Source organism: Amborella trichopoda, chromosome 5 (genome assembly GCF_054954075.1).
Source record: "Amborella trichopoda isolate Santa Cruz 75 chromosome 5, AtrichopodaSantaCruz75HAP2 v2.0, whole genome shotgun sequence".
NCBI lineage: Eukaryota > Viridiplantae > Streptophyta > Magnoliopsida > Amborellales > Amborellaceae > Amborella > Amborella trichopoda.
Window position 1 is genome coordinate 41412446 of NC_142340.1, and position 72089 is coordinate 41484534.

Genomic DNA, 72089 nt, shown 5'->3' on the forward strand with positions numbered 1-72089 from the left:
CTGGATAGTCGATATAGCAATCATATGACAGGAAATAAGAGCAGTTTTGTTGAAATAAATGAAAAATTCCCTTCACAAGTCGAGCTAGGAAATGAAAAACTTCAAAATGTTGAAGGAAATGGAACAATTGCTGTAAAACTTAAAAGTGGTTGCCCTAAATTGATTCATGGTGTCCTTTATGTTCCTGGTTTGATACAAAATCTTTTAAGTGTTGGGAAATTGATGAAAAAAAAGTATTCAATCAATTTCATTAGAGATGAATATATAATCTTTGATGAGATAATTAGTCAGACCATAGCCAAAGTAAAAATGACCCCAAATAAGATATTTCCTATGGTCATGCCAATATGTGAAAATTATGCCTTGAGTATTGAAAATGTTGATAAATCCTACCTATGACATCTAAGATTTGGGCACTTAAATTTTCAAAGTTTAAGATTGATGGGCTAGAAAAGTATGGTAATCGGATTACCATCAATAAATGAAGAAAAAAAAATATGTGAAAGTTGCATTTATGGAAAATTACATAAATTACCATTGTCAGGATCATCTTGAAGAGCTAAAGCTCCATTGGAATTAGTTCATGCTGATATTTGTGGATCAACTCAAATAGAAGCCTTTAATAAAAAAAGGTATTTTTCTCTTAATTGTGGATGACTACAGCTGGATTATGGGGGTATATTTCTTGGCCAAAAAATCAGAAGCATTTTCAGTTGTTACTCAGTTTAAACTGGTGTAGAAAAACAAAGTGGTTTTCCATTAAAAGCTTTGAAGACAGATAGAGGACGAGAATTCACATCAATAAAATTTTGAAATTTTTGCAAAAAGAATGAAATTAGAAGAGAATTGACAGCAACATACACTCCACAACAAAATGGAGTAGTAGAAAGAAGAAATAGGACAATTGTTGAAATGGCCCGAAGTATGTTAATGGGTAAGCATCTTCCCAATAAATTTTGGACCGAAGCGGTTTATACTGCTATTTATATTCTTAATAGGTCTCCTACTAAATATCTTCAAAATAAAACACCTTTTGAGGCCTTGTATAAAAGAAAACCAAATGTAAGTTATTTCAAGGTATTTGGCTGTATTGCGTATGGCAAAAGAACTTCCCAAAATATAGAAAAATTTGATGAAAAAGGCGAAAAATATATCTTTATTGGATATAGTGAAGTTTCAAAAGCATATCGCATTTTCAATCCAAAAACAAATAAATTGGTAATTTCTACAGATGTTGTATTTGATGAGAAAAGGGAATGGAAATGGGAAGAAAGATCTGGCCAATAACAAATAGCAATATTAAAAAAAGAAGGAAATACTCCACAAGAAAGTGCAGGTTACTTCGCATTTAGCCAATCATATATACGATCATGGGTGGGATCCCAGTGTTTGAGATTCCCGATTCCGCAAGCAAGAGATTCACGAGACCCTACAGAAAGGCCATCATATAAGTTGCTATAATCCAAATTGTAGCAATAAGCGACATTAAGTGGCGATGGCATTGGTGGTAGCAGTAGTTGTGATTGTCGTGGTCATGGGGGCTCTAGTGGTGGCAATCGTGGCGACAGTGGTAGCAGCCTTAGTAATAGAGAGTCGCTAACCTGCGGATCAGCTGCTTTAACAACTTCATCGGGTTGGGGTTTGAAACCAAGCATCCATCCTACTAAATGAACGACCTAAAAACCATATAGAAATAAATAAAATAGACGAATGCAACTGCGGAAGAAAAATCTATTGAATGCTTGGGATCTGAGAGTTTCCACTGTATCTAATGATCCAAAAAGAATATGGCACCTTGAAAGATAGAGTACTCGAAATTTCTCATACCGCTAAGTAGTCACTCTATAAATCTCTCGTAAATCATAGTAATTTTTATGAATGAAATGATGGTTTATCCTCTGTAGACGTAGGCACTATTGTTGAACTACGTATATTCTTTGATGATCTCGTTCTTTCTCTCTCTTTTTTATATATTTTCTAACTAGTTAAGTGCATGATCCTAATAAGATCCAATTTTTTGGGATTTTTGTTTATGTGTCTAAAAAAATTCTTAAATCCTAAGAAATGGCATTATAGACATCCATTTTCTTTTCAAATCTATTAAGACACCAAGCGCACATGTCCGCTTTAGTGCATGCAAGGCATGTGTAGTTGTGCACGTCATTCTAATGTGCATATGTTTTGTTTTGATTTCAGTATTTCACAGTTTGAATAATCGCTCAGCAAGGAACTGGGCTTGGGTTTGAGTGTTTATCAGTTGACTTCAAACATTGCTATATCTCAAGTTCGATTCTTACCACTGAAATACTCAATAATAATAATAATAATAAAAATTTGCCAAACAAACTCTAGACTTGCAGAGAGGGTTGGGACCCAACTTAGCGTCGCATAAAAGAGAAGACTCGCTTTCCCTTATCTATGAACATGCTTTGAAGGTTCGTTTTACAACTCTCCCAATCCAACCAAGTTGATTTATCTCCAGACTTTGTGGATCGTAGATCCGATTCAATGGTTTAAAACCATAGTTATTCCAAATAAACGTTGGGGTTCAAGTGTGAGCACTAGTTACAATGAATCTAACCACCAAAAACAACTTTCTTGAGGATGGATTTGAATCCAAAATTTTGCAGGTCTATTATCTAACCCACTACGATCATGAACATGAAAACAATAAATACATAAGTAAATTTTGAACTCTAAATGTGGTCTATTTTGTATTGTTTTAGACTATTCTTTTTAACTCGTCTGAAGTCAACTGATCAATGTTTTTGGGGCTCCAATTTCTTGGATCTGACGCACAAATGAATTAATAGTGTGAACTCATGAGTTATCCGATTCACCAAATACTTTTCTTTCAAAACATACTATGATCCATAAGACCATTGAAAATCTTAAATCGCAAGCGTAATCACAATGCCAGATACAACCAATGGATAGATATCCACTGGAGCCACAATGAGATATCATGCGATGACCAAGCAGGCAGTCCATTTCTCTCTCCATCACCACCCATTCATCCATTGGACAGTCCTAGACGCTCATGACCATATACTTCTATGGTCTTTGGATCATGGATTGGAATATATGTTTCCATTAACCTCAGTTAGTTTACGCGGGGTCTAATATAGACTTGATACCCTCTTGTTGACTTGTACAAAATAATGGAAGATGCTATACCAAACCCTCTAATGTTATTATATTTTATAACAAGAGAAATGTCATAGCAACCTCGTTGATGTGACTATTGATCATATTATAATAGTGACAGATCATTTTATGAAAAAAATACTTCCTCACCTAATACTCAGAGCAGTTTTATATCTTAAAAATGGGAGATGTAACTTCTTCGAACAAGCCACTAATCTCAATGAAATATTATATGCATATACTTAAAAATACATGGGAAAGCTTTCTATGTTTCCCCTACAACATAAGAATTCTATGTTCCCTTTATCCAATCGTTTATTTTTGAATGGAGGGCTAAGATTGCCCCAATCACAATGTCACGTCTCTACACTGTTTTATTTTTAATTTTTTTCTATAAACTGTTTTGACACCAAATTTTAGATGTCTATTCCTATATTAAACTCGCACTAACAAAAAATATAAAAATTAATATTTTCAATAAAATAAAATTACCAAAATACCCCTAAAAGTTTCAAGAGGTATTTTGGTCATTATTTTTATCAAAAAATTATTGTTAATATTTTTTATAGGTGCTCTCCATTGAGAAGATGGCACGTACCAAATTTCATATTCAAAAAAATTGTATTCGAAAAACTAAAAATAAAATACTTTGAGATGTCGGATCTAAGATCAAATAGTGAGTGGCTCTCTTGATAAAAAATGGACAGCCGGATGATATGGGAAACATAGAACTTCTATGTTGTAGGGGTAACATAGAAAGCTTTCCCAAAATAAAAATAAACAAAAACAATTATAGTTGACTAATATTCGATAGCGCAAATTTAATCTGGCCCGTTGGACATACAAAGTGAGGTATTCTAAGTGGTATACCTCATCTCTCTCTATCTCTCGATATATATATATATATATATATATATATATATATATATATATATATATATATATATATATATATATATATATATATATATATATATATATATATATATATGAGAGAGAAACTTTAATTAAAAGTTGGCCAATAATAACAAGAAAATGTCATACTGGTTGACTTGCTAGAGATAGATCATATTATAAAGAACGATATTGCAAGATTATATGCTCTTGCGGAGCACACCATACACTAACTCCCTTGATTAAATCCTTGATGTATTGTCAGGATCTCAGTCTTTGGAGTAGGAACCTCCTCAACTTAAGAACCAACTCCAACGGTTAAATAAATGAACAAGTAAATAAATATATGCGTGGAAAAATAACCTAGTTAGACTGGAAAGAGGTCTTGTAAGTGAAAATCCTATTTTTATTCAAAATATTCATGGAAGGAAAATGTTATCAAATTAGAGAGCACTTCAAAAATTTCATTATAATAGATTATTTTGATGCCCAAATATCCTCAAATTGATCATCTCGACATCAAGATGCATGGACATGAGAAAAAAATGGATTTCAAGTTTTGGGAATAGTGCATCATGTAATGTAATTTTGGTATGTCAGTTTTTATGATTTTCAAATATTCATAGATCTTCTCAATCTACACTATTTTTAAACTTGAAATTTTATAATTAAAGATGAAAATATATTTAAAGGCTTTCACAAATATTTCCAGTATTGAAACCACATTTCTGGACACTATTTGAAGGTGAGTTTTAGTTTGATTGTTTAGAGCCTAGGCTCTATACAAATTGCACTGCTCACATAATACTTCTAATGAGGATCCCAAAACTTTAGATTAAAAAAAAAAAAAAAAAAAATCTTCTAAGTACATATTTTGTAAGAGGGAGCATGTACATAATGTGCTTCAGCAGGAGTACATTAAAGCCCACCGTATTATAAAAGGTTAAAAGGACTTTAAAATAGGAGGAGCCTTCAATGCAAGTTCCCATGCCTTACGAAAGTTTTCTTAATATATAAGAAGCACGGATAAGTTTGCTTGCATTGAGACTTCAATGGCTGCAAATTTCAGTCCAGATCTCAATTGCAATGGCTTCGGACCATGAGAAGCATTTGTGACTGTAAGCAATGGAGACCTTCGCAGCTTCTACATTGGCATTTTAGGTACATTTGTGGATAAATATTATGGATCTTCTGTTAATTTTGATTGGTTGTTCCTCTTTCTTTCAATTTGTTATTGCAAGGAGGCCTCCCTTCTTTGTGCAGCATAGCTAATGGCGGGAAGTTCAAGTTAGCCTCTTTTGAGAGACCATGTTAACCCTCTCTTATTTAGAGAGAATAAGAAGTTTGAAGTTGAACAAAAAGAGATTAAAGCTCCTTTAATATATACTGTGGAGTAAAAAGGGTATTTAATGCCCACTTTTATTTAACTTTTTACTTTAAGTTGATTTCAAGTCTTGGAAATAGTGCATGTTGTAATATTGTCTAGACTGTCAATTTTCTAGTGCTCATAGATTTGTTAGATTTAAACTATTTTTGAATTTTTGAATTTTATGATTAGAGACGAAAATACGTTTTCAAGCCATCACAAAGATTTATGATACTGAAACAATATGTTTTGGCACTATTTGAAGGTGCACTTCCCCTGGATTGATTAGGTCCTCGGACTTGTACAAACCACACCATGCATTTGTTGGTTATTATGACCTGCTTATAACAAAGTAGGTAGTCTTATTGTATATTCTTTGCCTTTATTAACACTCATGTCTACTCCTAACTCAACTTCATATCTAATTTGTGTCCCTACTTTGTCTTTTTTCTGATTCGAGAGAGAACCATGTCAGATGAAGAACAAGACTCCTTTGCTTTGAAGTATACCGGTGTAAGTTCAATCTTTTGATTTATTTTCTCCATGAAAATTCAAAACCATTATTGCGGTCTCTTATAGAAGTTCTCAAAAAATTATTTGAAGCTCCAAAACATTCTTGACCTCAACCTTTACATCAAATAAAATTTAGGCCATCCATTTGAAAGGTTGATAGGTCAGATGGTTCGAGGTTTTCTTGAGCTTCATATCTAATGAAATTTGGAGCAGATTGATTTTTGAGAGGGTTCCCATGTACCTCAAAAGTGGGTATTGATGTTTAGAAAAAGCACCAGATCTAGTGTTCATGAGGAAACTGTTATTTACGTGCGGAAAAAGTTTATTTAAAGCATCAACCATAGTATAGATATAAGCTGCACCTCAAAACCCCATTGGAAAAGTTGTTTCGGTGCTAGAAAGACCTTAAATTGATCATCTATATGTCTCAATATAAAAAGCGATTGCGAGTCTATAAAATAGTACATGTTATCTATACTGTTTATTTTCAAGTATTTATAGATTTTTTCGATCCATACTATTTTTGGAGCTTTGAATTTTATAATTAGGGATTAAAACAGATTTTTAGACTATTGTAGAGAGATTTCCAGCACCATTATTCCATCTCCTGCTTCTTGCCAAAATTGCAAAATTTGGATGGATCAACACTTTAATTATTTATGGTTGGCAATTTTATATATATATATATATATATATATATATATATATATATATATATATATATATATATATGGGAAAAGTTTATATAGAGACGAGGCTCTCAACAATCAAATTTCAGCCTACCTCAAAACTAGAAGAGGTTGTTTTGATGCCCAAATATCATCAAATTGATCATCTCGACATCATGATGCATGAATATGAGAAACAAATGGATTTCAAATTTTTGAAATAATGTATTTTGTAACACATTTTTGGACCGTCAATTTTTAAGATTTTAAAGTTTTCATAGATCTATCGATCTACACTATTTTTGAAGGTTTAAACGTTTTAAATAAAGATGAAAATATATTTTAAGGCTATCAAAAATATTTTTCAGTATTGAAACTACATTTCTCAACACTATTATATATGTGTGTGTGTGTGTGTGTGTGGAAGATACTACAAAACACCTAAAGGTGAAAATGAACAGTGATTTCACCTACCCTTATCACCATCCAAACTCCATCGTACGGTCACAATTGTTCAGTAGTATTTCAATTTTAATTTTTTGTTTAGTAAAATAGCCCCGTAAAATTTCAAGGGTATTTGGTCAATTTATGTTTTGCGTAATAGTTTTTTCATATTTTTATTAAGTGCGCTCCAAATTTCAAGTAATTCAGATTTTTTAAAAAAATTAAAAATTGAAATAATACCGGACACTGTATCCGTGCGATGAAGTTTGGATGATGATGAGAGTAGGCGAAATCATTGTTCATTGGGAAGAGTTTTCCTACATATATATATATATATATATATATATATATATATATATATATATATATATATATATATATATATATATATATATATATATATAAGGGTGAGCCTATGGGCTCATATGATAGTGTAAGCCCAACGACTCATATTGAATCCGGGCCGATCTGACGGTTAGGACTGTATATCGGTAATATAATTTCAATATTTTTTATATAAATCCAAATAAAATAAAATTTTGAGCATAAAATATTCTCATCAAGACGCACCTAATAAAAATATTAAAAAAAATAATTCATATAAAATATATTGACCAAAATGCCCCCATAACTTTTCAAGGGTATTTTGGTCAATTTAATTTATGCGAATTATCTTTTTTTTATTTTTATTAGATTCTACTATTTTTCTATTCTTGAAGAATAGACCTTTCAAATTTCAAGTATATTAGATTTATAGAAATAAAATTAAAATTCACGTATGAAATACAATTGCGATCATTGGATCGGTTCAGATTCAATCTAGGACATTGGGTTTACATTGTTCCATGAGCGCATAGGCTCACAGGGCCTTATATATATATATATATATATATATATATATATATATATATATATATATATATATATATATATATATATATATATATATATATCGATGGGGTTTGTCTAGAGTTAACAACCCTTCAAAATATAAAGGTTAAAGTTAGAAAGGGTTGTGATGGGCGTCTATATCAAAAAAATAAATATTTTTTGTTTAAAAAAGTATTTTAATAGGTAACTTAACTATTAGCAAGGGTAAATTTGAAATTTTTACAAAAGTACAATGGCATTTTGAAAGTTAGTGTTCTGAAATTTTATTTGTAGAGTGCTTTTATCTTTTAGTAAAAATTTCAACTTGCCATTTATGGAGATGAAGAAAGTACCTTTTGTCTTGTACTAATATTTACAAAATTACCCTTACTTAATGATGAAGATATAATAAAAAATAACTGTTTTTTAGAAAATAGACTACAAAATTAATAAATACACATTTTACAACTCTCTCTATCTTTAACCTTTGTAATTTGAAGTGAAATCTTTATATGGAGTTGAGACTCTAAACAATCAAATTAGAGCCTACCTCAAAAATTTCACTAGAAGAGGTTATTTTATCACCTAAATATCCTCAAATTGATTATCTCGCTATCAAGATGCATTGAAATAAGAAGAAAATAGATTTCAAGTTTTGGAAATGGTATATTTTGTAATACATTTTTGGACCGTTAATTTTAAAGATTTTCAAGTCTCATAGATATGTCGATCTATACTATTTTTTAAGCTTTAAACTTTGTAAATACAGATGGAAATATATTTTAAGGCTATCACAAAGATTCCCAATATTGAAATCACATTTCTCGATACTATTTGAAGGTAGGCTCTAATTTGATTATCTAGAGCCTAGGCTCTTTCTCTCTCTCTCTCTCTCTCTCTCTCTCTCTCTCTCTCTCTCTCTCTCTCTCGTGTGTGTATATATATATAAAGAGAGAGAGAGAGAGAGAGAGAGAGAGAGAGAGGGGAAAAGCCTTAAAAACACATATAGGCAAACTGCTATAGTATTTCGGCCCCCGTCACCAACATCCTATGTCTGTGACAGTTTTGCCTAAAAATCGCCACAGACTTATGAAAGCTATGGCCGTCTTTATATATTTTTTGCATCAAATTTGTTTGAAAAAAATCCCGCCATGAACATGTTATATCCGTGATGGACCACCACAGACATGTTATATCTGTGACAGTCTTTAATTCACGTCGTCCAAAAGAATCGGATGGCGCCGAGCCTACAAGCGAAAATACTATTCATTTTTGCCCATAGGCGTTTTGTAGTCTCTTATATATATATATATATATATATATATATATATATATATATATATATATATATATATATATATATATATATATATATATATATATATATATATGAGAACTCTTCCCAACATCTGTAGGCAAAAATGAATAATGATTTTGCCTACCCTCATCACCATCCAAACTTCATCGCATGATCATAGTTGTCTAGTAGTGTTTTATTTTTCATTTGTTTTCTACACATCCAAATTACTTGAAATTTGGAGTGTGTGTACATCTTAGTGAGGTTCAGCTATAAAATATATAAAAAAAATGTTTTGAAAAATATAAATTGACCAAAATACCCCCAAAAATTTATGGGGGTATTTTGGTCAATTTATATCTTGCGAATTATTCTTTTCATATTTTTATTAGGTGTGTCTCACTAATATATACATATATTCCAAATTTCAAATCATTCTGACTAGTAAAAAAAATGAAAATTGATTTACTACCAGATAATTGTGACAATGTGATAAAGTTAGGATGGTGATGAGGGTAGACGAAATCACTATTCATTTTTTCCTATACAAGTTTTTTAGTATCTTCCATATATATATATATATATATATATATATGTTAGGCTGACATGCCACGATACATAGGCTCCTAATTGATTGAAGCAAATGATAGCCTTCATTTCTAATATGCAAGTTATGGGCTTTGTTGTTAAGAAACCTAACAAGAAAAGTCAGTAACAAGAGAAGATAAACCATGTCTAACAACCAAACATAAAGCTCACAGATTAAAAAAAAAGATATTCAAGAACATCAAGATTTATTTGTGGATGGCTAGACAAATTTTGTTCCATCATGTCACTATATAACGGCCATACCCTCAGTTTGTGATGTAGTATAAAATTACCGGTGACTAACACCAGGAAAAAATAACCATGTTTTAAAAAAATAATAAAACTCATGAAGGAAATCACAAGAGGAAAAAGCAAAACGTACGGATACGAATATTCCAGTATGGGCCCACAAGTAAAAGGAAAAACACAAAACACCCATAAAAGTTTCTCTTTTACTCTACATGATCTCAAAGATCACTTGTTCATTCATAAAAATTCAAATCTCCATTACATAGTGTGTGTCTTTTCCTTTAATACATTTAAAACGCCATCTCACGTGAGAGAAAAAGATAATTGCGAATATAAAAAACCAAAAATGATATCTAACCAGAATAAATCTATCTCTAGATTCTTTCCATATTCTTCAATCCAACTTTTGAAAAAATCGCTACAGCTCCCTACTTCATCCTTCTACCTACGTGACCCATTATTTTCCTTAGTTTTAATTTAAATTAAACTAATCCGTATTTATCCATTTTCTTTCTAAAATAAAAGATAACTACCATAACACCCAAGTGATACCTTAATAAAACCATCAACCTATTTTACAGTACTGACGTTTTTATCATAGCTCTTAAAAGATATATGCAAATGATTCTATCTAAAAAGATAAAGTCTATTTCTAAGATTAACAAAAATGTAGATTTCCTAGAAAATAAGTGATGACCAACTCTTTCGAAAGAAGAAGATTTGGTCTTAAAAAATACAGACTTAATTTTCTTAAGTAAAACATACTTCCTAAAATTAGACTTTATCAAACTAAACCAAAAATCCTATTTTTAATAATTAGCCCAATAAATAAAAACAAGAATTCTACCCAAATTCTAAAAATAAAATTAAGATTATTGTGGGTTGTGGGCTGTAAAATTAAAATTAACATACATGCTGGATATGTGGGTGGTTAGGTGCCTCGATCTAGCCCTCCTGGTCGTTTCGACCTGGTGGCGTGGCGCCGGGTTCGAGATGGACCCGAGACCTGAGATTGTTATATGGAGAACCGTGAGAAGAAAGCATGGGCAGAAATATCAACCGATGAGAGAGTAATTAGGGTCGCAAGGTAGGACTCACCTCGCATGGGTCCGTGACGCGCTCGGGCTGGCTCGCATTGGCACCCTCTTAGATCACGAAGAATACCCCCCTGGCCTGTGGCCTGTTTGGAATCGTCTCCCTTGACCTATTTTTCTTCTTACCTGCAAAATACATACACACATTAGAGTACAGACAAGTGGGTCTGAAGACCTCCCCTTGTCACAGGGTGAACACTAACGTGCATGTGTACTCAAAGAGAAATGAAAGGAACAATGTAGGAGGGACCATGTCAATTCGATAGCCTTACGACATCTCCTTGGCGAAGGACTTTTACTAAGATCCTACGGTGAGGATAGAAAGAAAAAGGGGTGAGATGCAAGAAATGCAGAGAAAAGGAGGAAGGGTTTGAAGGCTAGTATGTCTTCCAACTAGTTCTTCAAAGAAAATTGGGGCAGAGGTTGGTTTGGATTGCACCCAACTCCTCAGAGGCAAAGAATAGAGATTTTCGTGAACAGAGGGAGAAGAAAATGAATGACAGAACTAGTGAAGCTCATCTTGTCTCTTGCTGAACCTTCGAAGAATGGAGTCGCTTGATCCGACGTCTAGGTTCATGTAGTGACAGGACTAGCACGACAATTGTTCTGGTGTGGTAGCTAGGCAGGCACAGTGACAAGACCGGCACAACAGCTTAACTACTCAACAAACAGACGAACGTGATGATTAATCTCGCATAGTGGCAAGTCTTGCGCGGCAGTTAGACAGGCACGGTAACAAGTCTAGCACAACAGCTAAACTGGTCGACAACAAGACTGACGCGATGATTGTCCTACCATAGTGACTAGCCTGGCGCGGCAGCTAGACGGGCACGGTAACTAGTCCGGCACAACTGTTAAACTGCTCGACGTCAGGGCTAGCACATCAGTGCAAGGCTCAACTAGCACTCTGGTCAAACAAGACAGAGGAGAAAAGAGAGAGAGGAAATCGTGCCCAACAGTGTGTGCTATCGTGCGCGGCAGAAAATGGGAAAGGAAAATAATCACGCTCGGCAGTTTTCGTAAGGAGAGGGAGAAGAAAATGAATGATAGAAGTAGTGAAGGTCAGCTTAGCTCTCGCATAACCTTCGAAGAATGGAGTTGTTTGACCAAAAGGCTAGGTGCACGTAGTGACAAGACTAGCGCGACAATTGATCTGACGTGGTAGCTCGACGGGCACGGTGACTAGACCGGCACAACGGCTAAACTACTCAACGACCAGACGAACGAGGTGACTAATCTAGCAAAGTGGCGGGTCTTGTTCGGCAGCTAGACGGGCACGGTAACAAGTCCGACACAACGGCTAAACTACTTGACAACAAGACTGGCACGACGACTATCCTAGCACGGTGACTAGCCTGGCGCAGCAGCTAGACGGGCATGGTATGTCATGACCCCACGCTCGACCGCCCAACCTTTACTGACGGAGGGTGACCAAGTGCATATGTCACTTAGGTAGGAGTAGACTCAACACCTCGTCTTTGGTAATCAAGCAAACTAAGAAAAGTTGATGCTCACAAGTCTAAGATTTAAAACTTAACAATTTCATGCATAAGAAAAGATGTTTCAGTACATTACAACCCGAAAGCAGTACAATAGAGTCAGAGCTCCAACGCCCAAAGTTACATAGTTCTAAGAAAATAATACAAATAGGGCTGAGAGTCCAGCTACCTACAAGATCTAAAAATCCTTCTCAGAGTGGCCGCTTTGATCTCTAGCTACAACCCGCACACCCAAATCTGAACCTGTCAATTTCCGTCGACGAAGGAGGAAAAGAATGGAATGAGCTTTGAGCCTCAGTAAGCAGATCTAGTGTTATACACTGTTAACAAGTTTACCCATATGCAATAAACAATTTACTAAATCATAATCAGTGGTAGTCCAGTGGTCATGCACATTGGTCATTGGATATCCAAGCGACAGTGCATCAATTATAGACAATATCATGCAGTCATTACAACTATAGAAAATCACTGTCACAATTCATTCATTTGACATTCACTCCCTGGTTCACCTACTTCTGCTAGTAGAAGCCTTATCCATCAGGCTAAGCCAATCCCGTTGCTTAGGATTTCTACCATCCTACAGGAGGGAGGGTAACAACAAGTGGGGTAATCCGCTTCGTAATACCCTCAACTCACACACACGATCCCCAGCGCGCATTGGGGGTTCGATAGGCCTTTGCCTTGCAAGGTATCAATCAATCACATATCTCAACTCATAAATCTCAAGGAGTGACCCTCCTTCCTCCCTTAACCCGTTCCTATCATTGTTCATGTTAGGGGATATGCCAACATTACTCTCTCAGTCTCTTAATCTCCACTACCGACGGGCGTCCCATCACGTAGTGGCCAGTCTCACATAGATAAAACAGAATAGTACGCACTACCAATGGGTGTTCCATTGCGTAGTAGTTATCATTAAGGCGTCTTCTCATACTCAAGCATTGAATTCATTCTTGCCAATTCAATGCTTTATAACAGATAAATCACATTTTCATTATAAAAATATGACATTTAGCGCAAAGCACCCCTCATATAAGCTATCACAGAGTACTTACACATGGATTTCCTTAACGGCATTTTTGACACTTACCAAGAAGTTATCACATTTTTATTGCACTTATCAGTTTTAACATACCACATTGCTGCGGAGCATCATTCACCTAGCCGTATGGCATAGGTCTAACAATTACCCAATGACATTCATACTTATCATTTATCAAAGAAACTTTCAATTAATAGCCAAATGAGAAAATTCCATACTCCATTTATCAAGGAGATTGGACATCATTTATCAGGTCAAAGGTTTGGTCCCAAACATCCGTAGTTGTTGGAAAACAGTGTGCGGTGACATGCCCATGCATTTTGGGGCATAACTCAAAATTTACAAGGAATTTCGAAAATCTCAAAGCAGGTAAATTTGAGCTCATTCACATACCTTTTCAACAGGTTAATTTAAGGGAAATTGGAAGCCATTTGCTAGGGTAAAGGCGTGGCCCAAAACATATCACAGTAGCTGGAATTTTCAATGACTGTCAACAGTGACATGTCTCACACTCTAGGCCATATCATTCGATCTATGCAACATTTTAACATGTCATGAGAAGCAAACATAAAGTAGGCACATATGTATTTTATTCAAGACCGATTAGGCCTAATCAGGCGCCGTTTGGTCAGCAAAAAGACTCCAAGCAAAAGCCCTCTCAGTTGCTGGAAAATTTCCTTTCCACAATATTAATATGCTACCACCATGATACACACTATTTTACAAGTCAAGCGAGCAAGTTTGGCAAGGAGAGTACTTTTATAATTTTCCAAGTTCGTTGACAATGGATGAATACTCATTTTCTTTTGCTATGCATTCTACATTCCCGTATTTTAATCTACCATTTTTCCTCATTCTTCATACTCCATCACTCCATGGAAGCCTTAAGGGTGGCACAACACAAAATAACCTTACCTATGGTCATTACTCTCCGAAGCCGCCACACGCAGGTCACCTCTTTCTCCTATCGACAGTCTCCCAACGGTAGTAGCCCAAGACACACGGACGACACTATCATTTGCCCTCAGTGCCGGGCGTGAGCTTTCGTCTCTTCCGACTTCCTTATCTCTCTGCTGCCACGATTGATCAGGCTCAATTGAATTGTGGCCTTTACATCATCCCCCTCTTAAAAAAGGATTTTGTCCCTAAAATCATTAATCAAAGAGGTGGGGGTATTTTTCCCTAATTTCATCCTCCCGTTCTCACTTTGATTCTTCTCTTGTGTGATATTGCCATTGCACCCGTATCCGGAGAATCTCTTTATTGCGCAACCTGCGCTCTTCGGTTCAATATCATAATTGGTTGTTCAATGTAGGTTAGGTCTTCCCTGAGTGGGATTGGCGTGTATTTCAACATATGGGACGAGTTAGGTCGATACTTCAATGGAAGACATTATGGATATTGGCCAATTCAGGTGGCAGGGCAAGATGGTACGCCATGTTCCCAACTCTTTCCAAAATTTCGAGAGGCCCAATATACCGTGGGCTCAACTTTCCCTTCTTGCCAAATCTCGTAATACCCTTGTTCGGTGATATCTTCTGAAAGACCCGATCACCTACTTCAAATTTGAGGTCTTTCCTACATTTATCGGTATAACTCTTTTGGAAACTTCGGTTGTCTTGAGTTGCTCTCTAATTAAGGAAATATTCTTAGAAGTTATCCTGATTATTTCGGGCCCCAGTAACTTCCTCTTGCCCACCTCAACCTAGCAGATAGGCGATCTACACTTCTTCCCATATAGGGCTTCATATGGTGCCAACTGAATGTTGTCTTGGAAGATATTGTTGTTGGCAAACTCTATCAGGGGCAGATGATCCTCCCAACTTCCTGTAAAATCAGTGACACACACCCTTAGCATAACTTCCCGTGTTTGAATGGTTCTTTCTGATTGGCCATTTGTTTAGGGATGAAAGGCGGTGCGGAAGGAAAGTTCGATCCCCAAAGCTGATTATAGGCTCGACCAAAATCTAAAAGTGAACCTGGGGTCCTTGTCTGACATAATGCTGATAGGAATCCCATGAAGTTTCACAATTTCTCCGATGTACAGCTGAGCCAACTTGTCCAATATATAGGTAGTGTGAACCGGTAAGAAGTGGGTAGGCTTAGTCAGTCAATCTACCACGACCCAGATACTATCATGCCCTGCACTGGATCTCGACAACCCGGAGACAAAGTCCATTGCAATGTGTTCCCATTTCCATTCTGGTATGGGCAGGGGTTGTAACACTCCAGCAGATTTTTGATGTTCGGCCTTCACCTGCTGACATGTTAGACATCTAGCTACAAACTGCGTCACGTCTCGCTTCATGTTGTTCCACCAGAAGGCTCTTTTTAAATCCTAATATATCTTTGTTCCCTCGGGGTGTATTGTGTAGCGAGAGTGGTGTGCTTCCTTCAGAATGGCCCTTTTTGCACTTTCGTCATCGATAATACATATTCGGACCATAAATCTTAACATTCCATCACTGCCTATGGAGAAGTCCTCTCTTCCTCCTATCTTCAGTTCTTCAAAGATTGTCATTAGTTGGGGATCTTGTTTCTGAGCTGTTCGAACTCGTTGGAAGAGTTGGGGCTCCACCCTAAGACATGACAATCTTTCACTCTCTTCACCGAGGGGTTGAGATGGGTGCCACTCCACCACATCCTCCAACAACTTCATTTCTCGCACCATCAATTGTGCTATTGAGACTATGGTTTTTTGACTTAAGGCTTCAGGTATTATATTAGTCTTACCTTGATGGTATTCGATTGTGCAATCATAGTCATTCAATAGATCAATCCATCTTTTTTACCTCATGTTCAACTCTTTCAAGGAAAACAGGTACTTGAGGCTCTTGTGGTCCGTGAACACCTTAAACTGAGCTCCATAAACGTAGTGTCTCCAGATTTTTAGTGCAAATACTACTGTTGCGAGTTCCAAATCGTAAGTGGGATAGTTCTGCTCATACGACTTTAATTGCTTGAAGGCATAAGCAATAACCTTGCCTCTCTGCACTAGTACACTCCCGAGACCTTTATGGGATGCATCAGTATAAATCATGAAATCTTCATTTTCCTTGGGAAATGTCAGGATTGGGGCGATGGTCAGTCTCTTCTTAAGTTCATGGAAACTTTTCTCACAATCTTCTGACCATATGAACTTTACGTTCTTTTGGGTCAGCCGAGTTAGGGGAAGTGCTATCTTCGACAATCCCTCTACAAAGTGCTTGTAGTATCCGGCTAGCCCTAGGAAACTACGAACCTCGGACACATTTATGGCTTCCACCTTGGAGGGGTCGACCGTGATCCCATCCTTGAAAATAATGTGACCCAAGAAGGTTACGCTAGGAAGCCAAAACTCACTCTTACTTAATTTGGCATACAACCTTTTTGACTTTAAAGTTTGCAAAACAGATCTTAGATGTTGCTCATGTAACTCCCAGCTTTTTGAGTATACCAAAATATCATCAATAAAGACCACCACAAAGTCATCTAGAAAAGGACGGAACACTCTATTCATCAAATCCATGAATGCAACAAGGGAATTGGTTAATCCGAATGACATCACAAGGAACTCATAATAACCTTATCAAGTTCTAAAGGCCGTTTTCGGGATGTTGCCTTTCTTCACCCTTAGTTGGTGATACCCTGAGCAGAGATCGATCTCTGAAAACACCTGGCCCCCCTGGAGCTGCCCAAAGAGGTCATCAATTTTATACTTATTCCTTACCGTTACTTGGTTCAACTGCCTATAATCAATGCATAGCCTAAGGGACCCATCTTTCTTCTTCACAAACAGGATGAGTACACCTCAAGGTGACACACTGGGTCGGATAAACCCCTTATCTAACAATTCTTTCAACTGCTTTTTTAATTCGTTCAACTCTGTCGGGGCCATCCTATACTGGGCTTTAGAGATGGGAACCATGCCTGGGAGTACCTTTATTTTAAGCAATTTCCTTTGTTGGAGGCAGAGAGGGTAACTCTTTTGGGAATACCTTAGGGTAGTCCCTAACAACTGGTATTTCCTCTAGCTGGGCCTGAACACCCCTATTCTCTACTACATAAGCAAGATACCCTTCACAATTCTTGGTTAGGAGGTGGGTTAACCGAAGGGTGGAAATAAGGTGTAGAGAGGAAATATCTCTGGTGCCCTCAAAGTGCAGTACTACATGATCATGACAATTAAAGGTTACCGTCTTTTCGTGTTAATTGACGGTGGCATGATTGGTGTACAACCAATCCATGCCCGGGATAGCATCAAAGTCTTGAATATCTAAGAGGATCAAATCCACAGGTAGGTTACACCCATCAATTTTAACCCCACAATGTCTAAATGCCCTATCAGTTTCTAGAGAATTCCCCATAGGTGTGCTTACTACCAAAGTATAATTGAGACGTACAGGAACAACATTTAAATGAAAAGCAAAATGGGGTGCAACAAATGAATGAGAAGAACAGGGGTCAATTAAGGCTTTGTCTCTAGCACCGCAGATAGAGTGCGTAACTCTAATCACTGAGGGAGAGGTCTTGGCTTCTTGTTCGGTGAGAAAAAACACTCGTCCTTGTGTCTTCGGTAGGTCCACGGTCTTTGCCACGGGGCAATTCTTAACTCAATGACTGAGCTTGGCACACTTTAGGCACACGTTTCGCTTCCTGTAGCATTCGACGTCAGTGTGGTTATCTTTTCCACAATGAGAGCATATCGAGCATCGATCACTTTCCATGTTGCTTGGGTGGTTCTTCTGGGCTTTCTGATTAAGCTGGTAAGGCTTTCCTCTAATATCATTTTTTAGAAATTATCGAGGCTTCTTTCCAAACCTTCCCGATAGCACAGCCTTCATCTTTCCTTCCTTTCTCAATCTATGATCCTCGCAGTCCCTTTCCATCCTTAAGGCGAAATCCACCAATTGGGTGTAGGATTTCAGGTTGGCCGACATCACTCTCCCTCTAATATCTGGTCGAAGGTTCCTCTTGAAGTTAGTCGCCTTTCACGCGTCGGTGTTAATAATGTGGGGCGCGTACCTAGAGAGCTCTGCAAATCTGGCGGCATACTGCTCCACTATCATACCCCCTTGTTGGAGTTCAATAAACTCTAGTTCCTTTCTCTCCTTGACAGAGTCGAGAAATTGCTTCTCATCGAAGGCTATCAGGAAGTTTTCCCATGTGGTCTAGGTCCCCGACTCTCCCCAAGACTGCTTCACCCCGTTCCACCAGTGCTTGGCTTATCCTTCCAGCATGAAGGTTCCTAACCTAACCTTTTGCTCACTCGAACAGTGCAGCACCTCTAGGATCTTTTCTATCTGTCTTTTCCACCTCTCAGCCTTCTACTCCTCCTTGCCCCAAAGGGTTGGCGGCGCCAACTTCCTAAATCTCTCTAAAACCATCATTCCGTTCCAAGGTAGGGGGTATACTGGGCGAGCATCGACTCCTTCATCATCTGGGTCATAGCCCCCAGAGTCCTATAGAATTCACCGAGTGCCTAGGTGTTCGCGTTGCTAGAACTAGCATTTTGGGTACGAGCTCTCGACATCTTCAACCTAACCACAAGAGCACCCAATCACTTGTCTACCCCAAAGCAATTCTAAAGACTCCCCTCCTAACTCCCTAGGCTAAAGACCCTATCTTGGCTGCTTTGATACCATACTATCACAACCCCAGCCCCGACTGCCTAGCCTTTACTGACGGAGGGCGACCGAGCGTGGGTTCATGATCCCAATGTAGCATATGTCACTCAGGTAGGAGTAGACTCAATGGCTTGTCCTCAGTAATCAAGAAAACCAAGAAAAGTTGATGGTCACAAGTCTAAGATTTAAAACTTAACAATTTCATTCATAAGTAAAGATGATTCATTACATTACAACCCAAAAGTAGTACAATAGAGTTCAAGGCTCTAGAGCCTAAAGTTACATAGTTCCAAGAAAATAGTACAAATAGGGTTGAGAGTCCAGCTACATACAAGATCTAAAAATCATTCTCAGTGTGGCTGGTTTGATCTTTAGCTGCAACCCGCACACCCAACTCTGAACTTGTCACTTTCCAGCTACAAAGGAGGAAAAAGAATGAAATGAGCTTTAAAGCTCAGTAAGAAGATCTAGTGTTATACTCTGGTAACAAGTTTACCCATATACAATAAACAATTTACTAAATCATGATCAGTGAAGGTGCAGTGGTCATGCATATTGGTCATTGGATCAGTATGTCGATTATAAGCCAGATATCCAAGCGACAGTACATCAATTACAGACAATATCATGCAGTCATTGCAACTATAGGAAATCACAGTCACAATTCATTCATTTCATATTCACTCCCTGGTTCACCTAGTTCTGCTAGTAAAAGCCCTATCCATCAGCCCAAGCCACTACCATTGCTTAGGACTTCTACCATCCTATAGGAGGGAAGGTTATGACAAGTGGGGTAATCCATTTCGTAATACCCTCAACTCACACACACTATCCCCAGCGCGCATTAGGGGATCGATAGGCCCTTACCTTGCAAGGCATCAATCAATCACATATCTCTTCTCATAAATCTCAGGGAGCGACCCTCTTTCCTCCCCTAACCCGTTCCTATTATTGTTCGTGTTAAGGGATATGCCGACATTACTCTCTTAGTGTCTCAATCTCAACTACCGACGGGTGTCCCATTACGTAGTGGTCAGTCTCACTTCGATGTAACAGAACAATACCTACTACCAATGGGTGTCCTATTGCGTAGTGGTTATCATTAAGGCCTCTTCTCATGCACGAGCATTCAATTCATTCTTGCCAATTTAATGCTTTATAACAGATAAATCACATTTTCTATATAATAACATGACATTTAGCAACCCCAAATATAGGATATCATAGAGTATTTACACATGGATGTCCTTAACGACATTTTGACACTTACCATGAAACTTTCAACATGAAGTTATCATAGTTTTATTGCAGTTATCACTTTTCACATAGCACATTGCTACGGAGCAGAATTCACCTAACCGCATGGCATAGGTATAACAATTACCCTATGACATTCACACTTATCATTTATCAAGGAAAATTTAATGTTTCAATTGATAGCCAAATGAGAAAATTCCATACTCCATTTATCAAGGAGATTGGACCTCATTTATCAGGTCAAATGTTTCATTCCAAACATGCATAGTTGCTGGAAAACACTGAGCGGTGACAAGCCCACATATTTTTAGGCATAACTCAAAATTTAAAGGAAATTTCGAAAATCTCAAAGCATGTAAATTTGATCTCCATCACTCTATGGAAGCCTTAAAGGAAGCACAACACAAAATCCACTTACCTATGGTCACGACACTCCGAAAGCTCCACGCGCAGGTCACCTCTTGCTCCTATCGACAGTCTCCCAACGACAGTAGAACTAGGCTCACACTAAGCTCTAGAGAGAGAAAGTTTGAGGGACGGGGAAAGGGAGGCAAAACAACGCTGAGGGTGGGGAGATGCACGATTTATAGGCGTGTGGGTTAGTGGGATCCACTGTGGCTGACATCGCGAGGTGGTTGAGAAAAGAGTTGCGGCTGGCATCACTCACGCTGGGTTGACACCGCTGACGGTTACACACTTGACCGATCGCGCTCGGCGTTACTCCAAATGGCAACGTTCCTGACTGCAACACACTCTCGCCGCGATGCTCCAGACGGTGATACACTCTCACTGCGATGCTCTAGACGGCGATACACTCTCGCGGCGATGCTCCAGACGGTGATACACCCTCATGGCGATGCTCCAGATGGCGATAACTCAAGTCGATGCACGGCATCACAACATCTCAGCATTTCCTCTCTTCACACTCGACGTTACGTCTCACACCTTTCATGCACGGCTTTAGCCTGGGCGGCGTTACCCCAACATCGATGTTAACGCTTCTCCGCTCTCTCTCCAATTCTCAGTCAGCGCTACTTCACATCGTGCACGACACTACCCCCTTACGCTCTCGGCGATGCCTTCATTCGTGTGTGGCGTTAGTCTGACCTACGCACGGTGTTAACCCCTATACCTGCGGTAATGCCCTGGCTTGCACGCAGCGTTGCCTTCATGTTACATGGACGACACTAGGCCAAAACGCACGAACGGTGCTATCCTTCCCCCTCAGCGCCAGGTATATGCTTTCGTCTCTTCCGACTTCCTTCTCTCTCTTTTATCGCAAGTGATCAGGCTCAATTGAATTGTGGCCCTTACATGGTAACTAGTCCAGCACAATGGCTAAACTGCTTGACATCAAGGCTAGTACAACAGTGCACTCACCAGCCCTCTGGTCAAACAAGCAAAAGGAGAAAAGAGAGAGAGGAAATCGTGCCCATTAGTTTGTGCTACCGTACAAGGCAGAAAGTGGGAAAGGAAAAGAATCATGCTCTGCAGTGTTCGCTGCTGTGCACAATAGTCAGAGAGAAATAGGGGAGAATCACGCACAACGTTTGCTATGTCGTGCGCAACAGATAGAGGAGGAAAAGATTGTCACGCTCGGCATTTGCACTGCCATGCGCAATGGACATGGAGAGATGAGATCGTCATGCTCGACAGTATGCATTGTTGCGTGGGCCAGACTGAGGAAAAGAAGAAGATAACACACGGCATTTACACTACCGTGCGTGATGGACAGAGAGAGCAGACATTGCCACGCTCGACAATATGTACTGTCGCGCACAACTATCTGAGAAAAAGCGGTACATCACGCCCAACATTTACAATGTCGTGCGTGATGAATAGAGACAGAAGAGAACGTCACGCTCGACAGTATGCGCTGCCGCGTGCAACAGACTGAGAAAGACGAGAACATGAGATGACATAGAAACAGATAGAGAAATAAGGAGAAGAGAAAGGAAAGGAAACAAGAAAGAGAGAAAAAGGAAAAGAGAATCAAGAAAAGGAAAGAAGAAAAGAAGAGAAAAGGAAAGAAGAAAAGAGAGAGAAAGAAGGGAGAAAAAGAAGAGAGGGAAAGAAGAAAGAGAGATAAAAAGAGAAAGAAGAGAGAGAAATAAGAGAGATAAATTTGAGAGAGAAAGAAGAGAGAGAAAGAACAGAGAAAAAGAGAGAGAATAGAGAGATAGAAGAGAGAGAAAGAGTTTACCTTACGCTTGAGGGTACCACCAAAAGTATTCTCTTTCCTCTCTCTCTTTCTCTTTAAGACATGACCCAAAATCTTAAGAAAAAAGTAGATTTTTTATTGATGAAACTTGAATCCTTTACATGAAGTGCATGCTTATTTATATAGAAGTGGGGCCCAAAGGTGGGTGTACAATCAAAATTTGAACTAATTGTAAAAAATTAGGCATTAAGATAATTAAAGAAAATCTAAGAAAATGGGAAAAATGATTATTTTGCCCCTGTACCAACAATTCATGAAATTCCAATTGAGTCCTCACTGTGTCAAAGAACTCTTGGGATCTTCCCGGATTGGTTCGGGGTCTTTCTGATCTCCATTTGGCCGAAAGATAATTCTTTCCTTGATCGGCTCGGGAAGACGGACGTTTTGATACCACTTTCGAGCCACGGATTGGGTCTTTGGGCCACGATCACGAACTGCGAAAATAACGAGAAACATGCGAGCTTTGTTTAAAGACTACGTGCATTTCTTGGTATTTTTCGATGATTTATTCGCTGAATATTGACGAGAAAGTTGTTGTGAGCATTTGGAGACGAACGTGGCTTGATTTAGTGCCCGAACGACCATTTTCTATTTTTGATCTTTTGGCTGGAATTTGGTTTTCGGTGGTCAGAAAGTGCAGAAACTTCATACTTGTTTCACGTAAAATCTGACCGTCCATCACATGTGACGTTCAGCTATGATGAAGCCTCGAACCTTGTGCTCGTAGTGGGTATGATTTCGAGTCGATTCGACGTGCGAGCATCATGTTGTGGCCACTTGAGCGAGGTGTGCTCTTGCTGTAAAACCTGCAACCTTGTCTTGAATCGCGATTGTCTCTCGTGAATTGAGCCCAAAACCCATGAACACAGTTTCTATTAATGGAAACTGGTTTACTAAGGGTGCACGGTAATAGCATGTGACCTACCCATTTCTGGTAATTTGGTTATAACTTTGTTCTAGGAATGTCTGATCAAGACAAAACATGGTCCCTAAGGGTTTTCGGACGTTTCAGATCTAATGGCGGTGGTCACATAGTCATTTGACGCTCCAGCGATAGTGTTGTAGTTATAAGGTCCATTTCAGGGCGATTGAGGTTAATTTTTTCAAAACTGTTTTTGCGTCTGCACTGCCTTAAACTCATCGGATTGTGACAAAAATTGGTAGGTATTCTTAGGAGACCTTTATCAAAATTCTTGATCCTTCTTGGTCCATTCTAGGACTGTTGGAAATTTCTTTTCTGGATTAGAGCTTATTATCCTACGGCTTCTCTTTATTGTATATCAGGGATACAAGGTGATGAAATTTTCCCTCAAACAGCTTGCCCCACCGAATGTTGTGTTTCAAGAGAATCAAGAAGGACAACATTCAAAAAATTACCCTTCGGCTTTATTATTCTTTTTTTTCTTCTGGTCACAAAATCATACAAACGCCGAAGGAATATTCGCCTAACGTTGTAACCAAGTTGCTCAGATGCCTGGATGCATTTGTCACAGATCCATTCATGGAGACTTAGGGGGAGAAGAGACATTGAGGGATGATTTTAAAGTCCACACCCAATTGGATGGTTTGGCGACATCGTTGGCATCTACACCAGATTTTGCGAGATGGCTGATATGACAGTTTCTTGCCTGTTAGGGATGATTTTAAAGTCTACACCTTGTTGGACATTTTGGTGGTGGTAGAATCAGTGAGGGATAACTTCAAAGTCTACACCCTATTGGATGTCTTGGCAGTGTTGTCGGTCGTCATACTAGATTTGCAGGGTGCCTGACATGACAATTTCTTCCCTGTGAGAGATGATTTTAAAGTCTACACCATGTTGGATGTTTTGACAGCGTTTTTGGCAGCCATATCAGGTTTTCTTTGACAAGCAGAGTACCTTTGAGGTCCCATCCTGCCAAGTCCAGTCGAGGCCTTTTTGTCTGCCAGTCACGAACATTTTTGTCTGGTCAGGGAGGGGTTTTGGCTAGGTGGCCTTGAAAGGGATCTACCCTAGTTGTTGTGGCCAGGTGTTGACCTGATTTAACAGTTTCTTGCCTGGTGAATGATCTTGTTTTTGGGTCCCGATAATAGGGTATTCTGCTACCGAGGATTTTTCATGAAATACTGGCCGAAGCTGCCTATGAAGACGAATGCTTCATCAACCTATTTTATTGATCCGCGTGCCCTTTGTGGGTTTTCACTTGGTCTGGGGAAGTAGTGTCGTAAAGATGGTTTTCACCAACCTCCTTTTTATTAGGCTCTTTTGCCCATGACTTGACAGCCATGTTTGCCCCCTTTTTCTTTTTTTTTTTAATTTCTACGAAACACTTTTACTCATGGCTTTGTGACCATGCCCATCCTTCATTTTTACTCATGACTTTCCCTTTTCAGGTTTACACCATACTGGTTTTTTTTCTTTCTTTTTGTGTGGGGGCGTGTTTAAGGTCATGCCTCTGGGACCTAAGCAAAGCAGTTTAACGTCATGTGGCCAGGACATGTGTTACAATTTAAGGTCATGCAACTGGACCATGATGGTCTATGGAGGTCAAGGAATGAGTATCGTGGTGGATCGGCTCATTTGGTGGAGATGGCGCGAGACTGTGTATGGATGATGGATGGTGTTTGAATGGAAGGTGGATAATTGGTGACCCACTAACTGACGGCGAGTATGGATGATGGAGTGGCTCATCGTTTTGTGAGTATGGGTAAGACTCACTGGGGATGAAATGAAGACAGTGTGTAAATGAGTGCGTGGAGAGGCTGGCATAAAAAAGGCGTGTGTGCAATTAGGGGCACACGTGTATGGGGGCATATTTAAGGTCATGCCCTTAGGACCTAAGGGAAGCAGTTTAACATCATGTGGCCAAGGTGTGTACTACAGTTTAAGGTCATGCAACTTAACCATTGTGCAAAGCAGTTTAACGTCATGCTGACAGGACGTGTGTTGCAGTTTAGGGTCATGCAACTTGACTGTTTGTGCAAAGCAATTTAATGTCATGGGGCAAGGACGTGCACTTTAGTTTAGGATCATACAATTGGACCGTTACACAAAGAAGTTTAATTTCACCCCGCCAGATGACTATAGTTTAATGTCGTATAGCTGAACCGTTACGCAAAGCAGTTTAACGTCATGCGGCCAGGACATGCACTATAGGTTAGGGTCATACAGTTGGACCGTGTATGAGTCTCCATGTATGTGGGTTGTCAATGAGGGTTGGACTCACTGGGAGATGTGAAGTGGATGAGGCTCCATGGGGAATGGGCCTGCTGGTGCGCATATGGACGGTCCAGTTAGGGAAGGCGTGCATGAAAGTGCATGCAAAAGGCATGGGTGCAACAACAAAAGTTTGCACGTGGCAGTGAAGAAATATCACGTCTGGCTGCATCTTCGCAGAGGTCGACAAGGCACATACTTCAATGGAGCACGCATGGTAGCGAACGTGCTCGGTGGTGAGTCCACGGCAGCGTGTGGCATGGGCATGCGCAGTGGCAGTCATGCGACAATAGGCATGTACGACAGCAGCTTGTTGAAGTCGGAGACGCACGACAGAAACATGAGACGCAAGAAGAGCACGATAGTGAGAGGCTGGCTCGGCAGTGAAAAAGCGCATGACAATGAGAGGCACGCTCGATAGTGAGAAAGCACACGGTAGTCAAAGGCGCGCTCGACAGTGAAAAAGTGCACGACAGTGAGAGGAGCGCTCGGCAGTGAAAAAAAATATGCACGGCAGTGAGAGGTGCGCTTGACAGTGAGAAAGCACATGGGAGTTAGAGGCGTGCTCGGTAGTAAAAAAGTGCATGGTAGTGAGAGGAGCGCTCGGCAATGAGAGGCACTACATCAGGTTCAGGCTTAAGGTTAAGCCCGACCCGGTCCAGCCCATTACCGTTTGACCTTCTAGACTTGGGCACCCTTTCTTCTTTGTGGTGAACATCTTCGGGAACCCCTGGGTATAAAAGGAGTTTAAAATCCCTTTTTTTTTTTTTACCATTTTACCTTAGTGAAATTGGAGAAGGGGTTTGAGCAGTGAGAGGGTGAACTCCTGCTGACAGTGAGTTTTTTGGTGAGAGGAACACACCGCAAAAGAGGGAGAAAAGGGGTTGGATAGTGAGCAAGGACCTTCATCGGGAAGAGGAGAAGAAGGTGCAGTGGTATTTTCCGGTCTAGGGTCTGCCGGCAGCGTCTGCAGAAAGAGAAAGAAGCTGTGTTTGTGGCAAGAAGCTGCAGGCAAGAAGCTGTGTTTGTCGATGAAAAGTGCGCATGACGATGAGAAGCGCATGGCGGTGAAGAGTGCACGACATTAGATCACGCACAACAATGTAAAGTGCTCGCCATTAAGAAACGTGCATGACAGTGAGGAGCGCTTGGCTTTTAAGACGCGCTCGACAGTGAGGTGCGCTCGCCTTTAAAACACGCACGACAGCGTAAAAGGTGTACTGTAGTGAGAAGAGTGCGTCTTTAAAACACGCATGACAGTGTCAAGTGTGCATCAATAGGATGCACCTGTTTCTGAGGAAAATGGCCGAGAACTCGGGTGATGAGGGCCCCGCCCCCATTCCAGAAGTTAAGAATCTTCCCAAAGCCGAGGAATTGGGGACCAGTGATTTCACTGGTGAGAGTTTGGTTAGGGGAGACCCGATCTGGCTCACAGAGCCTGCACGCAAGCCACACTGGCCTATGAGAATCACCTTTATTAGCAAATCAGTACGTTTCGAAGTTCGTGAAGTTGGTGATGGAAACATTTTAGATGAAGAGGTGGGGGTTGCACTGCTCCATTGTCTTCATCGAGAAGTGGCTTTCAGTGAAAACCTTCTTACTCTTGGGAAGAGGATGATCAAGACAGAGGGGCTGGTATGGTCCCCTACTGGACTCCGAGTGCAGGGGGGGCATCAGTTTCTGATAGGATATACTTCCTGGACACTCAATGTGTTGCAAATTTATGCTAGCTTGCTCAAACGGGTTGCCCTGGCATAAGCAATTCAGTGCTCAGTAGGGTATGTTGACCGATGCTCCAACATCTTCGAAGCACTGTTGAAGACATGGAGTCATGTTAGCAGTACATGGCTTTTTAGGCATGGAGAAGCGAGGATCTCTCTGCTGGATCTTCACTTTATTTGTGGCCTGTCATTAACAGGAGCGATGTACGATGAGTTCATGCCTCAGAACTGGGTTATCTTTGGCGAGGCGTCGCTAGGTGGTGAGGCACCTCCTATAGGCCTTAAGGAGTTGTTATAAATCTTCCAACTCCTCGCCTCTCAGTTTGATCGTGTGACCTTTACTAACTGCGTGCGGTTCTTTCATGGAGAATACCCTGATGAGGCCGGGTCAGATCATGGTCCTTTAGGGAGGAAGAAAAAGGCTAGGAGGGAGGTGATTCCGCCATCTTACAAATGCCAATCTGCAGATGATGGTGTTTTTTAAGCAGGTTACTTGGCCCTGTTTCTGTGCAAATTTTTCTTTCCTGGGGGAACATACATAATTTGTCCAAGCACCTTCTATGTTGCTTATGACATGGTGATTGGGCGGCAGTAAGCCCTCGTACAATTAGTCCTATGTGGTATTTACCATGGGTTGGGAGCCGTGTCAAGAGAAAATTCTTACAAGGGGAAAGGAGTCGGCCTCGGGTTAATAGGGGACGAGGCTTTTCCTGGGGACTTCACGAAACCCTTCCCTATCCATTATGTGTTCGGGTGGCTTGCAGCCTACTTTCCGAATACTTATACCAGGAATATGACTTTGGAGGAGCAGATGTGCCCACAACTAGTGAAGATTGTAGGGCAAAGGGCTATTTTCATTCCCCCGAGTGCACGCGAAGCTTACTTGGAAACGAGAATATCCATATGTAGTGAGTCTCCTTTCATGTGTGGAATTTTACATATCAAGTATTCGTGGATCCGTTGGGCCATGAGCTGGATGGTGCTCGCACAAACTTGCGAGAGCTCATGTTCCTTCTAAGTGTAAGGGGAGGAATTTTAGCCTATCGAACCCCTTACAACGCAAAACATGAAGGATATTATCCCCACCGCTTCGCTCGTCAGCACGGGCTTGACCAGGGGTGTCCTTTTCTTATCTTGTTTGAGAAATGTTATGGGAAGCTAGCCTTGGGGAAGATGAGGGAGTTGGGGACCTTGCGCGAATCATGGAAAGCAATCCTTGTTCGTACTGCGTGGGCGACTTGCGTCGATTTCACAGAGGAAAACAAGTCCGTCGTTCCTAATTTCAAGAGGGTAGGCCGAGCAACTGTGGCGTGTGCATGTTGGTGGAGAATCATCAACCGTGGTGAATATTGGGAAGCTAAACACCCTTGGAAGGGGATCAACAGTAACGGGCACGAGGAGACCAAACATAGAAAGGACTTCAAGGGCCCTTGGTTTGGTCGAGTCCTTGAGTTAAATTACCCTTGCAACTGGAGACACCTTGGGGTGCCCGAGCGATGGTAGTGGATGCGAAGTCACTGCAAATGCTTGTGTTGAAGGAAGGGTCGGGGACCGTTTTTGACAATCTTTGTTCTATTTTTTAATGGGACGAAGGTCGTAGGGTTCCAGATTACGAGGGGCATCCAGTCCAAGACTTAAATGCTTTTATAAGGAGCAGTCCCCACAGTGCCCCCGCCACAAGCTCTTCGCGTGGTGAGACCTCAAGGAATCCTGCACCACCTCAGGAAGGGAAGAAGAAGAGAAAGAGTCTTATGTCTAGAGATGCTTCTAAGTCTCCATCAGTTGCTGCACCTTCTCGGAAGAGGAAGAGTACTAAGCCACTTGTGGTGCTTGAGCCGAAAGTTAGTACTCCCTATCCTACTACCTCAGAGTCTCAAGAAGATCAGGTTAGAACCTCTGAGACTATCATGATATATTCGGATCAGGAGACAACCTCTAACCCTGGAGTGGCGTCACGGGTTCAAGAGATGGGCCCTGTGACAATCGAGCCTGTGCATGAATTGACTTCGGCTCCACCTTCTCCAAGCAGGATGAGTTTGGACCCATGCCCCAAGGAGCATGCCCCTTCAACGTTAGGACAGGCAAGCGAGGCTGCAAGTAGGGCCGCTGATGAAGTCCTTACTACCGTTCAGGAGACATGCATGAAAGTGATAAAGGACCTGAGCAACATGAGGGAGCTGCCCTGGGTATTGGGGGTAACAAAGACCTAAGTGTGGTCAAGCGAGAAGGGTCCATCCTCAGTGAGCAGCCTGTAGGGATCATTGAGGGTGCAGGCAAAGAAGGCCCAAGTTCTACGGTGGGAAGAGGGCTTAATGTTGACGAGATGCTAAAGCAACATGAAGCGGTTGCTCCTGAGGCTGTAGAGGTTACATACAATGTTGGCCCATCAATTACCAAACTCTGGCAGTATGCCCTTGCATTGCGCACTGTTGAGGGCGACCTGAAAGTATTTGACAACTTTGATCGCCTTATGAATGAAATAGAGGGCTGGATGACAAGGGGAGTGTAGCAGGAGGCGGAAGCAAATGAACTAGTTTCTTTAAAGGCGTCACTGGCACGCCATCATGAGAAGGTGGCCTCCTGTGCACAGAGAAAAGCTGTCGTGGCCACCCTGTAATCTGATCTTAAGCAGGAAGTCAAGGCTTGTTTTCACAAGATAAAGGCCGTAAAGGACAAGATTCGGAAGCTGAAGAGCGAGTTCGACGAACTCGAGAGGGGGATGAAATAGAGGAAAGCCCTAGATGCGGCTCTGGCTATAGAACTGTCAGAAGTTGTCCACACCATTGAGTCAGAAATTGCCTCCACGACACAAGAGGCTCAGGGGGTGGCTGAATTAAAGGAGCACAAACAAGGGACCATGGTAGCACCCGAAGAGCCAAAGGCAAAGATTGATGAAGCCATTAACTGCGTCTAGGAGCAGTTTTACATCTTTTTCTTCCTTCTTGTTTCATTCCTTTTGATTTTATAAACGTTTTGTATATAGATTTTGCCTATACATAAATGAAACACCATCTTTTGTGTTTTGCTTCATTGTCCATACCTTGTGCCTCTATTATGATAGTAAGGAGCCCTCCTTCTTGAATTAAACATCCTTTCGGGTTTTCTTTTAAGTTGTTGGGGGTGCACACCATTTTTGGTTTTTTACGAGACCCCAAATGATGATTTTTTTGTGGCAATTTTGCCCCTGGTTTTTGCTCCATGTTTTCCACTTATTTGACGACTTTTGCTCACGATAGCTAATGATGCTACCTTGACCCGTCATCATTTTTTTTGTTTCTTTTGACGCTTTTGCCTGTGGTGCCCTTTCAGGTTTTCACCACGTCCATCTTTTTGTTTGACATTTTTGCCCATGACGCCCTTTTGGGTTTTCATCATGTCTGTCTTTTCAGAGAGAGAGATGAGAAGAGGGAGAGTACCCGAGCCCTTCTTTTGTAGTGTGTCGTGCTACTTCTATGACTTCAAATGGAGCGACGGTTCACTTTTTCACCTCTGAGTCCTTGATTAGTTAGGGGCTCATAGTTCATTGTCTTCATGATGTGATGAGCTTGATGACTGTAGATACTCCAATCAGGATAGGTTTTGGCTTTTGAACGGGATGGACTCTTTGAATCCTCATGTTTGTCGTAGCTTTCTGGTACAAATCCCTTCAAAGGTTTCAAGGCTGTCTTTTGGGGTGCTTCTTCGATTTTGGCTCATCCTTTTTGCAAGGCTTCCAATTTGTTTTGAAGACCTTGCATCTCATTTTTTAGCTCAGCAAGAGTATCTTGGCTTTGATGGTGAGATGAGGAGTCTTCTTTTGGCTTCTTTTCTGCCAAGGACATGGGAAAGCGTAGAACTTTTAGGGCAACACAGACTTGAACTAGTCCTTGTGCCAGATAAGGGACATCTTCTTCTCTCAGGGAGGCCGGGATATTAAGGGCCTTGCATTCTTACAGCTTTGATGCTTCCTCCTCAATGAGTGAAACAGGGATGTGCAAGACCTTTTGCTGGTCTGGCGTGTAAGTGACCCTTGGGGCCAAAGCTTCTACTTGAATGTCCTCCTTAGGCTCGATGGAAGCTACTGGTTCGGTAGCCGGTGACTTTGAACTAGAAGAAGGGAGAGTCTCAGCTTTAGGGAGGGTTGGCAATGCTTCAAGGAGAGGACACAGAGTACTGGGGTGAGTAGAGGTTTCTCTCTTCTTCTTTGAACATGTCCAAGAGTACCCGTCCAACATCTTCAGCATCGTTATGAGGGGATGGTTCTGCTCTTCTTACAGACCTTCGATCATCATGATTAGGTTCTTGAGATGGTACCATATCTAGAAAGTAGTACTTTGCATCAATGTAATACGTATTGGCGATAGGGGACGACCTTTTATCAGCATAGACCGTGTATTGCCTCCCATCCCGGCTGTACTTAAAACATTGATGCAGAGTAGATGAAACCACTCGTTGATCGTGGATCCAAGGGTGATTGAGGAGTATGTTGTAAGAGCTGTTTGTGTCAATACCATGGAATAGGGCATAATCGTTTAATTCACCGATCTTGAGACGAAGGCGAATCGTGCCAGCTGGCTTTTCTCCCGACTGATTAGACCCCTGAACCGTGATATTTGTTGGTGTGAGGTCATTTGATCCTAACCCTAAATGGGGAAGAATTCTTCTTGGGGTGAGGTTGACTGTCGATCCTCCTTCTAACATAATTCGGCTGACGGAACATGCATGCAATTCGTCCCTTACAAAAAGAGGCTGGTTGTGGTACTTACCTCCCAACTAAAGGTCATCTTCTGAGAAAGTGACAGCCAGACTATTGCTCAAGATGGCAAGGTCGACCTCGATGGGTTATACTTCTGTCTCATATACCTTTGGGCTAGAAAGAGCTTGAACAAGGGCCATGCGATAGTCCCTTGAGAGCATAAGGGCATCCTAGACGCTGAGGAGGGTTGGGAGTTTTCGCAAATGCTCAATGACATCGTACTTGACCTTATCATCACCAACATTTTGAACTTCTGGACCCGCCACAGATCTGGGTGGTATGGAAGGTTGAGAGGTAGGTTTAGGTGGTGGAGGATTGTCTTGAGGTACCGGCTGACCTTGCTGTGCAATTGGGTTGGTTTGAAGAGGTTGTGAGGTTTGGGATGGCGAAGGTTGTGCCGCCAGACTTGGTGCCAACTAGCCAGATGATGGAGCCGAGCCTAGCATGGACTGATTAGATGGAGATTAAGGGTTTGGAAGCGGGTTGGTGTATGGAACCAGTGGTGGTCGCGGGTATTTGAGAAGGCGTGGTAAACTGGTTTGGGTATCAGGGAATGGAAGGAGTGGCAGACCAGGATACTTCAGGAGTCTGGGCTGCCAAGGCTTTTGAACGGGCAATTACAACTTCCTTCCTAACCTTAGACCGATAGGGTCAGCATTGGTTGTTGTTCCAGAGATCTACAACATGTAGCAGAATTCGTGAGAATGGGACCTCTGTCCTCTCGACTCTTTCAGTCGTTGCTTGAATTCGAGCTCGAGAGGCCATTGGGGTTTCTTCGGTTTGGAATTCTTGCAATGTTTGGGAAGCTTCTCGATGGTGGGAGGAAGCTTTGCATTGGCTCTGGATGCCAGAGCATCAACAACTGACAAGAAGCCGGTTGCTTGGGTCATCGTCTTTTTCAACTGCCTCCGATGACGTCTGCTAGTGTTGTAAGTTTTTAGCTCTTCGTCAAGAGCTTCAAAATCTGGGCATTCGCGTGTTGTACCTAGAGAAGACGTGTTAGAAGAAGAGGAAGAGGGGATAGAAGAGTCGGAGACAGGAGGAGGGGGAGAGCTTTTAAGGTCATCACTCAGATTTGACCGATCCAGGTAGCTTTTAGGATCATCATCGGAATTAGACGTTTGCAGGGGATCTTTTAGGTCTTCACCCTAATTGGACCATTGGGGGTGGTTTTAATGTCATCACCCTTATTGGACGTTTTGGAAATCTGAGGAGAGGAAGGCTCAGGAATGTGTGCTCGATTAGACTGTGAATCTTGATCAACGAAAGCGCTTGACTTGGGGAAGAAATCCTGCAGAATCGCTATTGGAGGAAGTGGCTCAAGAAACTCTACCATGGTCTGGGGCTGAGGGATTTTCTTTTCATGGACAAGGATTGGCTGATCAGGTTTACGTGGCTTGGGAAGTTGAAGGTTCGTTTGGATTGGAAGGCTCAGGCTGCGCATTCCCAAAAGAGGCTTGTGTTTGAACGACCTCTGGTGACGATGGTCTGACATGATTGTCTGTGATAGGGGTGGTGAAGTCCCTTTCTTGTATTTTCTCCTTCATTGTGGCTTGAAAGGAGAAGCACTCATTTAGGTCGTGACCTCGTATCTGGTGGGAGGGGCATCACAATTTTCTTGCCTTTCTTGTACTTTCTCCAGATGATATTCATGTTCATCTTCTTCTTGTACTGTCACCACGTGATTTGCTTTAATCGTCCTGAACGCCTTCTTGAAACTTTCAAGTTGTATTCGCCCCTTCTGGATCAAAGCCTCAATATGATCCTTGAGGGTGAAGCAATCTCGATAGGATGTCCGAATATCCTGTGGTAAGCACAATAGTTAATGTTGGTGACGAGACCAGCTTAGGACGATCATTTTTTGCTCTAGCAGCATTTGGAGTAGGGCTAGGACCCACTCCTTACTGTAGCTATAACTTTGGTTTCTTCTCTGCCCAATGATCCTTCCCATAGAGGTTCGGAGGTGGAGGCACCCTATTGTAAGACTGGGGTTGTTGTTGCCCTGCTTGAGGTGTGGCTTGTACATTTGTCGGATTCATCCCTTTGGAGAAGTCTAGAGTTTGAGGGGACGATTTCTTGGGGTCTAATACAGTGACGGCGGCACTGAACACCCCTTTTTGCTGATTGCCCCGTGCATTGAATCTAGCATTGCCTGAGCTATGGTTGTTTCCCCCATTTGATGACTACACCTGGGGTCCACCATGGTGCTTGAAGAGGATCTCTATACAGACTGATTTAGAGATCGGGGTCCGATATGGAAGTTGGATTTGAGGCCTCAACATGCAACTCTGGCTGCATGTTGCGTACACAGGTTTGGACTGCATCAATTTCAGGCATGGGATTAACTTGGTGCGTAGCGACATTTCTCCACCTTGCAATGAACTAATCGACAGGTTCATCTAGTTCCTGGGTCATTTTGAGAAGCTCAATAGCCTGTACTTCTCTTTCAACCTCATAGAAGAGCTTGTAAAACAAGTGCTCCATTTCTTCTCAGGTTTAGACCAAGTTTGGTGGGAGACGAGCATACCACTTGAATGCCTATCTGTCAAGAGTCTCGACAAACTGGTGGAGAAGAAGCCTCCCATCAGCTGCCGTTTCTTGACTTGCTGAATAGAAATGAGTGATGTACTGATCAGGGGAACTCATGCCATTGAAAAGTGGGAGTTTCCCCTTTTGGTAATTGGGGGGAAACATGAGCTAATCAATATAGGAAGGATACGGTTTCCGATAGAGGGTCGGGCGTTGTATGCCCGAAATATGCCTTCCTCACAAACTGTGGGTGACCATAGCGTCAATGTCAGCTAGAGATACCTGACGAAGGGAAGAATGGTCATGTGAAGGAGGTGGCTGTGGTAGGACTGGATCAGCGGGATGAGGAGAATTGGCACCCTGGTTGGATGTGTTCCCAGAGGGCTGAGTACCTTCCATGAGCTTGATCTTGTTCATCATTCTACACATCATTTGTTCAAATCGGTTCATTCGATCCTCTTGGTCATCATTAGGGCCATCGATGACCATTGCACTGACCCTCTCCTCAGGAAGATCGGTCTTTGGCTTGGTCAGTGTCTTGCATGCCTTGCGGACCGGCTATGGTAGGTTGGTCAGCAGGGGCTCAACATGCCCCAACTGAGCTCAGGCCCTTTATGCTGATCAGGTCAAGACTGGTTTGCGACAGTCTTGGGACCGAGGGGGCTGCACAGTTGAGTCATCTCTTGTGACGTTGATGGCCATGAATGGTCCTGGTCCTTCTACCGTAGGTTCTTCTCCATGTTGTAAGGGGTGAAAGGGATTTTCTGTTAGGAGGTCAATGTGCTCGCTTGCCCCAAGCTTTTTGGGTTCTTCCCTTGGCGCTATTCGTATGCCTCGGTCATGTTTGGCTCTCAGGCTCTAGTGTACCTCCTTCCAAAACTAAGACCGGGAATGCTCTTCTGTCATCGAGCACGACAAGGCCGTCTCTATCAGGTGCGGTAAGGGATGTGAGCCAGAGATAAGAGCTAGCTTTGGCTTGCATCTTGACTTGGGGAGAGACGGAGGATGGAAGACCTCATCTCCCAGGTGAGTCTTGCTCCAAGCTCATTTATGAGCTCTCAAGGTTGGGTCGGTTGGAAGAGGTTACCATAGGAGGGTACTCTTTGAAAAGTCCTTCAAGTACCAACTCCTGAGCAGTTTGACCTGTGGAGAAGGGATAAACGGGGGAGGAGATAGCTGTCAGTGACCTCTTAGTCGGGAGCTCGATGCAGTCTGTGGTAGTGGCACGTGTGCGCCTTTTAAAGAAGGGTCCCGGGCAACTTGATGGTCAACCCAGACTCGAACAATGTGTTGAGCCTTACGAGGCTGAGTACCACGAGTGTGTGTTTGTGAGGGATTGGCCTTGTGGCCACCCCTCACAGAGTGAGCAGGCATGTGCAGAGAGGGACGACGAGGGGGTCGTTTCTCATGTACTTGGCTTAATGCAATCAGAGGACTGCCCCAGGTAGTGCAATATGTATGCATCAGGTACACATGGTCTGGTCCGAGACTAGTCGAACCTCGACAGCGGTTCGAGGCAACCTGAGGGTTGCCTCGAACTATGACTCGAGTGGATGAACCACGAGCCTTAGTGTGCATGTGGGAAGTGATGGCCTTAGAACTCCCTTTTCTATGTGTCGAGCCTCTTGTTACATGGGCCCGATGAGGTAGAACATGGGGGTTGGCCTTTCGGCAACCCAAGGGAGCATTGACAGCTGAGCTGTCATGTATAGAAAGGGAAGGGGTTGCCTTTCAGCTGCCCCGAGCAGTTTGACCGGCAAGTAACTTGCCGGTGGCAGGTGCATGTGGTGTGGGGTGCCTAGTTTGCCCCCCATGCAAGGTGCTTTGATGGAGGGTCCACCAATGCTAGAAGATGGGGAGTGAGAGACTTTTGAGTCCCTCCTCACACTAATCTAGGTAAGAACTTGGGAGCGTGACATCGGGTCCTCTCTCAAAAGAAAGGTCAGGAACGAGGTTCAAGGAACCTGTTCTTAAGAAACATTCACGAGTGTGGGGATCATAAATTCCCCAACTCGGATGAACGGGTTAAACAACCCAGAAGACATGTGTGTGTTAATAATCAAGAAAATAGAAGAAAAGCAAGGCCAAATAAGAACGATCCAATGATGGGGTAGCGTGTCCCCAGTGAAGTCGCCAAGCTGGTTAGGCACCTTGATCTGGCCCTTCGGGTCTGGTTGACCTGGTGGCATGGCTTCAGGTTCGAGATGGACCCGGGACTTGAGATCGCTCTCTCGGGACTGTACGAAGAAGGCACGGGCAGAAATACCAACCGATGAGAAAGGAGTTAGGGTTGCAAGGCGGGACTCACCTCATGTGGGTCCGTGACGCGCTCGGGCTGGCTCATGTGGGCACCCTCTTAGATCACGAAGAATGCCCCCTTGGCCTATGGCCGGTTTGGGATCGTCTCCCTTGACCTGTTTTTCTTCTTACCTGCAAAATACACACACATTAGAGTACAGACAAGTGGGTCTGAAGATCCGACCTTGTCACAGGGTGAGCACACACGTGTGTGTGTACTCAAAAAGAAATGAAAGGAATGGTGTAGGAGGGTCCATGTCAATTCGACGATCTTACGACGTCTCCTTGGTGAAGGACTTTTAGTAAGATCCTACGGTGAGGATAGAAAGAAAAAGGGGTGAGATGCAGGGAATGGCAGAGAAAAGGAGGGAGGGTTTGAAGGCTAATATGTCTTTCAACTAGTTCTTCAGAGAAAATTGGGGCAGAGGTTGGTTTGGAATTCACCCAACTCCTCAGAGGCAAAGAATAGAGATTTTCCTGAAGAGAGGGAGAAGAAAATGAATGATAGAAGTAGTGAAGGTCAGCTTGGCTCTTGCTGAACCTTCATAGAAAGGAGTCGTTTGACCCAATGGCTAGGTGCACGTAGTGATAGGACTAGAGCGACGATTGGCCTAGCACGGTAGCTAGATGGGCATAGTGACTTGACCGACACAATGGCTAAACTACTCAATGATTAGACGAATGCGACGACTAATCTGACACAGTGGCTTGTCTTGTGCGGTAGTTAGACGGGCACAATAACAAGTCCGATACAACGGCTAAACTGCTCAACAACAAGATTGGTGCAATGATTGTCCTAACACAGTGACTAGCCTGGTGCGGTAGCTAGACGGGCACGGTAACTAGTCCGACACAACGGCTAAGCTACTCGATGTTATGGCTAGCACAGTAGTGCAAGGCTCAATCAGCCCTCTGATCAAACAAGCAAAAGGAGAAAAGAGAGAGGAAATCGTGCCCAACAGTGTGTGCTTCTGTGCACGGCAGAAAGTGGGAAAGGAAAAGAATCATGCTAGGCAGTGTTCGCTGCCGTGCGCAACAGTTAGAGAGAAAGAGGGGAGAATCACGAACAACGTTTGCTATGCCGTGCGCAACAGACAGAGGAGAAAGAGATTGTCACACTCAGCATGTGCACTGCCATTCGCAACAGACAAGGAGAGAAGAGATCGTCACACTTGGCAGTATGCACTACCGTGTGCGACAGACTGAAGAAAAGAAGAAGATCATGCACGATATTTGCACTGCCGTGCGCGATGGACAGAGAGAGAAGAGATCACCATGCTCGGTAGTATGTAATGCCGCACACAACTATCTGAGAAAAAGAGGAAGATCACGCCCGGCATTTGCACTACCATGCGTGATGGACAGGGAGAGAAGAGAAGAGATCACCATGATCGACAGTATGTACTGCCGCAAGCAACTGTCTGAGAAAAAGAGGAAGATCACACCCGGCATTTGCACTGCCATGCGCGATGGACAGGAAGGGAAGAGAACATCACACTCGGCAGTATATACTGTCGCACGTAATAGACTGAGAAAGACGAGAACATGAGATGAGATAGAAATAGAGAGAAAAAGAAGGAGAATAGAAAGGAAAGGAAAGAAGGAAGAGGGAAAAAGGAAAAAGACAAGAACGAAAAGGAAAGAAGAAAAGAAGAGAAAAGGAAAGAAGAAAAGAAGAGAACACGAAAGAAGAAAGAGAAAAGGAAAGAATAAGAAAGAAGGGAGAGAAAGAAGAAAGAAGAGAGATAAGAGAGAAAGAAGAGAGAAAAAGAGAGAGAAGAGAGAGAAGAGAGAGTAGAGAGAAAGAAAGAAAGAAGAGAGATAAAGAGTTTACCTTACACCTGGTGGTATCACCAAAAATCTTCTCTCTCCTCTCTCTCTCTCTCTAAGACATGACCCAAAATCTCAATCAAAAAGTAGAATTTTTGTTGATGAAATTTGGATGCTTTACATGAGGTACGTACTTGTTTATATAGAAGTGGTGCCCAAAGGTGGGTGCACAATCAAAAGTTGACCTAATTGTCAAAAATTAGGCATTAAAATAATTAAAGGAATCTAAAAAAATGAGGCAAAATGATGATTTTACCCCTGTACCAATAATACAAAAAATTCCAATTGAGTCCCTATTGTGCCTAAGAACTCTTGCGATCTTCCCGGGTTGGTCTTGGGTCTTTCCAGTCTCTGTTTGGCCGAAAGATGATTCTTTCCTTGATCAGCTTGGGAAGGCGGTCATTTTGATATCATTTTCGAGCCCCTGATTGGGTCTTTGGGCCACAATCACGAAGTAAAAAAATCACAAGAAACGTGCGATCTTTGTTTGAAGACTACGTGCATTTCTTGGTGTTTTTCGATGATTTCTTCATTGAATATTGACGAGCAAATCATCGTGAGCATTTGGCAATGAACGTGGCTTGATTTGGTGCCCGAATGACCATTTTCCATTTTTGATAATTTGACCGAAATTTGGTTTCCCATGGCTGCAAAGTGCAACAACTTCGTACTCATCGTACGTGAAATCTAACCGTCCATCACGTACGAGGTTCGGTTCTGATGAAGCCTCGAACCTTGTGCTCATAGTGGGTCTAATTTTACGTTGGTACGATATGCGAACATCATGATGTGGCGAATTGATCGAGGTGTGCTCCTGCTGAAAACCTGCAACCTTGCCTTGATTAGTAATCTTCTCTCATGTTTTTCTCCCGGTTCGGGCCACGACATAGGTCGTGCCATATATCAAAATGCTCAAATCAACGAGACGAATACGCTTGTAAAATTTGAGCTTGATCCGGTTTGGGATGAGAGAGATACAGTCTTTCAAAGTTGAGCCCGAAACCCATGAACACAATTTCCATTAATTGAAATTGGTTTACTGAAAGTGTGTGACCTACCCATTTCAGATAATTTAGCCATAACTTGGTCCAAAAATATCTGATCAAGCGGAAACTTGGTCAATAGGGGTTTACGAATGTTCCGGATCTAATGATAGCTGTCACACGGTCATTTGACACTCCCATGATAGGGCTGTAGTTATAAGTCAATTTTCGGGCGAAAAAGCTTAATGTTCCTAAAATTGTTCCTGCGTCTGCACTTTCTTAAACTCGTCGGATTGTGACGAAACTTGGCAAGTGTTCTTAGAACACCTTTATCAACATTACTGATCCTTATTGGCCCTTTCAGGAACTATTGAAAATTCTTTTTTGGATCAGGGCTTATTATCCTACGGCTTCTCTTTATTCTGCATTGGGGTTACATGGTGATAAAAAATGCCCTCAAACAGTGGGTTGTAAAAAGCATTTTACCATCTTGTTACACTAGGGTTACTATTCAAGATTGATTGTAAAGTGTACATATCATACTCTCAATGGAGCACTCAATATAACTATTCTGTCCAGTAAAAAACATACATTGGAGGATATTTTGATCAGAAATTTTGTGATTTACTTTAGAATCAATATATGTTTATTTTAAAAGAGAAGACTTTTGAACTCCTAAATACCAAGAACTGATTGTTTTAAAATTATGTTGGCTCTTTAAATTTTGGGTGAGGTTTGTATGAGGTGTCCCTCCTTATACTATAGATGTATGGCTTGAAATCTGGTTGGAGATGTAGTTTTGGTGTCATAAACCTTACGCTAGCTTGAAAATCTATTTTTTATCCCTAATTACAACAATGTAAAATTTAAATTGGTATAGATCAAGCAGATCCATAAACACTTGTAAATCTTGAAAATAGATGGCCCAAATAACTTGTTACAAGATGCATTATTTTTAGAAATTGAAATCTTTTTTCCTTTATATCCACATATCTCGAGGTCAAGATGATCAATTTGAGGGATCTCCACAGTTAGAATACTATCTTCATAGTATTTTTGAGCTGCACCATACTATAACAACACTAGGGTAAATGCTGATTTAAACTCTTTTCTTCAATTTTATTAAATTATTGTTTACAAAAAAAAATTGTGTAGAGAGAGAGAGAGGTTGCTCACTAGGTTGAGGGCAGTTATATCCTTAAAATTCAAAATTTGAAACCCTGAATATTCTCTAGGTCAAGGCTTTGCCCGTGGAAATGAATATAAGATATGCTCCTACATAAGCCTATAATCTTTTTGGCTTGATATTATATGGGATGAGAATTCCTGTGCATTTGAAGCTCCAAGTGATGTTAGGCAATAGTTGCTCTTTATGTAATTACCGTGCCTCTATTCAAGAATCACATTTGGGCTTTGGTGGTTAGCAGCTTACATCTAGCAGCTTTAGATCTCAAGTTCGACTCTTACTGCTAAACTACCCAAGAAAGAATAATATTCTTTAGTTATATACTTGCTTTGAAATTTTTTGTATGCATATTACATTATTTAATTTTTATGCATATTAAATTATTTAATTGGAACTCTCTGGCCTCAAATACTCGTGATTTTTTTTTTATAATGTTTTTTATTAAAATGATGATACATTTTGTTATATTGGATTTTGGAATAAACTTGCATAGTAATGGAGATAGTTCTTTGTTACTTTGTACGTCTGATACTATGATAGAGTATTTCATTTATCTAAGAAGGTTCTCTGTGTGTTAATCAATCTCTACAATGTAAAACCTTTGTGGAAAATTGTTTCATACGGGTTGGACCACATTTCTACAATATCCGGTTTGGAGGTAAAAAGCATCCATTTTAAAGATGGAAATAAATAGGTGGTCCATCTAAAAACAAGTGTAACTACCGGTCCAAATGTTTTTTTAGTACAATTATTATTTTTAGTATTCAATTTTATTTTATTTTTTCATATTCATGATCTCCATATTAAAGATTATATATTTTTTGAAAATTAAGATTAAATTATATTTAAAAAAATTACTTATTGCCGAGCCCGCATTTCTACAATATGCGGCTGGCTGCATAGAAACCGTGTCCAACCTATATTAAAAATGGAAAGAAATAATGAACACTTAGATTGCATTAATCATCATCATCATCATCATCATTATAGCCTTTTTTTAATTAATCAGGGTCGGCTACATGAATCCTAGTTCTCCATTCTGCTCTAGTAAAGGTCATATCCTTAGTCCTTCCACTTGAACTACATCTTTTCGGGCCTACCCCTTGCCATTTTCAGTCCTTTCACTTGAACTAACTCGTACCTCTTAAAAGATGTTGTATTTGTACGGTGCAGCATATGGCCAGCCCACCTAAGTCTACTCTATCTCATTTTATTGCTTATTGGTACTACGCCTAAATTCTCTCGAATATGTTCATTTAAAATTCTCTCCTTTCTTATCTTGTCACTCATCTATCTCAACATCCTCATCTGCGCTGTATTTATTATTATGAGTATATTGGTTTTGTCTACCCAACATTCTGCCCCATAGAGTAAAGATAGTCTGACCACTGTTCTATATAACTTGCCCTTAGAGTACTTTATAATAAGTTTTTTCTAGATCAATAAAGACCATACGGAGGTTTTTCCCTTCGGCCTAAACTTCGCAATCCGTTGCCTAAGTAGGAAAATACTTTTAGTTGTTAACCTTCTTGGCATAAAACCAAATTGGTTTTCATATACATTGGTTTCATGTTTTAGTCGTTGCTCAATGACTCTTTTTCAGAGCTTCAGACTATGACTCATAAACTTTATCCCTCGCTAGTTTGTACAATTATGTCTCTTTTGTTCTTGTAAAATACAAGAACATAAAATACTAAACATAAAATGAAAGATACTAAATATAAAATACAAGATACTATAACTTGCTTTCCCTTACATATTGGTTATACATTCCATGTCGATTACATAATTTTCTTAGTAAAACAAATGGTCATAATTGGGTCCTTCCTATGCCACAAAGCTAACGACAAGTGTTTGTTTTTTATATAGTGAAGACAATTAGAACACGAACCTAAAAATTGGCATTTGAATGTCATCTTTTTGGGTGTCGACACCCGCCAAAAACCACAGCATATTAATGTTTCCTCAAGTACTGTATTAAGACCAAAATGTTAATTCATTTGTAGAGATAGTGGAAATAGGCCAAGACTGACCCGAGCCCACCCAATTTGTTTTTACGCTAGGGCTGGTTTGGGCTTAAAACCTTTGTGTTTAGTATCGATTTTGAGCCTGAGCCTGCCATAAAGCTAAAATCTATTTTATTCCAATTATTTTTTTTGGAATTAGTGTATAGGTCAAACTTAACCAAGGTGCAAATCATGAAAAAATTCTCTAAAACTTTGAACATCCAACGATGTGAAGTTATGATCTCTACAACCAAAAAAATGAAAGAGAAACCATGAATCTATAAAATTAAGAAACAGGATAAAACTATGAGCCCAATTTACATAGGAAAAGAAAATAAAACACTAGAAAAAGCACAAGATAAAATCAAAATCATGGTTTATTTGAAAGTTGGACTATGTGATCAAGTACGGTGTATATAAATTAAAATTTTCTTATTTTTCTTATTCTTACACTGGTAAGACCACTCACAATGTCCAATTACAAATAAATAACTCTTCAAACAAAAAAATAAAAGAAAAGAAACACGGTTCTCACTTGCTACCACTATTAAATACAATTCTTTAAATCAAAAATTTAACTCATTGTATTATGGCAATAGAAGAGCTCAATACAGAAATAAAATTTAAATAAGTAAAATTTTCGGAGATTACCTCAACCAAGCATAGTACACCCCATGCTGAGTCTCATCCTTCTGATGGTACTTGAGATCTATGATCGGTCTCTTGATTCTCCCACTTGTGGCAAAACCGTTTCAAAGTCCTCAATACCTTAGTCTTGCTCAAGCCCCTTTGCTTAATCTTTAGAGATATGAGATATAGAAATCAAACAGAGAGATATCTACTAGATAGGGGAAGCGCCGTTTGCTACACAAATCAAGAACCAATCCTAAGCTTGGAGCATGCCCTTTTAGAAACTCGAGAGAGAGATACTAGTTTGGGGCGTGCCCTTAGGTTTGCTTGAGATAGAGATATTGCTAGGTTGGGGCATGCCCCTCTTGTCAACTTAGGAAGAGAGAGAGAGAGAGAGAAATCCTAGGTTGGGGCATGCCCCCTTTTAGATAAATCTTTTGAAAGAGATAGATAGAGAGAGAGAGAGGGAATTCTTAGAGAGAGAAGAGAAAAGAGGTGTAGAGATTTGGTAAAGGGGGATAGTCCTTTTTTATAGATTTTTTATACCTTAGGGTTTGTCTCAATTCATATGATCAAATATTCACTGTCAATCTTAAGAGACTTGTGGGATGAGAGATTTGAGTCTCCATTCCTTTAATCCAATATCAAGATTCAAACAAGGTGCTAGAACTTTGTCCTCCATTTCCTAAAAATATTCCCATCAAATACTTAAATAAGGAAAATACTATTCGGACTTTCTCTTTTATAAATATTCATTCCTTATTCATATAATCTTTCATAAAAATCTCTTGCACTTTTCATCTTGAATTTTCAAACTAATTTCAATTTAAATCTTCGCAAAAGATAAAACTCAATTTGGATACCTTTAACTTCAAGGCAACTAATAATAGAAAGCAACACCCCTTAGAGTGGGGCATGCCTCCCATGGTGACCATGGAAGGTCTCTATGCAAATTCCCATGTATATAATTTGAGGTGGGCCCATTCCTCATGGTGGGTCCCCCATATGTTTATTAAATGTTAATTTGATTTAAAAATATTTAGAAATAGTACACTATTTATCTTGTTTATTTAAAACATTGATAATTGATTTTATCTTATATTATAAATCCAAATAATAAAAATAAAATATCAAGATAATCACAAAAATTCAATAAATATTTTAATTAAAACTAATTAATTTTGATGGGAATTGGATCTGTATGTGTTTAGGAATTATCAATATACAAGAGCACTCCACATTCAACTATGAACCGCGATCCACACGAGCTTTCTCAAACAAACCGAGTAGTTTCCATGACCCCCAGTCTACTGCAGGAGCTCATGATTGGACCACCAAAGTTAGCTAATAAGCTAAGGGACATAATCCCAATATATAGATTTCAGGTTCTCCTCTAGAGACAAAACCATGGTTCCTCAGACTATGATGCAACAATGGCTTTATGGTTTGTAGGGGTAATCTCTTGCACATATACACACTTCACCCTCAATGGTAGATCACTATCTTGATATGACTATCTATGTACATGTTGTGTGATGATATTAAGATATGGTTTTAGCCTTATTTCTAAAGGCCAATCATTACACACAAGGGTCTCATAGTCCCTTGGCTCTCATCCAAGCATATTTTGATCTCATTAAGGGCAAAGTTACTAAACTCTTCTCGGTTTTATCTCTATGCTTAGGTACTTTGGGTTTTTTCAACTCGACTAACCTAGCACCTCCAGTCTAGTCCGAGTATCAAAAAATCGTATTTACATGGTATTATGGTCCACAAGAGAATCACTCTCCTACTGAGTTTATGTTTAACTATATAAAATACTTGTACAAGCTCTAATAAGGCCTTTAAAGGCCACATAAAACCAACGCTATTAATGTCCATACCATATGAAGTAAGTCCGGTCCATTTTCACTTCCAAAGAGATCTCCTGACAAAAACCCTAAGTAACCCTAGTTAGTAAAAAATAAAAATATATCAACTACTTAATCAAAGAAGTCTAACCCTATAAAACTCCAAGAAAACTTTCCTCTGTACAAATAAACTTTAAAAATAATAATAATTGTTATTATTATTATGAGATGTCTTGGTAGAGGACATGAGGTCTAAGGAGAGAGAGAGATTCAGTTGAGAGGAGAGAGAGAGGAGGTCCATAGAATCATCGGGAGTGGGAAGAGAGAAAGGTTCATGAGAGAGAGAGAGAGCTTCAACTGAGACTAGAGAGATGGAAGGTCCATAGAATCATAACCAGTGGTAAGAGAGAGTTTCACCTGTGTGAGAGAGAGAGAGAGAGAGAGAGAGAGGGGTTTAGAGGAGTTTTATCCGAAGGAGCTTGAGAGAGTGCAAGAGTCTCAGGCAGCTATAAAGTTAGAGAGCTAATAGGACAACTGAACTGCAGTTATATCTAGGGTTTTGAATGTGAACATTGCAGATGCAACTCTTAATGCTGCAGTTCAAAGAACCATCAACAGAGCAAAGCCTTTTTACATCCAGGAAAACACCGAGAATAAACTAATTAAATAGAATAAGGAAAATATTCAAGTACAATTTATCTTACAAAAAAATATAAAAATTATCCCAAAAAGAAGAAGGAAAAACCTTATGTACCAAACAAAAAATGATCCTTCTGGTTCAGGTTCATGATGTGATGAAAGCGCAATTCATGAACCCTCACTCAAGAAAAATACTCAGAAAAAGGAGATAAATAAAATCAGGAAAATCCCCATGTGAATTATAAAATTATTTATCAAAACTATACAAGGAGCTTATAAAAAAAAATGAAAAAACCTTATGTACCAAATAAAAAATAAAAAAGTTTGTGCTGCAGGTTCATGATGTGATGAAAGGAAAAGCCATGAATCTGTGGTCGAGTTTCTTCTAACCCTGCAGTGTTGGGGCAGTACAAGGGGCACCTGCAAGCAATTTTGAGAGTCTTTTGTCAATCTAGGACGTTATTTTCTTTAGGCCCATAGCTGGGATCTTAATACAAACTCTAAATACGATTTTACCCGCGGGAGTGTACAAACAATTTGCTCCCATGGTAGCATGTAATCGGTGGCTTTAATCTTATATCAATGTCCAAGTATTTGCTGGGGGTACAGAGAGCTTATCTCTTGATATGAGCCTTAATTTCATTTAAGAATATTGAAATTATTGCTCTTTTGCTGTAACAGACTACAAACATAAGAAGATATGCGGAGGAGGATAAGAGAGAGATAAAACGAAGAGAAAAATAAGGCACAAAATTAGAAGAACCAAAACACCAAGATTTACATAGTTCGACAATATACCTAAGAATTCATAGATTTCAGCACACATAAAGTAACACATGGAAGCCAGGAAATCATAGATTTAACTGAGCTCACCAGCAGTCCAACTTATTCAAAGCACTCCAAAACATAGATGTATAACATGGATGATAAAGTCCATCAAGAGTCTTCACACTTAAAGCCTGGAAACACCTCTCTCTCTCTCTCTCTCTCTCTCTCTCTCTTTCTCCAGCATATAGAACACAGAAATGAAGAGCACAGATGATAAAGCCTATCAAGTGTCTTCACACTGCACTCACATAAAACTTAAATCCTGGAAACACCCTCTCTCTCTCATACCTCTATATTCTCTCCCTCTTCTTGGGCAGCTCCTTGGACCTTCATAGTGAGATAAAATAAGAAGGCAGCCGTGAAAACAGCTACCCCACAAAACGGGCCGACGAGCCAGGATATGTTATGCGGCAGAGAAAGCAGCACTTGAAGTGGGAAAGCTACTGCAAAAAGGCCGATTCCAAGACCTAGGAGGACCTTCATGACCACCATGCCTGTAATGGACTGAGGGATGAAGACTATAAGAACAACAAGCTCCACTGATATCATAAAAATGACCAGGTAAATACTCAGTAGTGCTGCTAAGACATATATCTGGTTAGATTTAAGTGGAGGTCTCATGGCCAAAGCAAAGGCGGATGGAGCCATGGCTACGGCCAAGGGGGCTATAGCTTTGTATGTGGGCTTTATGTCTACTGGAGCACGCATTTGGTTGGTGGATTCAGGAGAAATTGGTCCGGATTCTGGCGCCGATTGGACGGAGTCCGACCCAAAATGGTGGTGGATGTTGATGAAGTTCGGAGGCTTCAACTGAGCTGACGGACTAGATGTGATGGTAAACGTCTTGGTTCTCAGATCATCATCAGGAAATGTATCATGGCTTCTTAATCCTTTGGTTTTGGGGCTCGAATTGGTCGAATCTGGTTGTGTAGTGGACTCATCCTCCTGCAAGAAGAGTGAGAGAAGTCAGTGAAGAGAGAGAGAGAGAGAGAGAGAGAGAGAGAGTGAATTTTCTCAATACCTGTTCTTTTAGAGGAGTAGTGAAAATTGAAGCCATTGTATCCTTTGTTAAGAATCTGAAGACTGTGTTGTGTTAGATCGTGAAGAAGGGCGGAAGTTCGAGGAGGTCCAAGTCTTTTTATCTGTAGGTACCAAATACTCATGTTTTATTTTTCCCTTTTTATATTTAGGTACCAATACTCAATGTTTTATTTTTGGTTTTTGTTTTTTTCAAAGCTTTGGACGCATGTACTTTGGCCCAGAGAGTGTGAATTGCACTTACCCCTTGGAGAAAAGACTTTCACATTTGTTTCATGTGAAAATGATTTTTAAAAAATATTTTCACATGAGAGAATATCTTTACATCAATTATTGTCAATTGGTATGAAAAGAAGTATTAAGATCAATTGGTATGAAAATATTCTCACACTTGATCGTAAAAGAAAATTGTTTTCATATGAAAATGTTTCATGCGAACCAAATGTGCTTTTATAAAAAAAATTTCTTTTAAAAAAAATATGGGATATAGTTTAGAATCATCAATCAAGGGCGGAGGGGGGGGGGGAAGAGGGAGGGAAAGAAGGTTGATTTTCGGTTTAAAACATGCACATGTAATTGTTCCGATTCTTGTTCAATCAATCCCAGGACGTGAGTTTTTTCATGTAGATAAATTCAGGGTGCCTTTTCACTTTTCCAATTTTAATTCATGTTGGCGGGTAGGTTCCTAGGTTGGGTTTTGCTTGAGGGATTAAATATACATTTTGTCCCAGGTGAAGGACAAACTTATAGTTCTCTTGGGACATTGAGTATCTATATATATATATATATATAAATATATGGAAAATTATTTTATGTAACCGTTGTATAGTAATATGATGCAATGACCTTAAAAAACCATCTTATGGCCAATTGTTTTATCCAAAATTTGAAATATACAGTCTTTTCATTCTAATGAACAATCACAAAAAAAAAAAAAAAATTGAAAAAACAACCTAGAAAATATTTTTTAAACCCAATTAACATAGGTCGTTCATTTTAGTGAAATGCTTAGATCTAGACCTTAGAAGGATTTTTTCATTTCCAATTATTTTGGATGGCTTTATTATCATTAGATGAACAATATTAAAAAAGGAAAAATGATTTTGAGTTTATAAAGGCTAAGATCTTGAAATTCACAAAATGAATAGTCTAGATTCGTTTTTGGAAGGGACTCATTTTGACCATATCTAGGGTTCAAATTGAACTGTTTTTTTTTTTTGAGATTGATTATTGAGATGAAGAGAGTGTGTGTACAAAATTTGAGGTCATACACGTACCACAAACATGATTTTCTAGAAGTGTTGTTCCATTATATTATAAGACAACCGTTGCATTGGATCATTGCTCAAAAATATATATATATATATATAAAGTTCACAAAGGTTTATTTATAAAGTTTAATGCTTTAAAAATAGTTTAGATCGTCCAAATCTATGAGAACTTGAAAATATTGAAAATTGATGGTCTAAAAATGCATTACAAAATACACTATTTTCAAAACTTGAAATCCATTTTTTTTTCATATCCATGCATCTTGATGTCAAGATGATCAATTTGAGGATACTTGGGCATCAAAACAGCCTCTTCCAGTGAAATTTTTGAGGTACGCTCTAATTTGAATGTTCAGAGCCTCGACTCTATATAAACTTTTCCCAGTTTTTATAGATATGTCGATATACACTATTTTTGAAGATTTAAACATTATAAAGAAATATGAAAATATACTTGAAGGCTATCAAAAATTTTCAATATTGAAAGCACATTTCTGGACACTATTTGAAGGTAGGCTCTAATTTGATTGTTTAGAGCCTAGGCTCTATACAAACCGCACTCCTTTAGGTATTATCTCATCTTTGCATTATGTTTGCGTGTTCCAGTGAGTGTCTACCGCACGACCATTTATCTCAAGTGTAAGTCTACAATTATCTTAGTTGATACTTTGTTGTGAGAAAAATTACCTTAGTTGATACGATGTAAAATTAAGGGTTCAAGAAAAATAAATTGATTTTTGACTAGTAATGCAATCTAGTGGCTAGTAGTGATTGCCATTGGTTTTCATATATATATATATATATATATATATATATATATATATATATATATATATATATATATATATATATATATATATATATATATATATATATATATATATATATATATGCTAAATGACTAAATAGTTTCTTTGTAAACAATCTCATATATACCTAGAGTAAATTCTTAAATAGTTAAACTTTGAAGTGTATTTTTTACAAATTTCTGTATATATCTCTTTCTCTTCTTTTGTTTTGCTTTATTTTTTCTTTTTTTTTAAAGGTCGGTGAGCTGGGTTGATTACTTTACATAATAAATATTTAGGTACTAAAAATGCTCTTTTATTGGGTTTCTCTTGAGTGATCAAATGTGCACTTTACTCCGAGAGAAGCACAAAATCTTATAGTTTTCGAATTGTTGGTGCGGCATTTTTCTTGTGGTTGGTAAGGCACATTGATAGTAATCGTCATACTATAATCTTTATTCAGATGGACGATGACGGAAAAGTATAGTTTAATGTTATTCTTTTAAATTTAGGAGTCATCCCAGTCGTCCATCCAAAGTCAATTGTAATGTATTAGTCATTACGTCATAGGCCACGTGAACAGGAGACGTTTTCTCTACGACAATTACCCAAAATTATGTAATTTTATCAACAACCTAGTTATAAAATTAAATCAAGGAAAAAAACTCAATACGTACATACTGCCGTGTTGATTGGCTTTCCTATAAGGTGTCAATCTTATACAATCAAAGTAACACACCTCGAAATCTTGCTAGAAGACACGGCTTTGGTTTAGTAAATCCGTATGATGACCCAAAAAACTATTTTTATCCATAATTATAAAATTTAAAGCTCTAAATACAGTGCAAATTAAGTAGACCGATAAATGCTTAAAAGTTTTTAAAATAGGCATTTCAAATAATATATTATACGATGCATTATTTTTAGAACTTCAAAATACTTTATATTTTCGGTTCCATAAGTTGAGAAGATCAATTGATGGTTTTCTGAGATGGCATTTTCGAGTAGATTTTTGAGTTGCACCTTACTTCTATAACATAAAGTTAGCCCCTTTCCCAGAGTGCATCCCTTCAAATGCATAGAGACGCCAGAGCCCCAAAAGGCAACACAAAAAATATTTAATTTGTTGGGAGTCGAATTATATAAGAAAAATCATTTTCTATCCATGCATATTTTCTAGATCCTTCTCGAAGTAACCTATCTCTTGATTTGCAATTAGGATATTGTTGCTTCTTCCTGATCGAGTGCATTTCATTTTGGAATATATAACCTTTTTCCCGCTGCAGTTCTAGAGCACGAAAAATAACTATTTTACAGAAAATTGAAAAGGGAAAGTATATCTTAATAATATATGGAAGTATTACGTGTATTGGCTTTCGTCTTTCCCAAATAAACATGGAAATTTAAGGTATTATTTTAAAAATTATTATCAAATTGTATTTTGGGATTATACAATGAAATCGTTTACCTTTTACCTTTGATACAAAGTGGTCACAATTATTTACAACCATCTAATTTTATAGCTTAGGCATGTTACAAAGTTTAAAAAAATTTCTTTTGAAGTTTGAGCTTGATCAATAGAATAAATGCACACCCAATTTTATGTCCAATGGTCTAGAATTACAGATGCACATCAAAAATCCATCAGAAGAAGTTGTTTTAATGTTGAAAAATCTTCTAATTGATCATCTTGATATCGAGATATAACAATATGAAAAAAAAAAATATTTTAAGTGCAAGAAATAGTACATCTTGCAACACATTATCTAGACCATCCATTTTCAAGATTTTCATATATTTATAGATCTACTTGATTTTAATGATTTTTGGAGTTTAAAATTTTATAATTAGATGTGAAAATAGATTTTGAGATAATCCTAAAAATGTTTTATACCAAAATTACATATTATGATAAAATTTAGAGGTGCGCCTTCCTTGGATTGTTTAAGGTTGAAACCTTGTAGAAACCACACCCCATAAAGAGTGAGATTCATTTTTTTCTTTTTCTTTTTTTGTTTTTTTTGTTTTTTCCGTTCTTTTCTTTTTGTGGGGTGGGTGGTTGTTAGGTTCTATAGGTTAAATCACCAAAATTTGGCATCCAATTAATACTCCGAGCTTGAGTTTTACCCAAGGGAGCAAAAATTCACAGTAAACTCCTAAGGTTTTGTTGGGAATTTTGACCTCAAGAATAATATTTCCCCCTCTGAATTATAAAACCTATGTACATGACAAAGAGTTAATGAAAAAAAAAAAGAGAAAAAAGAATTATTTCATTATCCATGCATTACTTCGATTGTGTCCTAAAGAATAAGTCGCATATGAATGGACATTGACCGTTACGCCTCCTCTTGCACTCATCCTTCACCAAGCCCCGGTTTTCCAGGATCTTGTGGGACCGAGAGAAAGAAAGGATGGCAGGCGAAAATGCATGGTCCCATCCAATATGTAGCTGTCTGTCCCCTAACGCATCTGATACTTTTCAATTCTCTTCTCTAATTGACCATCCAATGAGAGTGTGGAGACTAAAGTTCAAGATAAGGAAGTGCCTGCTATGCATTTTTTGAACCAATCGAAAGAGACTGATAATTATCAAATTACATAATCGGTTTCACACTGGCACTCAAACTATCCAATTTCTTAAGGATGAAACATTTACTAAAGAAAAAAACTCCAGAGAATTCCAAAGCTGCTTACACAAGAAAATTCCCTTCCCTAGTATACAAAGTGCCCACTTTCAACAGATCATCCCAAGACCACTTCATAATAATAATAAGGCAACCAATCTCATGACCACATAAGGTTGTCAAAAAAAAAACCAATCATAGGTGGAGATTTATTGTTCCAAATTGAGAAATAGAAAAAGGAAATCTAGCATTAACTTCAGTTTGCAAACAAAGGAGTACCAGTACAATAAATTTCCAAGGGAAACAAATAATGTAAAAGTCGTGAAGAAATGTGATAAATGGTGAATATTAATTTGATTGGGTGGTGATGGAGAAAGAGTAAGATCGACCATCAAAGTTGCAACATCTTGTGGCAGGTCCTACTCTCACCATCACAAGCCGTCACCCATTTATTACACGGTGATGACCTTCATGACCATTTATCCCATTGGTCGTGAAGATTATAGCACACAGACCAAAAGCAATTTCCAATGCTTCTTTTAGGATATGTCCCGGAGGAACATAACATTTTAAAAGCAAGTTCCAATGCTTCTTTTAGGATATGTCCCGGAGGAACATAACTTTTCACTCCTATGCTGATGTGGGTGATTTTAATTGCATTTCTTTTTTTTGGGCAATTCAGTGAGGAGGAAAAGCTCCTATCCATTTCTTCTGATGGAATAGGGATGGAATAGGGAGAGCTTGTTTGAAGGTGTCATTGGGTGATGTTAGTGGGATTGAAAACCACGACCCAGCGCCTTCCTTAATGCATATCATGAAATGATCTACAAAGGCTATCTCAAGGTAGTTTTGATAATTTTAGTATTTTCAACATCAAATTTAGTTGTAAATTTTAGTCATCAAAATATAACTTACTTTTGGAAAACGTAAAGTTTTTGGTATTTACTAGCCTTTAATGATATTTTAGGGTTATGTTGCTTAGTTCTTAAGTTAGGATTTTTTATGTCTATATAAATTTGTGCTTATGAGCTGGTTATGATAAAGGATAAATTTTTTATTGTGGTTGTGATAAAACATATTGAGGCCTTTCATTAGTGGTCGTGTTCTCCCTTGATTTTTTTCCTAGACCAGTTCTTAACACCTGAACCCCAATAAAATAAGGAAAAATTTCGCACTCCAATAAAGAGGACATATGACTCATCTTCCCTTAACTCTCTAGATATTGTGTAGACCAGACTATCCATGATTAATAAGGTAGTTAGGTGTGCGCCATAAAGTTTAGAGTTTCTTTTAAATTTGAGCACAAGTTGATTGCCCTCAATCTTATGTTTTTAAAACAGATTGTGACCTTTTCGTATAAATTAATTATATTTAATAGTTTAGAAATGGAGACTGGAATCATATACCTTTATTGATGTCTCCTTTGCCATATGAACTTCTTTCCTCTTTCGTAGTTCTCTTTAGACCCACGAAAATTTTCTATTTTTCTGCACATTTTTCTCTTGAATGTGTTAGATAAATTCTCAATAGAGAGATTTAAATAGTTTGTTTGGTAGAAATCAGTAGTTAAGGGAGGGTGAGTGAGCTATTTTTAGTTTGAACGTGTATATTATGCTCCTGCCAGAACAGGCCTAGAGGAAAACTTGAATTAACTTTTCTAATATGTAGATCTAACCTCTCAAAAATTGGCCATTCTTTATTCGATCTCGAGACATTATTTTTTTCTAGTGCATAGAGAGCGCGATTTGAAAAAAATAAAATAAAAATAAAAAGTAAAATTGTTGAGATGGTCTATGGGTTGAAGAACTTACGTCTTCAAAAATTCAGTCTTAAAATTGCTCCTCGACTGGGTTTTAACTGTGGTAGTAAATGGACCGTTTACTCCTATGGCAGTATGAAATACTTCGGCTAATGTTTTTTCAAAGAAAAGAAAGACAATGCTCATCATTTTCATATGAAATTTTGAATACTACCCAAGAATCATAGATGATTATTTTTAAAAGACAAAAAAAGTTGAAATCTTAAATTTTCTAACACTTCAATCTCACCATCAAAAAATTGAATGTCTCTTTTGAATCTTGACATTATCTTTTAAGTGTACAAAGACTCCAACTTGGATTTTGGGACCTCTTTGTATCCAAGGTAAATGGTATACAATCTTTTCTTCTTTTTTATTTTATATACAAGGCTTCTTAATAGATTGAAGAGTTTCATCTCCAAAAAATCTCTGTGAGCAAAAACAAACCGCAATTCTAAAAACTTGTACAAATAATCCAATAATTTTAGTCAATTGAATCCAAACCCTAATACAAAACCATGGCGTAGAGAGAAATACCATTCTCTTTAAAGAGAGAAACAAAGAGGTTCTCTAGAGAGAGGAAAAGGCATTGCTAAGATATGGCTTTCAGGCCTTTTGCAGGCCCATTGCAAGCGGGGACTCGGCAATGGCGGTGGAGGATGCTTTTGGGGCGTACACGTCACGTGAGATGGAGACTCCGCATCTTAAAGATGCAGAGAGGATGGGAACCACGAGTGCATTTTACAACATATTATTCACACCATTAATTTTCAAGACTTTCGTAAGTTTATAGATCTACTTGATTTTAACCATTTTTGAAATTTAAAATTTTATAAGTAGATATAAAAATAGATTTTGAGATAATCATAAGAACATTTTACATTAAAAGTATATACCATGATAAAATTTGAAGGTGCACCTTACCTCTACACCTACAGATGTATCTGTATCCCAATTGCACCCTTTAAAAATTGGGGTCAAACAAATGATAATAACATGATTTTTTAAAATTGTTTTATGATATTATTACAAAACCAATACATGAAACACACACATGCACATGTGTGTGTATATATATATATATATATATATATATATGGAAGACACTACAAAACGCCTATAGGCGAAAATGAACAGTGATTTCTCCTACCCTTATCACCGTCGAAAGTTCCTCGCACTGCCACGATTGTCAGGCAGTGTTTATTTTTTACTTTTTTTCTAGAAATTGGAATGACCTGAATTTCGGAGAATGTGTTAACAAAAACTTGGAGAATCTATGAAAAATATCAAAAAAATATTTTATATGAATAAATTGGCCAAAATACCCCTGAAATGATTTGGGGTATTTAAAGAATTTATTTTTTGTAAATTATTATTTTTATATATTTTTATTAGGTGTGCCTCAGTAAGATGTATACACGCTCCAAATTTTAGATCATTTTGATTCGTAAACATAAAATAAAAAATAAAAACTATCTAACAATCGTGACGATGTGATGAACTTTGGACGGTGATGAGAGTAGGCGAAATCACTGTTCATTTTTTCCTATAGGCGTTGGGAAGACCTTTCCATATATATATGGATAATCTAAACTTCACAACCCTTCAAATTACAAAGGTTAAAGATAGAAAGAGTTGTGAAGGGTGGATTTACTAATTTTGTAGTCTATTTTTTTAAAAAAATTACTTTTTGTGATATCTTCATCATGAAGTAAGAGCAATTTTGTAAATAATACTACAAGACAATAAGTACTTTTGTCATCTCTATAAAGGATAAAGTTGAAACTTTTACTAAAAGATATGGGCACTCTATAAATAAAATTCCAGGACAATAACTTCCAAAATACCATTGTACTTTTTGTGAAAATTTCAAATTTGCGCTTGCATAATACTTAAGTTATTTATTAAAATAATAGAAAAATTTCCCTTTATCCCTTATTTTTAAGTTTCATATCTCATGAGACCCAAGAATTAAAAATATTACTTGTAAAAAAAAGGTCTTCATCTTTTCTATCTTACAACCCCTAGACCCCTTTCACCATAAAGTTTTGACCCAAACAAACAATAAAATGACACCCTATCTAAACTCCATCTCTCTCTAAAACTCCATCCCCATCTCACATCACTGTCTCTCTTTCTCTCAAAACTCCATTTCTCTCTCTAAAACCCAAACTCCATCTCTATCTAAAACTCAATCTCTCTCTCACATCATCATCTCTCTCTCTCTCTCAACTCCATATCTCTCTAAAACCCAAACTCCATCTCCCTCTAAAACTCCATCTCTCTCTCTCACATCACCGTTTCTCTCTCTCTCTCAAAACTCCATCTCTCTCTCTAAAACCCAAACTCCATCTTTCTCTCTCCAAAATCAAGTCTCTCCCTGCATCTCTCTGGTTTTCTATGCTTTCTTGGCCCTGAACTCACCATCCGAAAAAACATTACTGCTCTGGTTTGCGACGATTTCTTAGCCCTGAACTCACCACTCAGTTTTCTTATCCATTGATAATGGTATCAAATGTGACAAAATCAAGAGAACAAGCAAAGTCCTTCAAATTTGTTAAGAAACATCCATGCCTCACACGCACTACAAGCCCACACAACTGGCCACTCTTGGCCACAGCCCAACAAGGAACAAAGCTCCCACTTTCTCGTTCTACATTTTGCCTCTCAAGCCCCCTCACCTTTTTGCCATTACAAAATGTTGACCGTTCCAGATCCAGTCCATCCACCAAGAAAATCACATACTTGAAATCGCAGTTTTCTGCCTCTTTCCTCCCCGTATCAAGCACTCAATCAATGAGCTCTGCCCCCTCTGTGTAGTGGGCTTTGGCCCAGTTGTTTCTAGCACCATATTGACCAAACACAAAGTTATCAGACCTGAAGATCTGGCCGTAAGGACCAGTACGCACACTATCCATGGTTTCGGGCTCAAGATCCATGAAAATGGTTCTGGGAACCAACTTTCCAAAATTTCAGTTCTTTTTCGTCGAGCCAGGAACCAAACTAGAGGGGTTTCCAAAATTTCAATTCAAAAATTTTGTAATTTTCCAAAATTTCAGTTCTTTTCGGTTTGTTCATTGGTTTTTGTGGAATAGGTTTGGTAAACATGTATCAGCGATCTGGTCTACACTATAATTTACAGCAAATTTCAAAGTAATATAGAGAAAACACAAACACTTTGAGCAATATGCCAGATTTTTTAATATTTAATGGACCAGAATTTATTAGAGTATTTCCTAGTTTAACGACTCTAATTTTACCATGACATTCCAAATACTTTCAAGAATGTGTAAATATCAGGTGATTATGAGGGCGGTAATATTATCTGCTTATATTTGAGTTGTTAGAGAGGCAGTTTGCAAAATTCTTCAGTAGTTTATTCGTGAGAATTGTGAAAGTCAAAGACAAAATTTGAATGATGTATATCCAACTTCCCCAATTGGGGACACTTGTGGCTGAATAGAAAACCAGAGAGATGCAGGGAGAGACTTGATTTTAGAGAGAGCGATGGAGTTTTGAGAGAGAGAGGGAGACAATGATGTGTGAGAGAGATGGAGTTTGGTTTAAAGGTAAGTACATTAATCGTGGGAGTACATTAATAATCTTGATTTAAAAAAATATTCTATCACAAATTTCACCAATGAGTTCCCTTTATAAAAGTGTACAAAAATATATAGAAGCAAAATATTTGTAATAAAAAAGTAATTAAAACAATCATATATCTTAAAATAATAGGTAGAATTAGAAGAAGAGTAACCTAATAAATTTTTTTCTTCTTTAAATCGACAACGTCCTTATAAAGAGCAAAAGAGATACTCAATTATACTAAAGATTTAGATAGCTAGGAATTCAGTGTAAGATTCAAGTTTTCTTAAGCATTTTATTGTTTCTTTCTGTATAGAGAAGTTTGATTAATTTCATAGTTTATTTTTTATTTTTATATTTTATTGGTGTATACAACATAGCATTTTGGATGGATCACTATTTCACATATTTGGGTTGTTCTTCTAGTTAGCTGCAATCCTATATTGAGGATGTTGTTTTTTTTCTATGAAAAATAACCCTATGCCTTGGTTCACGATTCTTATTATTTGTAAATTAGTTATTGCATTTAGTAATGTTGCTGTTATTTCATTTTGTGCTCCCAATAGATCTACGATATTGGAATGTGACAATAGAGTACGAGTTGTTGCAAAATTTATGGAAGAACAATTGTTTCATATGGGCTGGATTGCATTTCTACATTATGTGGTCCAGAGTTATAAAGCATCCATCTTTTAGATGGATGCAAATAGGTGGTCCATCTCTATCTAAAAACAATTGTAACTAACAGTCCAATGTTTTCTTAATATATTAGTATTTCTAGTTTTTTCATTAAAAAATTCATATTCATGATCTCCATGTTAAAGATTATATGCTCTAAAATTAGGCTTAAATTATATTTAAAAAGTATATTTAGTGCCAAGTCAGCATTTCTACAATATATGGGTTAGCTGCATGCTAAGCGCGTCTTTTTTTGAAAGCCTCAACAAAAAATTCAAACAATATCGCAAATAACCTTAAATATAGAGGGATGGTTTGAAACGCCTTAGATCAAAGGCTGCAGATCTATAAGGCCTAGGCTTTATGAAAACAAAGTAAGGCCTGGCCTCGAATCTTCGTTCGGAATAAGTTTGGGCATAAAAAATTTCTATGATGGCCCAAAATCAATTTCTAGCACCAACTATGAAATTTAATACTAAAAAAATACATAAACCTTGCCGATCTATAAAACACTTATATTTTGAGATGAGGTTTTACTTATTTTAATAGAGCTACAGCCCAGTCAAAGTATTCTCCTAAATTAAATGTGTACCAATTCACACCAAAGATTGAGCTTGTGTCATCCCGAGGTCCAAAGCTCTTGATTTTTGGCAGGGAAATCTCTATTCGAGCTTGTTTGATAACAAGAAGTTAGAAGAAGAAGGAATTTTACGTATTACTGTTCATGTTATATGTTTGATAAAAAATAGAAGATAATTTGAGAACTCTCCTTTACTGTTGAAGTTCCCACCTTTTAGGCTTGAGTAAAGTTCCATGCTAAACCAAGGAACTTGAAAATAGACCTTTTTATTTTGCCCATGATATATATATATTATATTTTATTCATATAATAGATATTTATAATATTATATAATAAAAATATATACAATGTATAATATATAATTTTATTTTATTTAAATATTTATATATATTATAATAAAATAAGTAAAAAGTACAATATTATGTTATATATATATATATATATATTAAAATAAATATAAAATACAGTATATCATATATTATAGTATGTTATAAATACTATATATTTCTATTTAACTTATTATCTATGTAAATATAAATATAAGATATTTACCATATATCCCAATAGTTATCAAACACAGAAAACATGAACTTCTTAACTTATCAGAGAGGTTATCAAACACAAAAACTATGAACTTTTTAAGCAACTTCTAATTTACAGTTCTTCAGTAACTTCCAATTTTCAGTTCATGTTCTTATTTTTCTTATTTTGAGATTTTTTGAGGGGCCCATTGTATGTTTTTTCTATATGTTTGGAAACTCAGCTTGTACCAGTTGCTAATTGGTTGTAGTCAGTACCTTTACTTTAGAGAATGGGGCTAGGGTCAGGTAGTAGTATTATTTGAGCCCCAATTAAAAAGTTACAGTCTCCATTCTAATACTTTAAAAAACATTTGACTCTCTCTAAAATCGGTAGGGGTGTGTAATCCCCCACTGATTTATCAAAAAAAAAAGCCTTGCTTTGTAAATCTTGCGTAACTAAAATTCAATTCCCATTGCAATCCCTACCATTTGGGCTTGTTGGGTTGGAGTCGGACCGGATCTACAGAATCGGTCCCCTGGCAATTCAAGCTTGATTATTATTCTAAAGTATATAGAACTGTCCCAAAAATTAGTTACTAAATTAGATGGCTCAATTATGTGTCACCAATTAAATTGGCGGCAACCTACTAAATTTATTATATTCAAATTCATGATTTTGGTAGTCGACATTATCAACCTTCAAAACTTTAGTTCCAAAATTCATAGGAAAATTCCGTTGGACAGGAAAATTGGCTGATGCTTCAAAACTAGTAAAATTTATCTTGACCAGGCATTTCGACTTGCACAACTCTATCCTTATTTCCGGTCATCTCCAACCATTTTCTCAAATCTCTTGTGATGTTTCCATGTTCATTCATTATCGCTTTGATTCTTTTTGGACAAATAGGAGTTGAAAAACTGGGATGTTCTAATATCTAGAAGCAGGAAAGATTTATATGGTATTGTGCCGTATAGCTTGACTGAAATTTTAATGGACTACGGAAACATGTGTCTAATAAAACTGGAAGTTTTCAAACATGGAGTACTCTGGTTTTCAGAGCTGAGTATTCAATTTTATTTTATTTTTTTAAATATCGGACTGAGCTAAAATTTCTATCAATACTTCTCACAATATACACCTGTAAAAAGTATATAAATAAGTCATAAATAATGTGACAAAAATAGTTGCATTCTGATCATTTTCTTTTTTTAAAATCATTTTTGTGTATTTTTAGTAGATGTGCTCCTATGAGGCGAACTCACCAAAATTTGTCTCAAATTTATTTTTATTTCTTTTAAAAAAGGAGCATTGATCATCCTCCAATAAGGAGTGTGCTCTTCTTAAGAAGCTCAAGCTTTCATGGGGTCTTTTTGGCTTCTAGTCTTGAAACTTCCAATTGATGTGCGTGGAAGCTCTAAACCCAACGGTTTAATATTGTTGCACATAAAGTATGAGAAATAAATCATAAAACACATACAACAAGAACATGTAAATAACAAAAACACAAATATTTACGTGGTTGACCCCGAAAGGGCTACATCCACGAGCATGACAAATTGAAATCCACTATACCAAGGAAAATTACATCAAATATTTTGGAATGAACCTCGACTAAAAACACAAGTCGAACAAACACTTTTAAGCATACTATTCCAAACTGCACCACTGCCGATATCTCATCTCTATTCCATAACTAGACCATTGTCAAGGAAGTGAACTTTGAGAGCAAACGAGACTTTATCTCATTAAAGGGGAACCACCCAAAATCTCAATGGGAACTGCTTCTCTACAAGAAACAAGCCTCTCAATCTTTGAGAAATAAAAAGAGGCACCATTACAATATTTATGTCCAAAGGAAGCTGAACTTTGAGAGCAAACGATACTTTATCTTACTAAAAGGGAAACCACCCAAAATCTCAATGGGAACCGCATCACCACAAGAAACAAGTCTCTCAATCTTCGGGAGTCCAAAAGAGGTACCCATACAATGTTTTTGTCCAAATGAAGCTCTCTTCTCTAAGAAGAAATCGCATCTTATGCGCAGGGAGCTCTACCTCCTTCTCTCTCTAGAGGAACCACCAATCTCATATAATGACCCAATGAGATAAAGGAGAAGCCACCCAAAATCTCAATAGCAATCGCTTCTCTACAAGAAACAAGCCCTTCAATCTTCGGGAGTCCAAAAGAGGCACCATCACCATGTTTCTATCCAAAGGAAGCTCTCTTCTCTAGGAGGAAATCATATCTTATGCACAAGAGGCTCTACCTCCCTCTTTCTCTATAGGAACCACCATTCTCATATGGTGACCCAAATTGGGCACACAAAAATTCTCTACACTTTCATCCCACATTTATAATTAGGAATCCACACAAAATAGGAAATTTTCTATTGATATAACATATATCTCAAAAGACTAAGAGATAAATCCAAGAGTCTTAATCTTTTTGGATTGTTATTTCCTTTAGAAAACTTGTCAATATAAATCTCAATCCCATAAAATATGGAAAAATCTCAATCCCACAAAATATGATAATATCTATATCAATCCCAAAAAATATTAGATTTCCATATGTGTCATCAATCCCACCAAAAATTGGATTTCCATATGTGGGTGATTTTGGATAGCATAAAATCCAACAATCTCCACCTTGATATCAAAATCACTTGTTTACCATGCCAACATCCATTGGATAGCTTCATAGATTCTTCATCTTTTGCCAAATAAATTTATTCATCATTCTTACTAAAAAATAGTGTTTCCATCAAATTTCTCCACCTTGAACTTTACATTCGAAACCTCTATTGTCATACCGACAATCCCAAACCGGGCTCTATTGAAAACCCCAGGCTCTACCGAAATCCCCAAACCAGGCGCTGATACCACTTGTTGTGCACAGAAACTCTAAACTCGATGGGTAAATATTTTGGCAAATAAAATATGAGAAATAAATCATAAAACATATACAATAATAACACAAATATTTATATGGTTCATCCCAAAAGGGCTACATCCACGGATATGGCAATCTGAAATCACCTATACCAATGAAAGTTAAATCAAATATTTTGGAACAAACTTCAGCAAAAACACAAGTCGAGCAAACCATTTTAAACCTGCTCTCCCAAACGACACCACTACCGATCTCTCATCTCTATTTCATAACTAGACCTTTGTTAAGGAAGAGAACTTTGAGAGCAAACGAGACTTTATCTCACTAAAAGGGAAACCACCCAAAATCTCAATGGGAACCGTTTCTCTGCAAAAAACAAGTCTCTCAATCTTCGGGAGTCCTTACAAATAAAAATCAAACTCAAAGGTGGTTTTTAATTTGTATGACTTGTCGGAATAGGATGGTTGGTGTAAGCACTGTAGACTTAGGAGGTGTTAAACCCAAAGAAGTAACATCTTCGTTATCTATATTTTTTGTGATCAACCAGCCTTGTAGTGAACATAAAGATTGATTGTTCACTAGCCAGAGACCATTAGCTTGTCATATTCTCGACCCAAAGGACGGGTTGTGATAATGCATCAGTTTACTAAAGGTACTTAATTTAAAAGTAATGAAATGTTACTTACTCAATTTTATGAGTAAATACAGTTTTGTAAGCATAATAAATTTAAAATCATGGAAGCTTTAATTCCCTCTCCACTTACTGGATACTTAGTCGCAATTGAAACTCTAAACGGGTCTAACTTTTCTGATTGGAAACTAAAGATTGAGATCACTCTAAGTATTTTGGATCCTGATTTAGCCATGCGTGAAGATGAACCTCTCAAACCTAACAATGAGAGCACTACTGAACATAAAGGTAAATATGAGAAATAAGAAAGGTCTAAGAGGCTGAGCCTCAAGATTATGAAGAGGTCTCTAGGTAAGACTATATCTAGTGCTATTCCTGATAAGGAAAATGCTGAGAGTTTCATGGTACATGAACAATTTGTAGGTCCCACTAAAGCCCTGGCAATCACCTTTATGACAAAGTTACTGACCCTGAGGTATGACGATCACAGTTCTATTAGAGACATTATGCAAATGATTGATATCACAAATAAGTTGAAATCTCTGTACATGGAGATTTCAGATGGTTTGATGATGCTATTCATTCTCAACTCTTTACCTGCATAGTATGATAAGTTCAAGCTTACTTCTAATAATGGAAAAGTAGAGTTTGAATGAAATTCAAATTATGTGTGTTCAAGAAGAAGAAAGATTAAATCAAAATAAGGTAGAAGTTGCCCATTTAACTCAGACAGAAAAAGAACTTTTAGAGCATCATAAAATAAAGGTTATAAGACCTGTGCAAATTATCAATCAAAAGGGCCAACTCATCAGATTTAGAAACAAAATGACTAGAAGGAAAGAAACTGCAACTTTTGTAGGAAGAAAGGGCATTTGAAGAGAAATTACCTCAAATATAAGAAGTGGTTGGAAAATAAAGGTATCCAACAACAGTCAGAGTCTCATTGATGGAGAATGGATGCTTGTGATGGCAAATGGACTTGAAGAAGAAATAAACACGATATGAGTAGTTATGTAATTCTAGATGGTAGTTTTGTAGTTAACTTGAGAGATACTCTTTATGTGCCAACTGTTGGGCATAATCTTATATTAATATAAAAATTAGATATTTATAGTTTTAATTTAATTTTGGCAATGAAAATTACTTCTTATTTCATTATAAGTGTATTGTCAGTTCTGGAAAGTTATATGATGGTTTATAAATTGAATTTGGATTCTATTATTTGTTGAATCTCTTTTATCTCGTCATATTGTAATGTGAAACATGCAAGTGTGAATGAGAATTCTTCTATCTTGTGGCATGGGAGGCTAGGGCATATTTCAAGAGAAATGCCTAAGATATTAGTCAAATAAGGGGCATAGTTTGTAATTCATATTTCCATATTTCTATACCAGGAGCCATGAAGACTGTTGTTTATATAGTGAATCATGTTTTTAGTAATAATACAAAAAAGGGCTATACTAAAGGCCTTGTTTGAAGTTATGGACTGGTAGGAAGCTTAATTTAAGACATTTTCATCTATGGGGATGCCTTGCAGAAGCAAGATTTTATAAGCCATTTTTTAAAAGAAATTAGATTTATGGTCTACAAGTTGTTACTTTTTAGGTCTTCTAGATTTGTGGAGAATCTGGTGGTCAAATGCATTTACATCAAGTTTAGTGGGAGTATATTCACTATTTTTGTTCTATATGTAGATAACATTCTACTGCCCATCAATGACATTCATATGTTGCATGAAATGAATATTTTAAGATATTTGATATGAAGGACTTGGGCGTAGCTTCATGTGTTATTAGCATAGAAATTCATCAAGATAGATCTCGAGGGATTATGGGTCTATCACAAAAGACATATTGAGAAGGTGCTCATAAGGTATTATATGCATGATTGTTCTCCAAGTATAGCACCTATTATTAAGGGTGATAAAGTAAAAAATTACAATATCCCAGAAATAACTTATAAAGGAAGAATATGAAAAATATTCCTTATGTATTAGTTGTGGGAAGTTTAATGTATGCTCAGAACTGCATCTGTCCAATATAGCTTATGTGGTCAGTATATTGACTAGATATCAGAATAACCAACAGCTAGAACATTGGAAAGAGGCTAAGAGAATAAAGATGTATATGCAGAGGACAAAGAACATTATGCTCACATAAAGTAAATCTAATCATCTTGATGTGATTAGATATTCAGTTACAGATTTTGCAGCCTATCTAGATGAAAGGAAGTGGACATGAAGTTATATCTTCATGATGGCTGGTGGAGCTATTTCATGACAGAGTAGTCGACTATGGTAGCAAATTTCAGTTTGCTATAAGGCTACCAAGCAAGCTTTGTAGTTGCATACTTTTATCTCAGGTCTTCAAGTTGTAGATTTTATTTCCAAGCCACTAATAATCTTCTCTGATGATTCCTCTCCATATTTCTTCTCTTAAACAACAAGAGCTTAGACTTATCCAACCATATAGAAATTAAATATCTTGTTGTAAGGGAGAAGGTAAGAGAACATGTAGTGTCCATTGTGCACATCAGTACAAAACTGATGATCATTGTTACCTTGACCAAGGGTTTGAGTCCCAAATGGTTTGTAGAGCATGTTGCTTATATAGATTTAACTACACTTGGTCAATGGGAGTATATTGCTAGCATACAGTATGTGACACTCATTCAATTTGATTTATGCATATTGGATGCATCAAAGTTCTTGTTTTTTAAGTATGCATAAGGATAACAGGATATAATGTTTTGGACCATTTTTAGGTAGGATATGGATTTTACCATATCATAAAGTTTTTGTCCACCATAAAGGTTAAATGTTGGATATTATAAAGAGTGTTAGTGCTAATATTATAACCATGGAACGACAATCTGTCACTTATAAAATACAATTAGCCTTCATGATTTGGTATTCGTAGTTTAACTTGTCAAAGCCTTGATTTTGAGAGAGTATTTTGCATTTGCTTAAATTAAGGATGTATTTTTAGTTACACTTATTATTAGCCCAAGTGGGAGAATGTTAGAAAATATATCCAATATTAAGCTAAGGATTAGTGATAATCATCTTCTCCACTCTCTCTTAAAGATAACTACTTATGATGGTTTAAACAATAAAGGAAAGAAACATTATAAGGAAATAATATAAGGTGACGGACCCAGCTCTTGCTCATTCTCCAAAAGGACGTTTCCCATCAAGCTTGGAGGAGAAAAGAGGTGAAGGCCGATCTCCTCATTCAGAGATCAGAACGACAAGCTGTTTAATTTTATTATTGGATCATGGAAGGTATGTTTACAACTACTGTTTTATTTTTGTTTTTTGGTAAGCATGAACAACGATTCAAGAAAGATTTATATGTTTTTCAGGTTCTTAAATCTGTAGTTTATTTTTACATTGCCCTGTCGTGGAGATTTATTCTTCTTAAGAGAATACAATCTCCTTATTTCAGGCCTTGTACGGTGTCCTAGAGAAGGTGCTTGTGCTCGTTTCCTCTCTCCCTCTATGGTTTCTCCTCCTATCCACTTCTCTCTTCCCTTTCTTTAAAAGGTGCAATTGACATACGGATGCATCTGTAAGTGTAGAGGTAAGGTGCACCTTCAAATTTTATTATGGTACATAATTTTGATGTAAAATGTCCTTAAAATTATCTCAAAATCTATTTTTATAACTAATTATAAAATTTTAAATTTCAAAAATGGTTAAAATCAAGTAGATCTATAAACATATGAAAATCTTGAAAATTGACAGTGTAGATAATATGTTGTAAAATGCACTATTTCTGAGACTTAAATTCATTTTATTTTTCATATTCATACATCTCAATGTCAATATCAATCAAAGGGTTTTTCAACATTAAAACTACCTTTTCCGATGGATTTTTTAGGGGCATACGTAGTTCTACATTATAAGGTTGCATCCTCATATAAACTTTTTCCTTCTTTTAAGCTGCACCGACATTAGTGTTTGAGTGTTTCCCCAACCTCCGCTAGTGTGGTTATTGTGGAAGGGATGAATATTAGGTGTGGTGGTCAGTAGTTTGGGTTGAGAGTTGGTAAAGGATTGGGCTTGAGTCGCTTAAAGTGGTTAGTGGGGATTCTAAATTTATTAGTAGTGTTGGGTCATCGAGGTTCTGGCCGTGTTTTGGGAGTGTTTGCCGGCCTTTTCTTGCTCATTTTCTTCTTCTTTGTAATTGTAATTTGGAGGTTACCTCCTTTATTAATGAAAATTTACTATCAACATTAAAAAAACTAAAAAAACTAAATAACAGTCAACCCCTACCTTTGATCTTATAGGTCTTGGTAGCATGTTGAGGTGTGGTAGTGTATACTATTTCCTCAAAGTTTTTGGGAATACCACAATCCTAACGTTCATCACAGTCCATTAATATCACTGATGACAATGGAGGAATGAAGGAAGAACAGGACGCCCTAGAGCATTATATGACCTGTGTCTCGCCATCATCGTCCATCATTTTAATGGACAATGACAACACTGCGGGCTGGGACTTAACCAGCCTTTAGGAGTGCAGTATATTTTTCTTTTTGGCAATTTATGTTTGCAGCATACTTTCTAATATAAAATGTAATGCTCGCGGATAAGATGAAAAACTCTTGGAGCTCTAATAAACAAATTAAGTTTGAACCCATGCTGCTGGTTAAAAGACAAGTAGGGCACTTCCAACCAAAAAAGAGAGAATACAATTACCACTCTGCAAAATACAGAAGAAATGTTACTAACATATTTTCTGTTTGAATTATACAAACTATAATAAATATAATTAACAATTATACAAAATAAATTAGACTACTTCAAAAATGAAACTCAAGTCTGAGAATTTCCCAAAAATATCCATCAATTGCAAAAAATCTCTCTCCACACATTGGGTCTTTCTTCTGAGAGAGAAATTGAGGTGGGGGATGCTCAACAACATACCAAACATCATCACAAATCCTTGGATCTCTTCCAACAAATGGTTTAAATGTTTATTTCTATTATCATCAGTTGATTGGAGTAGATTAGTTTAGCTACAACTCAATTTTATTCTGGTGTGGGACTTTCTGATATAAATATTCATTAGAAGATGCTTCTCACACAATAAATGTAGTACGTCGGTATGCATTTGGATGCATATTTGTGTGAGAAAATAGAGTAATCATCTGCATATGTCTGCGTGTGTGAAAGAGAGGGTGATGCAGTATAAAATTTATGGCAAACAACATTGGTAAAGATAACCACGTTTAAGAGAAATAAATAACATCGTGTGTACCTCCTTTTATACATTTAAATCACCTTCTAACATTACAGATAACCCCTAACATATCTCCCTACTAAAAACTAAAGGGCAAGCTTTCTATAATTCTTCTACAGCATAAAACTTATATACTTCCCCTTATCCAACTCTCCATTCTGCATGGAGGGCTAAGATTGCCCAAGTCACAATGTCACCTCTCTACACTAATTTATTTTTAATGTTTTTTCTAAAGACTATTTTGACACCAATTTTTTGAAGTCCAATCCTCTATTAAACTCGCACTAGCAAAAACTATTTTCAATAAAATAAAATGAACAAAATACCCCTGAAAGATTCAAGGGGTAGTTTGGTTATTATATGTTATCGAAAAAATATTTTTAATATTTTTTATAGGTGCGCCCCAATGAGAATATGGAACATACTAAATGTCATATACATTCAATTTTTATTAAGAAAACTAAAAATAAAATACTTTGAGGCATCAGATCTAATATCAAACGGTAAGTGGATCTCTTGATTAAAATTGGACAGCGGGATGGTAGGGCAACCATAGATCTTCTATGTTGTATGGGAAGTATAGACACCTTTCCCAAAACTAAAAACGATAAGTAACCAAAATAATTCTATCTCTAGATTATTTCTGTATTCTTTCATCCAACTTTCTAAAAGATAAGGACAACTCCTTATTTCATCCTTGACACCTACGTGAACTAGTTTCGACCCAATAAGAAAAGATAACACTCCTTTTAAAATAATAAACAAAATATATTTCCTAAAAACTAAAGATACACATGTTGTACTCCCAACTAATACAAGAGATAAACTTTCCTAAACAAACTAAATGATACCTTCCTCCCAAGCTAACCCCATCATACTTACCTTTTTATTTCAAAAGAAGACTCCAAAGAAATGCCGTACACTCAGAAAATACGGACACTAAAATACAACTAAAGTCCTATCTTTTATGAAACAAAGATACATCCTAAAATATGGACTTTATTAAACTAAACTAAAAAAAAATCCCTATTAATCCTATTTTAAAACAATTAATCCTACTAAAAAAATAAAAGTATACCCTCATCTCTAAAAATAAAAATATAAATAATAAAATTACATTTTAAATCAACCCGTTTTTTATCTGTAAGCAAATCAATGTGCAGTCACTATTCTTCTATGTCAATTTCAATTCAATCTAATGGTCATCTAGGAAAGAAAGCTCATGTGCATCAGATTTCAGAACAATAAGAACTCTGGATTATCTATTTATAAAAAAACAACAGCAATAGATGCAAAAACTTTGATGGATGAATAAGATTCAGGCTTGAATAAACAATGGATGGTCAAGATTTAAGTCAATATTCAACAAAAAAAAGGGAAAGAAAATGTCTGATACATTAAGATTGATGGAACCAAAAAAATCAAATACAGACAAACCTACAGATGCCACTAGAATACACAGCTTGGATCCTGGAATTTTATAACAACCCATGATTGTCAGGTTTTTGTGGCATTTAAAGGCCTTATGAGAGCTTGTATGAGCATTTTATATGATAAAACATAAACTTAGTAAGAGTGTGGTCCTCTTGTAGATCATACTAGGTAAATGTTATTTGCCGATACTTGGACTAGGCTCGACGTACTAGGCTCGACGAGTTGGAAAAACCCAAGCCACCTAGGCATTGAGTTAAAACCAAGAAGGGTTTAGTGGGTTAGCCCTTGAAGAGGTCGGAGTACGCCCAATGAGAACCGAGGGACTGTGTGACCCTTGTGTGCAATGATTGGCTTTTAGAAACAGCGCTAAAACCTCATTGTATTATCATCACGTGGCATGTACATAAATAACCGTATAGAGATAGTGATCCACCATTGAAGGTGAAACATGTACATTTGTGAAAGATTACCCCTATGCACCATTGAGTTGCGGTTGGGAAACCGTGGATTTGTCTCTAGGGAAAACCATAAATCCACAGACTGGGATTACGTCCCTTACACCATTGGCTGACTATGGTGGTACAATCATGATCCCCTGCAATGGACTGTGGGTCATGGGAACTACTGGGTAAGTTTGAGAAAGCTAGTATGGATCGTAGTCCATAGTTAAAGGTGAAATGATCTAGTGCATTGATAATTTTTTAGACCAAGATAGATCCGATTGCCATCAAAATTAATTATTTTTAATTAATTTTTAATTTTATTTGATGATTAAAATGTTTATTTGAATTTTTTGTGATACTTTTGATATTTTCTTTTTTCCATTTAGATTTATAAATTAAGAGAAATACATTTTCTAATGTTTTAAATAAGAAAAAAGTTTATATAAGGTTGCAACCTTAAAATGTAGAATTACAGATGCACCTCAAAAAGCCATCGAAAAAGGTTGTTTTAATGTTGAAAAACTCTCTAATTCATCATCTCGACATCGAGATGAAGGTTAGAAATAGTGCATCTTGCAACACATTATCTAGACCGTCAATTTTCAATATTTTCATATGTTTATAAATCTACTTGATTTTAACCATTTTTGGAGTTTAAAATTTATAATTGGATATGAAAATAAATTTTATGATAATCCTAAGAATGTTTTACACCAAAATTACACATTATTATAAAATTTGGAGGTGCGCCTTAATTGGATTGTTTAATATTGCAACCTTAAAGAAACCACACCCTATTATTATTGTCTATTAGGTGACTGAGATTACGTCCCTTAGTTTGAGATGTGCCTTAATAGGACTGTGGGTCATAGGAATAGCTGGGTTAGTTTGAGAAAGTTAGTATGGATCGTGGTCCATAGTTGAAGGCGGAGTGCTCCAGTGCATTGATAAATTCCAAGATCTAGATGGATCCGATTCCCATCAAAATTAATTAGTTTTAATTAATTTAATACTATATTATTTTTAGAATGTTTATTTGAATTTTATTTTATTCTTATATTATTTTAATTTTTTCATTTGGATTTATAAATTAAGAGAAAGTCATTTTCTAATGTTTTAAATAAACTAAGAGTTTTAAATTCTAAATAAAAATTAATATTTTAAAAAAAAATTATGTGGACCCTCCATAGAATATGGGGGTCTATTTAACATATGGGTGGGGCCCATGAGGGGCCGCCAAGGGTGGCACCCCCCCCCCTTGAGGGGATTTATCTCTCTTGCCAAAACTGGTGAGAGGCAACCATGCTAGTTGTTTTTCTAGTTTGTATGAAGCTTAATTACATAATGGAATAAAAAAAATTAAATTTTAG

General features: G+C 38.0%; 2 long non-coding RNA genes across 3 annotated transcripts; one reads left to right on the forward strand and one right to left on the reverse strand.

The window, feature by feature from the left end:
- The first annotated feature begins 5032 nt into the window (after positions 1-5032).
- LOC148782105 (uncharacterized) lies at positions 5033-48474 on the forward strand. 2 transcript variants are annotated; one of them, XR_016055416.1, is made up of 4 exons: positions 5033-5202; positions 5673-5759; positions 5868-5920; positions 47507-48474. It is a non-coding gene; the product is annotated as an uncharacterized LOC148782105 (long non-coding RNA). The 2 variants fall into 2 exon arrangements; XR_016055417.1 differs by lacking the exon at positions 47507-48474 and adding an exon at positions 10972-12797.
- Positions 47098-48323, reverse strand: LOC148782106 (uncharacterized). Its single transcript, XR_016055418.1, has 2 exons — positions 48211-48323; positions 47098-48134 (listed from the first exon to the last, which is right to left on the reverse strand). It is a non-coding gene; the product is annotated as an uncharacterized LOC148782106 (long non-coding RNA).
- Positions 48475-72089: the final 23615 nt, after the last annotated feature.